This window comes from Castor canadensis, chromosome 5 (genome assembly GCF_047511655.1).
Source record: "Castor canadensis chromosome 5, mCasCan1.hap1v2, whole genome shotgun sequence".
Lineage (NCBI taxonomy): Eukaryota > Metazoa > Chordata > Mammalia > Rodentia > Castoridae > Castor > Castor canadensis.
In genome coordinates this window covers 168,677,847-168,741,589 of record NC_133390.1, presented here as the reverse complement: position 1 = coordinate 168,741,589, position 63,743 = coordinate 168,677,847, and the positions used below count along the sequence as shown (strand labels likewise).

Below are 63,743 nucleotides of genomic sequence, written 5' to 3'. Positions count from 1 at the left end.
TTGTGATGGTTTTTCTTAACAGAGGGTCTTGTGAACTATTTGCCTGTGCTGGCTTTGAACTGCTGGCTTTGAATCCTCCTGATCTCTGCCTCCAGAGTAACTGGGATTACAGGTGTGAGCCACGGATGCCTGGCCAGCAAGAAGTAATTTTATAGAGCACAATTGCTGGATTAGCAACAGCAAACAATTTTTCAGCACCTTCTATGTTTGGATAGAGAGCCAGGCTCCACAAAAGGCACCGCCATTCCTTTATGCAGCTTGGTGTGGTCCTGCCTTCCAGACCACACCTCCCCTAGTGCAGAAAAGCACTCACTCCTTCTTTGCTTCGTTGAGCTATCATTATGCAGAGCACAGAGCTACACCCATTCCTTTGACCCAGCTCCGGTTCCCCCGAATTCCCAGCGTCCTGCGCGAAAATAAGACGCTGCACCGACTGGAGAAACCAGTTCAGCCCGGCCCGGGAGAAAGCGAGGAGACCCCAGCTCTCGGCACTGAGAGCGTCCTTTGCAGCCCGGGGTTATTTCTCAACTCATCGCTGCCTTAAGGCGCAGCGCAGGCAGGGGCGCATGGAGAACCCCACCCGGACCCCTGAACGCGCGAACGCGTCTGACCTGGGCACCATGCCGCGGCCTCCGCTGACTGTGACGCTGACCCTGGTGCCCCTTGTGTGCGTCGTGAGCAACACCATGGTGGTCCTGGTGGTGGTCCGGAGCCGCCACGTGGTCACACCTACCAACTGTTATCTGGTGAGCCTGGCAGCTGCAGACCTACTCGTACTTCTGGCAGCCGCAGTGCCCACTGTGACTGAGGCGACGTCTGCCCGAGTTTGGATCTTCGGCCACGCAGGCTGCCTGGGCATCACCTACCTGCAGTACCTGGGCATCAACACCTCCACCGGCTCCATCACGCATTCACTGTGGAGCGCTACCTCGCCATCTGCCACCCTCTGTGCGCCCAGGCATTGTGCACCTTGGCGTGCGCCAAGCGCATCGCGGCAATGGTGTGGCTGGGCACTGGCGCCTATTGCAGGCTCTGGCTCTTCTTGGTGGACACGCGCGAGGCAATGTGCGACTACCGGTGTCACGATCTCTCTACCTGCCAGTGTACTTCCTGGACTTCGCGCTCTTCTACGCGCTGCCCCCCCGGGCTTGGCCACTGTGCTCTACGCACTCATTGCGCGTGTCCTCTTCCTCAGGCCGCTCCCTCCTAGTTGCTCCAGCTCTGTGAACCAGGGCGATCATGCCCGCCAAGCAAGCTTCTCCAAGAGCAGGAAGGGTACCCTCAGTTCCAGGAAGCAGGTAGGATCTCCATCCTCACCTGGATCCAGCTGAGTGGTGGGTGCATGCAGGGCTCTTCTGGAGTCAGATGTCTCAAAGTTCAAATTTCTGTTGTTCCGCTTAGTAAGCTTGTATGTTTGCAGGCATGGCCTCTACCTTCCTGCACCTCAGTTTCCACTGTTATGTTGTCAGAGCCTATGGCATTGGAGTGTCCAGAGAAATGAGCTAACACATCTGAAGTCTTAAGGATGTCACAAATAAACGCTCAATTAATGCTGGTTACTATTATTAAATTTCCATGCCTAGTGAACCTAGGCAGCTATTATTCTCTTTCTTCTACTAATAGGGGAACTGAAGCTCAAAGAGGTGAAGTGATTTTCCCAAGTACTTTACTCCATCTGGCACTAAAGCTCTCTCAGTGGACCTGGACAGGCTAACAGGGAGGGGTCTGAGTGAGGTGGGGAGAGAACCAGCATTTAGTGAGCACTTACTGTGTGTTAGATTCTGTGATTGTGCCCATTGTTATCCTTGAAGAAAGATTTAATATCTATTTGTATAGACAAGGAGATAGGCTCCTAGGGGATGAGGAGTGATGACCGTGACACAACAAGGTGACTGGGTAGGAAATTCACCACTGTCAGGACTGCTTAGGTGTTGTTCCCCGCCCCCCATTCCAGCAGTCTGGCTGCTCCAGGTTTTCAGCACTGTGGGTGGAAGGACAGTTCTCTGGGCTCAACTGGTCTTTATCCTCAAGCCTCCTGCCTCACTGCAGCTTCTGGGGAAGGGGCTGGACACCTTGCAGAGCTGGTGAGAAACCTCCATGCTGCCTCCCTGTCGGCCTACTATGGGGGCTCCTTCCAGCTGCTCCCAACAGCCCCTCCTGCTCATTCTGCTTTCAGGCACCTCTGCTCAGCCAGGTTTACCAGGATGGGGTGGGACGCAGGCTGACCAGATTTGAAATATTAATCTTAGGCTGTTGGTCCATTGCCACCATACACCCAGAACAAATGCCCCTTTCTCCCTCCCTCTCGCCTGTTGGCTACTCTGCTTACCTCAGCTCAGCCTGGCGGGGCCTGTGCTTTAGAGGAGAAACTACTGCTGGTAAAAAGAGGATTCCAGAGCTGGGTTCTAGGCCTAGCTTTGCTGTGTGACTTTAGGTAAGTCGCTTCATCAATCTGAGCTTTGTTTTCCTCCTCTGTAAAATGGATAATAGTGAAACTTATGACTGGTCCATAGTAAGTGCTCAATATATGGTACCTATTATTGTCTTTTTTAATAAGAGGGCTATGTGTGAATTGAGCCTTCTTTGATGCCTAAGAGAGCCCTCTAACATGCAGTGCACAGTTGCAACAGAGAAGAGGCATTAAATAAAACCAGAACATTAAAAAATTCAGAGTAGACAAGAAGAACAGCATTTTATATTTTCTGGGTATTTGCTAAGAGCCAGGCACTGGCCTAAGCGCTTAACTCAAGTTAGTATGTTGCATTTTTACATGACAATGTGTGCACTGTTATCATCCTGGTTTGACAGATGGGAAAGTGAGGTTACAGAGTTGGTAAGTGCCAGAGCCTAGATTTGAACCCTGGCAACCTGGTTCCAGAGCCCATACACTGCTCTTCAGTATTCACCAAACAAGACTTAAATGCAAGGAACTGAATCTGAATTTGGCAAAATGTGGAGTTATGACTAATAGGAAATTCCTGGGATTTCACGGTTTCTGGATGGTGTGTCAGTGCTGAAGTTCATTGACTTAGTTGGGGTTCCCTGATGCCCTCCCCAGTGTTAGAGATGTCTCCCAGATCCTCTTGACAGAGACCTGCTTTCTGGCACTTTCATTTTGAAATTTAGAAAACATGCTTTTGATGCGTGCCACCTCTGGGAGGGTTTATGTTGTCTGGGGCTGTATGGCTCTGATGGCTGAGATCTGCAGAGTCGGGAGGCAGGGCATACAGGAAGCCCAGGTGGAATTAGCAGAAGGCTTAGGAGAGAAGAGGCAGGATTAAGGAGAGTGCAGAAGTGAGCTTGTTGCTGGGAATGTTGGGGGAAAGGGACTGTTGGGTGGAGGGGTGGGGGCGTGCCAAGGACTGGCAGCTGGCTACTGCTAAAGCCCATGCAACTGTAGTAGAAGTAGCAGTAGAAGTGACAGTGGCAGCAGCTATCACCCCTGTGGTCCTTAGGACCTGCCTGCCTCTGTTCTGAGTGCTTTACCTGCACTGACTCTCCTAATCCTTACACCACCTGCACAGAAGGCAGTGCTATGTCTCCATCTAACAGGGGAAGAGTGTGTTAGTGAACTTGCTTCTAGGAAGTGAAAGGCCATCCAAGGCTTTGGGGGTGGATTGGAGCTGAGGAGGTTTCCCTGTGATAAATAACCTGAACAGGGCATGGAAGGATGCATAGGAGTTTTCTAGGTGGAGACAGAGTTGGAGGGAGGGTTTGCATGAGTCACAGCTTGACAAAGGTCAGATGCTCCATTGGCAAGCTCACAGAGAAGTCTGGAGCTCAGGGTTCTGCCCTGACACCCACGTATTCTTCTTTTCCCATCTTTCCTGGCAGGTCACCAAGATGCTGGCTGTGGTGGTGATCCTTTTTGCTCTGCTGTGGCTGCCCTACCTCACCCTGGTGGTGGTGAATTCCTTCCTGAGCCCACCCTACCTCAACCTCAGCTTCTTTCTCTTCTGCCACCTTTGCATCTACCTGAACAGTGCTGTCAACCCCATCGTCTACACCCTCATGTCTCAGTGCTTCCGCGAGGCTTTCCATGGGTTGTGTCAGTGCAGGCTGGCCAAGCCCAAGCTTCCACCCCAGGAGGACACCCTCGTTTACTGCAGTGTCCCCAGAGATTGTTCCCAGCATGGGCTGGGCTCCTAGAAGGAACCTGGGAGCATGCAGTCCAGTTGGAGAGGGGATCCTGGCACCCCAGGGGAAGGCCCACCACCATACCCCTCCTGAAACAAAAGGGTCTCTATGCTCTTGGGGAGAGCACAGCTGGAGGAGGGAGTGGTGTCTGCATCTGGTTGATAGAGGTGCAGATATGGTGCACTGCATAAGCCTAGGGGTCGCTATTCTTACATAAAGCCTAGATTGCATATTTAGCAAAGAGGTTTCCCAGCTCAATAAATATATAAATCCAAGAGAGTGACAACTTTTTATTATTTACACAAAAGCACTAGGTGGCTTAATAGAAGCCTGGGTGGGATTTGAGTAAGATCTTCAATTTGCAGAAATTGAGAAGGTAGGAGGACTTGTCAGAGATCTCTGGGAATCTATAGATCCTCTTCCTGGGAAACTCAGGAGCTTCTGTTTGCCAGGGTAAATACCAAGTGCTACCTCTCCCTGGATGGTGACAAGTGCTGCCTCTAACAGCTGGCTGGGGATCCGGTGCTGGCAATAGAAACTTCTCTAGCAGCCACTATGGAGGTGCAAATTGCAGTAGGACGCTGTGGGCCACTCTTCCTGCCCAGGGCATGGAGGGAAAAGCCAGAAACATGACTTGGTTGGAGAACACATCCTTCAAAAATGTCATCTTTAAAAACATTGAAAGCTACTATCCAGAGGTGACTTCTTAGACAATGGTGAAAAACCACATTATTAGTCAGGATAGGCCAGGTTTTGGTGCAATAACAAATGAGGCCCAAGCAGTAGCAAATCAGCACACAAAACTGTATCACTTGCTCCCACAACATCAATGGAAGAGAGAGTGTAGCTTCTTCCATTATGTGACCCCGCACAAGCCAGGGCACTTCAGTCTTATGGAACCAACTTCTCAATACTTGATTCCTTGGTCCCCAAAGTAAAGGAAGAGAGTCTGAACAGGTCTCAAACTGGTGGCTGAATGCTTCAGCCAGTAAGTGACACCTGTCACTTCAGCTAATTGTTGAGCAACAGGGCATCTTGGGAATCCCAAAAGATAGCAGGAACTGGATTTGGGTGGGATTTGAGTACTAGCATTGTCTTCCACTCAGTGTGCATGAAACCAGAGAACAAGTTACCTCTTCTGTCTGTTTGCCCCCAGTAGTAGGGCAGCAGACCCATGACTACTTGCCCAATGGTAGCATCTGGCTGGACTCCTAGGTGAACAACCCACAGTGGGAATCATCCCTTTCTTCAAGCTGCCAGACACTTCAGAAACCACCACATGTCAAAGGATGTGGAAAATCCCCAAGGTCATTTGAAGGTGTCCAGCTGAGCTGAGTGCTAAATCTCTGCCCAAGTGTGGGGTGGAGGGGGCTGAGTTTGAGATCATTTACTTTGAAGACTGTGTTATTTCCCACCCCACTTCATCCCTGTGGGTCCCCAGATGTGTCAGGAGCAGACTTGAGGCCTAAAGCCAATCAAGATGAAGGCAGACAGGAGCAGCCAGGGCCGTGTGAGGTCCAGGCTGGCCTAGGCAAAAAACTCGAGACTGCCTGAAAAATAACTATAGCAAAAAGGGATGAGGACATGGCTCATCCCTTATGAGATGGTAGAGTGCTTGCCTAATAAGCATGAGGTCCTGAGTTCAAACCCCAGAACTGCCAAAAAATAAAAATTAAAAACAAAAACAACAAAAAAGACAGCCAGGGCCCAAGGGTCCAGAATGGACCAGCAAGTGTGAATATGAAATATCTTTCACATCCTGTCAGTGTGAAAACAATTTTCAATCTGCCCTTCTCAAGAGATGCTTCTGGGCGCACACCTGTAATATCAAGAGTTTAAGGCCAGCCTGGGCTACACTGTTCTCTCTTTTGAGGAGCAACCCTAGAGGAAGAGTTTCACGTGCTCAGCTCCAGCAAGCCTGGGACCAGTGGGGAGAAGGGCTGAGCTCACTCTGGGAGCCTGCAGGAACCACCTGCTCTTCTGATTACTTCTGTCTTCCCCACTTCCACTTCGTGATGACCCCTCTCCTGAGCACAGAGCTCAGGTGCTCTGAGCATCTGCACCTGTCCTCCTCTTCCTCTGCTAGACTGGGAGCTCCTGAGAGCAGGGACCTTCATGGAGTCACCTTTTTAGTGCTTGCCATGGCCAGCAGGCTGCTCTGCATGTAGCACGTCCTCGGTAAAGTCATGAAGATGGCAGCCATCTGTCTGCTTACCACAGCAAAGAGGCAGTGCTGTGGAAATGTCCAAAACCAGTGGGAGTGCAGGCCAACCAGGAGCACTCAGCAAGACCCCCCGCCCCCAGTTTCCCAGGCCTTATTTCCCATCAAATAAAGTCTGAGGATGCATCTCAGTGGTAGAGTGCTTGCCTGGTGTATGTAAGGCCGTGGGGTTCAATCCACAGCACCACAAGTAACCAAAAAGGTGAATAAAGTCTAGGGAAGACTTCTGACTGCTGGGAAGACCTACCCAGGCAGTGGGGGAGGGGCAAGGTACCACTCGCTGTGGTGGGAGTGCAGACCCAGAATGGCCTGCTCCTTTCTTTTCTACAGAAGCCAGGAAATGGATTTTGTTGTACAATTTTTCTTTAAAATGTTGACTCTTAAAAACAAGAAAAAAATTCAAAGTAAATAAATAGTTTGCGTCTGCCGGTCTGTGATGTGTGAGGTCTGGCATTAAGATGCCCAAACCTGCAACTAGATGAGTGGGTCACACCTCCCCTTATGGCCTGGATAGGAGGGGCAAATGTTCATGGGCAGGGTGGGATTCTGAACAAGACTCTGAAAGGAAAACGTGGGTCGGGTTCACTCATCCAATCCACTCATTCAGCTCACATTCACTGAGCACCTACTATGTGCTGGGCGTGCTTCTGGATACAGGGAGCAACCACTCTCTTTTCCCCCTCTCTTTGTCTAGGGGATGGGGTGCAGCCATCAGCACAGGTTCACTGAGTCCAGCCAGCCCCACATTGCCTCGCCCTCCTCTCTTTAGATCTGTTTGTCTTAATGGCTTCAACCCTAGCAAATGTGCCCAGCTCTCAGAGGAGTGTCATAAGCAATTCACAAGGTCACATGGCCCTGGCTGCAGCTCCAGCCCAGATGAGTCAGATGGCATTAGGGCTTCTGTTCTCTTCCACCAGCCTCTCTCCCCTTACACAAAGGCATTTGCTTTCAGCCTGGTGCAGGTGGGACCTGGAGCCACCTGCCTGGTCTAGCTTGAAGCGAGTCCCCTGGCTCAACTTGGCAGTGTGGAGAAAGGAACTTGAGAAGCTCCCCACTTCCCATCATCTTCCCAGGCTCATTCTCCATAAGTGAATTCACAGTCGCACTAATTCATGACCTGTGCTTTTTCTGAAGCAGTGAGCATCGCCTTGTCCAGACAGACACTTTGCCAGTGGAGAAGCAAGTAACTAAGCTCTGATCTTCAGGGAGATGATGTTCTTCCCCTAAAAAGAGGGATTTGGGGACCAAAAGACCCAGCACAAGATGGAAGCATTGATAGGTGTGAAGATGGGGCAGAAAGGAAAACTAGGAAGGGGCAGGGAGGAGGTTGTCTTGGTGACCCTGATTGCTGTGTGACTTGGGCAAAGCACTGTGAGTCAAGGTGGGTCCCTTTGGGGTCTTCACTTACCATTCTTTAGAGCTCAGGAAAAATTCAGAGATTTCTCTCAGAATGGATTACGGTAAGAGGATGTATCATGAAAATAGCACACTTCAAATTGAGGGTCAGAAAGAGGAAAATGCATGGGTCCCTTTCCTACCAACTTCCCACAGAGAGGAGAGAGGGGCCTGGTGCCCCGCTGGCTCACAATGGAGGGCTGGGTCCCCATGGAGGGGCCCCATCTTCTTTGTTCTCCCTTCTTTTGGGGGTATACAACAGCAACTGCATTGGTGAAGGCACCAGGCTGAATGGATGGGGGATGTCCATGGTCACAGGAATTAGGAGCTCCCATCACAGCTGGGAATGCTGAGCCCATAGGGAGGCCCAGCCCCTCTGCTGGGGGAAGAGAACCCTGCTAAGGGGGATCACTTTCCCTGAGTGTCTTGGTCTGTCCCTGCTGCTGTAACAAAATAGACTAGGGCTTAAACAACTAAAATGTATGCCTTGTAGGTCTGGAGGGTGGGAGTCAGTGTGGTCAGGTCTGCTTGAGTACTGGTTTCAGGCTGACAACTTCTTGCTGCACTCTTACGTGATCAGGATGGTAGAAAGAGGGCAAGAGAGCTCCCAGGGCCCCTCTTACATGGACACTACCCCACTCATAAGACCCCATGAACTTCCAAAGGCCTCACCTCCTAATACTATTGGGAGTTAGGATTTCAGTATATGAATTTGGGGTGCACAAACCTTCAGTCTGTTGCTGGACTCCATGTCCAGGCAGCCCCAGGAGAACCAGCAGAAACACTAAATTGTTCTTTGTGCGCCATTTGTAAAATGTGACAGGTGCATTCAACAGCTGTATTCAAGAACTAGCCTTAGACATTTTATTTTCACCATTCATTCATTCACTCCTTCATTTTGGTTACTGACTCCTAAACATTCCTTTACATAGGCAAACCATCACTGTGTAAGTCTTGCTAGCAGGCAGGTGTCTTCTCACTAAGGAAACTTGAAGAGCCAGCTACTCCCTCTCTCTGCCCCTGGCACCTGAGCATGGACCATGTGACTGGACTCAGTCAGGTGCCTCTGCCCAGGACCTGACTCTTCAACAGCTGTTGCACACACAAGGAAAATTCTATTTATGCTGGTGACAGCAGCAGTGGTGCCTGTCACACAGTGACCATGGAGGCAGTGGCAGCTGCATGGCACCACTCTCCAGGGGCAGCAGTGGAGCTGGCATCCTCCTCAGATGGCCCCAGGGCTGAGTCCTGCCACCTAGCCTGTCTTGATTTCTACCTGCAATTTAACATGGTTCTGGGAACTTCCTAATTAGGTGCCTAGATTTCATAATACCCTTGTTCAAAAGTCCTCTTTTCTTCTTGTGTAAGCAGAGTTAGGGTCCATTGATTGCAACAACAATCCCTGGATGTGTCTGAGACAGTAACCCCCAACATGGTTCTGGGCTCTGACAAGTTAAGTCACAAGGATCCTCTAATGCTGAGACTCTTTTCCAACTGCCTACTAGTACTTCGACATGGGTGACCAATCTGAATTGCTCCTCTTCCCCAGAGACCTCTTCCACCCACCCCTACCCCTGGCTCTCAAACCATGGCAGCTTCCTGCCCCCTTTACCCTTCATAGTCTATCAGTTACTGGGGGCAGGGAACCATCTTTCCTTCTCCATTCCCTGGATCCTTGCCTCAGCCTCCCCTCTGACCTCCCTTCCTCCAGCATCTCCTGCTCTTCTCCATTTCTCCATAGACTGACCATATCATCTGAGGGCACTTGCCAGGTGTCCTTGTGACCATGAGATTAAAGGTGAAGCCAGATCCAAAGTCAAAACGCTCACACCATTCCCAAACTGTATGACTGTATTCCGGTATTTATTACTGTAGCAGGGAGGAGGATCAGAAGAAAACAGTCTAGGCCTGAGTCCTGAGAAGGTAGCAGGGAGGTAGGGATGGCATAGCAGAGAGATAGAACCTAAGAAATCTGAACATGAGGAAGGTCATGTAGCACCAGGGAGAGGAAAGCCACTTAGCATTAGGATAAAGTAGCCAATAAAATTAAATATAACCATACATGGATTAGACCTTGCTTTTTGCTTCTGTAACCTGCTTACAAGGGTATATGAGGTGAGACCCCTTTGTTCTCAGGGCTCAGCCTTTGGACATGAGTCCACTGAGTCTGTGCTGGCACAATAAAATGTTGCTTCCTGCTAATCTGCCTCAGAGTCACATATTTCAGCTAGCAAACTCCTGAAACATTTCTTGGGGGCTCATTATCCAGACTGCAGAGATGATGAGTTATCACCTCCCTTGTCACCAGGGTACACCTCCTCAGATCGCTAGGAGGAGATGACACCAGGTGCCAATGGACACCTTCATCCAGAGTGGGATTCATCCTTCTGGTGAGTTGGGGTGAAGGCCTCGGATGCACAACGGAACCCAGTGAGGTGCAGGAACCAGCAAGGGGAGGGGAGCACCGATAATCAGACTCATAAGAACCAGGGTTCATAGTCAGGCCTGCCCCAGGAGGCAGAAGGGGAGATTGATCACCTCCCAGTGAGACACCCTAGTAACCCCCTTTTTTAGGGTGAACCATGTCTCTCAGTTTTGGGGAGCAGTATGGAAGTACTGTGCTGTGTGAGAGTATATGAAAATGTGAGCTGAACGCAGCCCAGCTGCAAAGTGAGTGAGGAGTTCCCTCCCGCTCTGTCTCTGTCTGGCAATCTGGTAATGGGAGGAGATAGGTGGAAATCAGAGTAAAAACACTCCCTTGGAGTGTATGATTAATAACTTTAAAAAGAGATTTAATGGAGACTATGGAGTTAAATTAACTCCTAACAAGCTAAAGGTCCTTTGTGAAGTAGATTGGCCTGCTTTTGGTGTAGGATGGCTCCCAGAAGGGTCACTAGATTAATGGAGTTTACAGAGTAATTATGTTTTTAAAAAATACCCTAACACCCAGGAGAATGGAAAAAGCCAAGAGGCTAACACTGGTCTTAAAAAACCAGACTCTGTTGTTTATTTAAATGCAGGCAGCAATTCATTGGGCAGACTGAGGAGAAATCAGAGTCTTTCAGTCTTGATGGGTAGCTTTGGTGCCCCAGTTTGCACATCTTCACCCAAATGGGCACCCTGAAGGAGACTGAGGCACAGCACTAACTGAGCTCTTACAAAATTAGCACATGAAGGATGGAATTGCACTGATACATAAGATCTGGTCTGACTTGAAAGAAAAGGAATGTTGCAGAAGGGTTGTGAATGTAGAGAGAGGGAAGTGGAGGAATGGAAACAAAATTAGGATGAGGTCTTCATAAATGAAGTGAGGGGACAGAGAAAGAGAGAGGAGAAAGCAAGAAAGGGAAGAGAGAGAAAAAAAGTAAAATGTCATAAAATGTTTGGAGACAGAAAAGGACAAGAGGTTTAATACACTCCTTCAGTTGAGCTTTTTATGTTTTAAAAATAAAGAGTAAATAAAAAATAATTTAGGATTATTAAAATATGCCAGAAATACTGAACTTGCTGACACCTTTACTTCTAGGGAGCATAAACAGGGAGAACCTACCTAAAAGGGTGGGAAAAGGAGCAACTTTGGCTGTTGCTGGTAAAAAAAACCAACAACAACAACAAAAACTGTAAGCTTGGTGCAGTAAGCTTGGTCTGATATTGAGACAGTCATGAGATGCTTATGTTTCCCTTGCTAATGGCTGTCAGATTATGCATCTATCTAATGGTGTGCTCACAGTGTGTGTGTGTGTGTGTGTGTGTGTGTGTGTGTGTGTGTGTATGTGTAAGCATTTTCAAAATGGTTCTTAAACTGCTGCTATAAGGTTAATATAACACTCAAGGTAACAAAAAAACCCAAGATATTTGTTCCAAAGATCTCTGTTATAAACTGCTTAGGCTTCTTACCATAAATATGTAAACATCTTGAGAACAGTTCTTATTATAGAATCAATGTAAAAAATATTATTCTGTTCTGCTGCTACTTTTTTAAAAACACACATTATCAAACTCATTTCAATCAGGTCTCACTAAGATGCATGCATTCAGGGGTTAACACTCCAGCTCAGACCAGAGGAGAATAAAAAAAAGAAGAAGAAAAGCAGGGTTGGGGGGCACAGCCTGCAGCAGAAATCTTGGAATTTGGGTAGTTAAAGAAATGACTTTCACATGTTTCGTTCTGCCATAAATACAATCTGGAATTTAATTCTCTCTTATAATACATGGATCTATTAACAAATGGGCTTTTTATAAATTGCTTTTATACAAAAATAATTTCAAGGTTGCTTTCTTTCTTGTTTTTTCATGCAAATGTAAGTCTCAAAGTTAAAAGATTTTATGAGTAATTTTCAACAAGTAACAAAAATATATAAAAAAGTATTAAGGATATGGTTTTTAAAAAATAAAAGGTAAAAAAATACTTTTAGATAAAAAAGGATTATACAAAAAATAATAAAAAGGTTTGTCCTCAAAATTGTCAAAATAAAAAAAAAGAAAGGATAATGACAAGCAACCCCAGAGGGTACATATTAAGTTGTCATAAAGAGATAAATGCTTATGAAAGTGATTAAGTTGACCAAAATCTAAGAGTTACATTAAAGATTTTATAAGGTCAAAATTTAATGTATTAATGTTAAACTAAAAATCTAATTCTCTAAGCTCATAGCAACAAGGCTATCTTTAAAATATTGTATTGTTCTTAATAACATTTACAAAAAATTGTCTTAAAATGGTTTTTGTTTTGTCAAGATAACTGTCAGGAATTTTTGGTGCTATAGGTTAATCCACAAATTTGGCAAGACAACAAGAGTTTATTAAAACACAGGAAAACAAGAGCAGCTGAGCACGGGGAGAACTGCTGCACTGATGTGAGAGTTAAAACAGATTTACTTATGTAAAACAAAGCCAAAATGCACCCTCCAGATAGGATTAAAAAAATCAAAAAGGAGCACTACACTGGAAGTCAAGACCTCCAGTTTTTATTGGACTCAACAGAGTGGAGATGCTAGTCTTGCTCCTTCCACATGTTGGATGGAGGGAATTTTTGCCCTGGGATGGTCAGATTGGGCCTGTTATTTTAGGGGGGCTCCATTGATGACAGGTTGGTGGGATCCTGCTGTATGTCATGAGTTATATGTAAATGTCAACAATCTGGGATGTGATCCCTTATTAAATTTGAGCCATGATTCTTGGCCACTATGTTTCCTAACTCCACACTTAGTCCCCATAAATATTTACCTGTGTTCTCTGGTGATTTTTGTCAGGGTTTTAACTACTAAGTTAACTGAGTCATGTTTATTTAAGAGTTGGTTTATGTTGGGGTTAACAATGAAGACAGCCATGTTAGGACTAGACTCCCTTCCCCTTGCAGACAGTTTACCTTTATCTCCTTGGATAGATGCCAAGGACAGTTGGACAGACAGTGACCTAACTACAACTTATCTTTCTTGGTTGCCTGGCAACAATATCCCTTAGTGACCTTCCTGGTACTTTTCCACTAGCCCACTCTATCTAGCTCAAGCCTGTGTATGACAATGGGCTCTAGCTCTCTTGTTGGGGTCTCCCTCCACAGGGCTCCTGCCTAAACAGTAAACCCTGTTCTGGTGTTTGAACTGTCTGTCTGCCTCTTCTATACCTCTTATTTTCTAACAGTTTATATAAAACTTTCTAGATGACCTCATGGTTAAACAACTGTTGTCTTGGGTGATTCTATACAGTTGGTACCCTATATGTATCTGTGACTGGGCTATTTGGGTTTACTAAAACTGTTCTTTCCCCCTACAACTGATAAAAATCTAAGGTTTTACTTCAAGAACACTAAACTAATATGTATATATAACCTCTATAGAGCTGTGATGCTGCTGCTGGTTCCTGTATATTAAATATATTTATGTTTTTCAAGTATAACAAGCCTTCTAAAATACAAAATTTAGATAAACACAGTAACAAAAGGCTAATGGTACTGATATACTGTTCTGTTAGTTGCTAAATTGTCCATCAGAATTTTAACTATGACTCTTAAGTTTTTGTCATTACAGTTCTGATCCTTCTGGGGCATTTACAATCAAGTCCATAAAAAATGACTCTAATGAGTACTTATGGGTCAACCAGGTTAGTTTTTTAGATGTCTGTCTTTGTTAGATTTTATTTTGTATTGTCCTTGTTTAGAAGCCCACTACCTAAGAGCCACTCCTTCTAAGCCCCTTTGTTGCTTAAATTTGGCCAAAAGGGTCCATTTGGCATTGACTCCCACCTGATCTGTTTGTTATTGCCCCCCTAATATGGGACCCAAACCAACCAAATAAACAAAATCCAGGAAAGAATGACCAATCAAGAAAGATCTTCAGTCTACAGCCATACCACCCTGAATGTGCCCAATCTCATCTGATCTTGGAAGTTAAGCAGGGTTGGGCCTGGTTAGTACTTGGATGGAAGACAGATCTTCAAAAGAGACTGCTCAGAGAGAAGCAGTTTGGAGGCAAGTGGGGGAATGCCATCAAAGTTCAAATGGAGTCACTGGTGCCAGACCTCTCAAAAATAACCAATGCCAAGAGGATTAAAGAAATGGTTCTTATGCATGTGTGGCTATCTGGCATTAAAGCCCTTCCAGACACAAACTCATATTTTTTTAACAGGGTCTTCTACTTAAATAGAGACAAAATAACTATTTTTACTGACTCTAAACATGTCCTTTGATACTTAAAGATGGTGGTTTTAACTTTTTAAAAAAAAACATTTTCTTGGACATATATACTGATAATATATTGTTGCCATGGTAATTCTACTCAGTTAAAAATAAATAAGTAAATAACATATCCACCCATGAAAACCCCACTGGAGGGGCCCTTTTGTTGTTATCTTGTCTAGTACTCCCATTGCAGTTAAAGTAACAGTGATTGCTCCTTGGATCCACCACAGACGAGTCAAGGCAGCTTCTCTCGAGTGGGAGTGCATCCCTGATCCAGCTTCACCATGCTGGATCACCCTCCAGAACCTGAGCACCCTCCCTCAGCAGGACTCCGCTTCCCAGGAAACAACAGGGGACCAAGAACAGTGGGTCAACAGCCCTGCTCCAGTCACCCACTGGAAGCTGACTAGTCTACACATGGCAGAAGCTTGAGGAGTCAACTCTCCAACAGGACGAATGGGCTGTTTTTCACACCAGTTATATCACTGTAATGCATTGTCACCCCTTGCCTGTATCTGTTGCTGTAGTTCTCACCCTAGTCTTCGCCATAGGCTTGGCAGAAACCACCCCGCTGATTGATCTCACTGTGAAAGGTTTTTATTTGCTCTTTTCTATCCTTTTGAGCAGGATGCATATTTACTATTTATGGTTACTGATTTGGGTTAACAAAGGACAAAATACACAGCTCTCCTTCACAAGGGGAAAGCTGCCCCTAACTGCACCCGTGGCACCTGTAACCCTGTAAAGTTCACTGCACTTAAGCCATCTCATTAAACTCAGGAAAAAGTAATTAGTATAAAAATAGATTAAAAGGGTCTTAACCCTGAGAGTCTGATACACCTCAGATTAGTAACTGTTACCCATGAGAGTCCCCATATATTTATAAAGGATTAAGTAGACAAAAACGGGGTGCCTTACAAATTGGCAATTAAAAAGATGACAAATGGCCTCCTGAGTAAATCAGCCAGTACTATGGTCACCTGCGCAGAAGACGGGCCCTGGGGCTATCGCACCCCTCTATATATGCTCAACCACCTCATCAGGCTGCAGGCTGTTGTTGAAATTATAACTAATGAAAGCCAGAGCCCTCAAATTGCTGGCAAAACAAAGCACTAAGATGCGCAATGCCATCTATCAGAACCGCTTGGTTTTAGACTATTTGCTTGCTTCTGAGGAAAAAGTTTGTAAAAAATCAAACCTAAACAACTGCTACTTACAAATTAATGATAAAAACAAAAGGTTATAAAAGGGACTCATGACAAAATAAAAAAAAACTTGCCCATATCCCTGTCCAGACTTGGAGAGGATGGGATCCCAATGACCTGTTTAAAAGATGGCTTTCTGCCTTAGGTGGACTCAAAACCCTGATAAGGGCAATAGGCCTAATTCTAAAACCACGCTTAATATTGCCCTGCCTGGTTCCCCTGGTGCTGCAATCTATCAAAACTATTATAAAAGAAAAACGGCTACACATGTAACAATGCTATAAAAATACAAACCCCTAAATAAACATGATGCTCTTTGACCCTAAGTGGGTCTGAGCATCAGAGGGAGAAATAATGTAGCAGGGAGGAGGATCAGAAGAAAACAGTCTAGGCCTGAGTCCTGAGAAAGTAGCAGGGAGGTAGGGATGGCACAGCAGAGAGATAAAACCTGAGAAATCTGAACATGAGGAAGATCACATAGCAACAGGGAGGGGAAAGTCATAGCACTAGGGTAAAGTAGCCAATAAAATTAAATATAACCATAGATGGATTAGACCTTGCTTTTTGCTTCTGTAACCTGCTTGCAAGGGTACATAAGGTGAGACCCCTTTTGTTCTTGGGGCTCAACCTTTGGACACGAGTCCTCTGAGTCTGTGCTGGCACAATAAAATGTTGCTTCCTGCTAATCTGCCTCTGAGTCCCGTATCTCAGCTAGCAAACTCCCAAAGCATTACAGTGACCACTTCTCCCTGTGATCAGTGTCACCAAATTCAGGCCATCAAGTAGGTGCCAGAAGGTCTCACTGGAGAAAGAATTCAAGGACAGACACAAGGAGACTTAAGCAGAAGCAGGCTTATTAATGCAAAGCAAAGTGAAAATGTGAAAGGAAAGTAGGTGGACTCAAGAAGGAGCAGATGAGTGGAGGATCCCAAGACCTCAAGTTTTTATGTGGATCTGTGGGCAAGGCGGCAATCATTCCTGGAAAACTGGGTTATGTGGCATCAAGTCTTCAGACCGAGTTAAGTTTCATTAACTCCTCCCACACATTGGGCAGAGGAAGTTTTTCCCTTAGATGGTCAGACCCGACTGTCATTTTCTGAGGGCTGGGGTCAACAAGACCCTGCTGTATGTCACTATTCCGTTAATGTTAATGTCAGTGGGCCAGGATGTGATTTGTTTATCAACATCCAAGCCATCGATTTCAGCCACTGGGTTTCCTAATTCCCTGCCTGAACTACCCGCCATGTTACAGGACTGCACCAGTGTTGGCATCGGAAGTGAGCGTTTTCACACCTAGAAAAGAAGGCCTCTAGAAGTGCTTACCCCATGGAACCATCCTAAGGAGTAACATTAAAGCATGGAAAGTGCCTGCTCTAAATATCTTCCATGAGGCATCCGTGCTTTTCCTTCTCAGTGATGCTCACATCTGGAACACTTCTGTGAGTGTCCATGGATTGGGACCTTCCTCACCAGAGGTGACATAGGCAGTTCCCACATAGGCAGGGACCATATGTGGCTTCTTCAGACACACTCAGGGTCTAGAGGAGGGCTGGCACATAGTAGGTACTCAAGTATTTGTTGCATGAATAAGTGAACAGATGACAAAGACTGACCTTAGTCTAATACTCAAGACCTTCACAGAGCTCTGGCTCCCAGTTCGAGGAAGGTTTGAGGTATAGACTGTGACTCATTGGAGTTCTTCGCTTGCTAGCAACAGGAAGCATCTCTAAGTCAAAAGGAAGTTTCGGGAGTTGGAAACAACCAGAACCAGGTGACTCTGGAGATCTATGTAGCTAGAAGTAAAGCTTGCAGCATTCCGCATCGGAATGAATCAGCTTCACATTCTGCTTGGGGTTCAAATTCAAGTTCATGATACACTCAGTTTGTATCATGTGCCTGCACCTTGACTGGGAGTAAGATGGCCAACTTGTTGGATCCTCAATGCATGGCTGCCCTTGACAACTGTGTAGGTTGGGCACTGCTCCAGTGGGTCCTCTGAAGTTGTACATTGCACAGCCTATGCGAGTATGAGGCAGACCTGAGTTGGAATGGAATGGTTCTCTAAAGGAAGGTGTTCATTATCACAACAACAAAAAGGATGTGTGTCAAGAGGACCAAGAAAAAAAAAAACACATCCCCCACAAATGAATTGACCCAAGCTAACAACAGCAGGAGAACTGACATCATTTGATGTATCAGCAAGATCTAGGCCTTCAAGGCCTTTCTCAGTGCTTGCTGTCCGCCAGACTTCCCTTTTTGCAGCCTCAGACACAGCCTTCCCAGCGAGGTGTTCTGGGAACAACCACTTCATGCCGGGAGTCTAAGGGCAGCTGACCCGTGGTCCTGCTTCCATCTAGTGGCCACCACAGAAACTGCAGGTTCCAAAGTCTGCTCCCAGTCTGCCTTTTCTTTTCTTTCTCCTCCACAGCTCCACAGCTTGCGTTCCCTCCGATGCCCCTTTTCTCCTCCTCCCTCCTTTCCCCTGCCTCTTCTTTTGATCTCTTCCTTTTCCCTTCCCTCCCCTTCTCTATTTCTGTTTTTTCTCCTCCTCTAGGTCCTGGGCTCCTCGTTATTCCAGTCTGGTATCAAACTCCACCCACACCTCTCTCTGGCCTGGCATTTCCATCTTTGGTCATTATTTGGCCATTTGCAGGGTAATGAGCCACCCCCAAGCTTAGTGACATAAGCAGTATCATTTATTATGACACTCTCTCAGAGTTCAGAATGTTGGTTTATAGGCAAGTGGTCTACATTGGGGGTCTTCATGGAGGGTCAGGCAGATGGGGCTGGGGCTGGGCCCATCTTACTCCTGTCTGGTGATCCCTGTTGACTGTTAGCTAGAAGCTTAGCTGGGGCTTTAGCCACACCTACATGTGGCTTCCATGGAGCTTGTGTTTCCAGGTAACAGCTGGGGTCTCAGAGCGAGTGCCCCAGAACAGAAAGCTGGATGGATGGAGAGCTCCATCCAAGTTCAAGGGGGAGGGGACATGGAGTCTCCCTTTTGATGATGGAGTGACCTCTTTGGAAAATACAATTTGCTCTACTATCTCAAACCAGACACCATCTGGTGGCCATGTCCTTTGCAGGCCTGGCTATCTCAGCTCTGGCATGACAGATGTGCCATCCTCTGCCCCTGCACATGTCGCTCCTTCTGGCCAGAGAATCCTCCTCTCCTGCGCCACCAGGTGCTAACACCTGGGTCACTGAGATGCCTCTGCCCCTCCTGGAAGTGTTCTTGAACCAACCTACTGTCCAGGGTGGACAGCCTTCTCTGCACTCACGATGCCTATCATTTCCCATCCAGCCCTTGCTCTGCTTGTCCTATAGGGGCCACGACCCACTCTGACCCAGTCTATTCAGTGCCACTTCTATCCTGCATTAACTCTCAAAAGGTTTGGCTTCACGGTCCCCACCATTGCTCATCCTGGGAGCAGAAGGAGGCGGACCTTTGAGAATGTAGAGAATCCTGAAAGAATTCATTCCAGAATCCTGACTGGAACCTTCCTTTTCAGTGTTCAGCAGATAAACACAGCATCTATTTAGTGTCAGAATGTCAGGACTGAGACATTAACTCTGTAGTCTTCATCCAAAGAGAATGAACGCAGGTAACTTCAAGTCTGAAATCTTCAATTCAAATTTTCATTTGCTTCTTCTGGTTGAAAATGAAATGCTAGGATGAGAAGACAGGGCACAGTGTACAATATCATCCTATCATGTTAGGTAAAGATGCTACAGTTCCTGGGACAAAGAATTTGGAAGAAGATTCCAGAAAGCAGGAAGGAGGGACAAGAGAAAAGGAGAGAACAGAGCAGGGCCAGCATAAAAGTGTGTTGTGGAGGTCACTGTTGTAGACAACAGGTATTCTACTGTGTCAGGAACTCTGAGAAGCAGGAAGGATGCTCCTAGAATTGTCCCCTGCAGGCCTGGAGCTGGGACATTTATTTGTCATTGTGAGGCCACTGGAACTGGCCACTATTCCTTCCAGGACCAAAGAGTTTTATCCCATCATATTTAAAGTTGTGGGGAGGGAAAGCACAAATTATATAAGTGGGGGCAACAGTGAGAGAGGCCAGTCATACTGACATCCTTCACTGCCAGCCACTGGGAGGTGACATCAATGTCAGCCATGTAGTCAGTGCATATGCCACATTCTGTATATAGCACTCAAAGCCCTCTAGGTATCATTCCAAATTTCAGCCCCAGCTGAGTTCTTAATAAGCTATCTGTGGCCTATCAGGATGGTTGCTTCAGGCTGGTGCTTTTATGGCAGACTAGTGGGTCCCATGAAAGATCAAGACCAACATCTGTTAGGAAATATAACCTTTATGTACAGAGCAAAACCCATAGCAAAAAGATCTGTTACAGGAATGCAAAATTCATTGTCATGATAGTGAGTATTATAATGAGATATTTATGCTAGCTTCTCAACTTTTTAGTTGCTCAATATAGTAGAAAGCTTATGAAATGGCTCCCAGTGACCCTCATCTCCTGATATTCATGTCCTTGCACCATCCTGTCCTCTAAAGTGGGGGCTGGACCATAATAAAGTATGATAAAAGTGACAAAAGGCCATTTCTGAGACTGGGATTGAGTTTTATAAGACTGTGAGTTCATCTTCTCTCTCTCTCTCTCTCTCTCTCTCTCTCTCTCTCTCTCTCTCTCACACACACTCTAATGAGATAGCACAATATTGTGAGCTGCCTTATGACCAGGCTCAGGAGTCAAGGGACTGAATCCAGCCAAGAACCACTCCAGTAACACTAGAAGCTGACCTTTTTGTAACTGGCCCTGAAATGACTTCAGGCACAGCCAATACCTTGATTGCAAAGAGACAACCTGAAGAAGAGAAGCCACCTAAACCATGCCTAGATGGCTTACTGCCAGAAACTATTAGATAACAAATACCACCATTTTAAACCACTAAGTTTTGGGGTAATTTGTTACACAAGCATATATAATTAATACATCCAAGTAATACAGGAAATTTTTAAATAAATTGTAAACTACAGATCAAAATAAGAAAATGTATTATCTGTGTATACATTTCCAGAAATGATCATGCCTCAGGTTAGGTGATTCACAACCTCTTGCTGCTTTTACAATAGATTTTTTTAAAAGTGTATGTTTAGAACTCTTTAATAAACATGTAGCAAATTTTAGCAATTCTTTTATGTGAAAGTGAAAATGAGATAAAAGGAAAGTCTCAATTACAATAGCAGCAAACCATTTGAAAATATCTAAACTTGAATAAATAGAAATACATTCCATTTTCTTGGTTAATAGGAAATTTTGTTTTCTTTAATGAAATTCCAATAAAAGTCATGGCATATTTTGCTGCATGTTTTTCTTTCTTTTTGTTTTCCTTAACAGAATATTTAAGATATATCCACAAACTTCTAGAAAACTTTATTAAAATGTTTAATTAAAAGCTTTTTAATTTAAAAACTTATTTGTTTTTTAAGCCTATTTTTCCCAGAGTTTATTTTTCAGTTTTCTATAGCCAAATTTGTCAGTCATTTCCTCTTCAGTATCTGTTTGTGGAATCCTACCTTTTCTACATAAGCGATCAAAAATCACTCAGTCTGCTTTTTAAATAGCAAACTGTATATCTGTGTGAAACATTTATTGTCATGTGTGAGATGACAATAAATGTTTAATTTTTTGCTCCAGATGGTTAATGAGTTGCCTCACAACACATTTCAATAATTTAACAATAAACCTCATTGCTTTAGAATGGCATCTTCACATATGATAGTTCCAGAAATAATCTTTTGTTGGTGTTTTGTCTATTTGTTACTGCATAAAAAACTACCCACAAACTTAGTGGCTTAAAACAACACAATCTATTATTTCTTGTACTCTGTAGGCTTACTTGGATCAGCTAGGTGGTTCTGGTTCATATGATTTTGTCTGGACTGAAGTCATCCAGGGACTTGGCTGCCTGGAAAGTTCAAGATGGCACATTCATTCAAGATGTTGCCTTGACAAGATAAGGCACAGATTTGTTGCTAGGAAAGCTGGGCCTCTTTTTCTCCATGTGATCTCAGGTTCTCTCACTCTTCTCCTCTTGGTCTCTCTAATTGGTCTCCAATCAGGGTACCTGGATTTCTTAAGTAGTATCTAAGAGCCCTCCAAAAGGCAAAGCTGCAGCTTCAGTACTTCATAAGTCTTATTTTCAAGAACTGACAATGTCACTTTTGATGAATTCCTTTGGCTAAAGGGAGTCACAATGTCAGCCAAATTTAATGTGGAAGGGAAAAACACAAGCCTTTAATACTGGGGAATTTGGTTCATTGAGGGCCATCTTTGAAGACTGGCTACTGCAGGTGCTAAGTGTTCTTTTCTGGAGCTTGGTAATAACATATCATAATTTTGTCTAAAACTATCATGCCACCCAACAAGGAAAGCATTCTATAGCTTTTTATTCAATGTATATGCAATATATATACATATTTGTCTTTCTGGATAAAGAGCCATTTTCTCTATTATTCACATTACATATTAAATATTGGTATTGTTAAAATAAATTAACATATTAATAATAAATTATGACTTGCCTTACTGTAAAACTCTCAGATATGCACCATTAATATGCAACATTAATTCTCAGCTATCTGGGAATTGGTATTATATCTAATGAATTCTTTACTTTCTTTCTTTTCTTTTTTTGAGACAAGAGTCTATGTAACCCAAGGTGGCCTTGAACTCATGATCCTCCTGCCTCAGTCTCCCAAGTGCTGGGATTACAGGTATATGTCACCAAACCTAGCTAGCTACATTATTTTCTTTACAGATATTTAGAGATATTCTGATTTATCTTCAATTGTCATATATTTGTTGTTTAATTTTAGATGCCAGATTTTATTTTTTATCTATGTGGAAGAAATCTTACAGATCATTATTGTTTTTCTTTATACACTGCGGGGAATTCTTTCACAGTCTGTAATTTTCCCTTCTCATCCATAGTCGCAGTGCTATCGACATGAAACATTTCTGTCAGTGGTTTGTAGCAGTCAACCAAGCCCGGTAATTAAAGCAGAAAACCCTCAAAGGAACCCTCTACTCCGGATGAGGACGCGGTGCCTTCTGGGTAATGTGGTCCCGGAAACACGACCAGCGCCCTTTGGAGAACCCTGGGAAAGGGGGCCCGGAGGCCTCTGCTGCGCATGCGCCACTTCCGGACCGCTACCGGGATATTCTTCCGGTTCCCCAGGTTCTTCCGGGGGAGGATCCTACAGCTTCTGGATTCCCGCGTCACCTGGGCCCGGTGCGAGCTGGAGGCGAAGTGGGTGTACCCACGAGTCAGAGGCAGGGCTGGCGGCGAGCTCTGGGCCCTCGAGGGTCGGAGGGAAAGGTGGGCTGGGTGGAGCCGACCTCGGGCTCGTGGAGGGGGCCGCGGGTTCTCCCCGCTTTGGTCTCTCCCGGGAGGCCCTACTGCGGGATTCCCGGATGATGGGGGCGAGGCTGGAGGGCTTCTCTGGGCTCCAGACCTGCAGGCCTTGGGACGGCCCCCGGCGGCTGTCCTTGCCTGAAGACGGTGCTCTGTGAAGGAGAAGGGTTTGTGCATTTGAGGGCTAAGATCCTGTCCCGGAAATTCCGCAGGTGCCCTGGGACCTGCAGCCATTGATGACTGGAAGCAAAGCTTCAGTTCAACTTGACAGGATGTGAGCTGCAAATGAGGGAATGGGCAGGGTCTGGGTTTGGTAGGATGCCGCTTCATATTGGAGGATCTACCAGGGGTTCCTTGGAGGGACGGGGTATCGGCCATAGCTAAGGAAACGATTTTCTGGTCACATGCTAAATACATCTCATGTCATACAGTCTTCTTTCTTTGTTTATTCTGAGCTGTTCAAACCACGTGCCACGCTCCCTGGAATTTATTGAATTTCTCCCGTGTAGAATCACACAGTGTAGAGGAAAGTTTTTTTAATCATTTAGTTTTACTTTATTTGGGTGTTACTGTGGTTTGAACTCAGGACTTCACATTTGCGAGGCAGGCACTCTACCACTTGAGCCACGCCTCCAGCCTAAAACTTACTTTATTTTAAAATTAGGACTTAGAAGGCAACTATTTCATCTATTTAGGCAGTTTGCTAGTGACAGAGCCAAGAATTAAATTCTGGCCTCTTGATTCCCAGGTCAGGGCTCTGTCCACCACATTTAAGTTGAAAACAAAACCAGAAATGTTTCTTAGCAAAACGTCCTCTTGTGAAACTGCACTTACGGGAGACCAAACAGTCAAAAAAAGATAAACATCTTAAAGTACTTGCATTCCTTTTTTCTGAGTTCTCTGATATCATTGGCTAAACATATTAGCAAGAAAGTAGGTAAGTGACATAATATCAATATTTTTCTAAACCAATAAATATTTTAATCCTAGAATCAGTTTTAGTGCTGGAGTACTGTTCCAAACTTTGTGTATGCTAACTTTTTAACCCAATCTTCTAGTATTGAATTTATAGGTTATTTTACACTTTTCCAAAGGAAGCATGTATTGACGGTAATTCAGTAGAAAACTTTTGTTTACACTCAATAAGAAGAGCTCTATGTAATTATTTCAGAACTATAAGTGGACATTCCCTCAGTCTGTTGCTTCCTGTGCTATATTGGTCAAAGGGTCATTCTACATGGAGGGGTGTGTGTCTTGTGGGTAAAGGCTGCTATGGGTAAAAGACCTCTCATGACTCCAATTCCCCATTCTTCCTTACCCAGCTCTTCTTTCACTACTCTTGGCCTTTTCTCAAGAGCACCTGAATATGAACAAATCCCAGGTAAGTTGTTCAGGGATTTATTTCCCACATTTTACAATGGATTTTAAGAGGCTTATAGCTTATACACTCAGATAGGAGAAATATATAAAATTCAGCATCAGAGAAAATAAGAGTACTATATCAGTGCTGGAAAAGTTAATCTGAAAATACAGAAATCATACATTCCTACTGATGTAATCAAGTTTCTCCAGAAAGACCCAAACAATATGAAGTAGCCCTTACATTGGCTATTTAGTTTCTCTGTCATTTATGTATAGACATTTTCTTAGATAATCTTTGAATAAGTATTGCAAAGGCAGCTTTACCAAAACCAACTATGAAAGAAATGCAGTGGGTTTCCTGTGACTTTTGTGCCTGGGGAAAGTAAAGCAATTATAGGGGACTAACTTGTTTTATTCAAGTAGACAATATTTGATTGTTCTCCATGATCCAGTAGTAAATCCTTAAATAAGTGGATTGCATGTTCTCAAAAAACGCTCTTACTAACCCTTTCAGTTGTATTTTTAAAACAGCTTGTAACATGTATATAAATAAAAATATATAAAAATAAATAAATTTTTAAAAATAAAGTAGGTTGTATGGGGAACAATTCAGTGTTATATTCTGCAGATAAAACTTTACTTGTTTGTCTCATTTCAACTCTTTATGCAGTCATGTGTTTGTCTTCCCCTCATCTCATGGATCTGTTCCAATAAATGTTAGCAGTAACCTAAATAATTTAAAACTCAAATGGATATTTTCCAGCCCATGCTTTACCAAACTCTGTTGCATGCATTTGACAGTACAATTACCGCCTCCCTAAAGTGCACGTCTGATAATTTCTGTTATATTACTCACACATTCTCTTTTTAACTCTAATCATTTCCTCTCTTATACAGTCTTCTTCCCTTTTGTTCCATAACCATTGCTATTCTATGGTTAACCCATTACTCTGATTTTCTGATGCTGTCTGTAGTTTTAACTCTGTGCCCTGAAATCTTTTACTACCTCCAAGAACTTCAGGTTGAGATTATTGATGAATATCTCTGTAAGGATGTTCAAATTCCCTTGACTGTCCTCATGTCTAAAATAGAAACTGTTTACAATCTGTTCAATTTGCTTCTTCCTCTTTATTCTCTATCAGTGCCTCTACAATCTGAATAAAATGAGATACGTCTTAAATTTGCCTACTCCTTACCTCATAGTATGTCTAGTTATCAAGCCTTGCTAATTTCTTAAGAACATTTCCTTAATTTGATCCTTCCCTCTCTACCTTTCCTGCTTCAGTTTCTCTCTTCTGGATTATCATAGTAGATTTCTCAGTGATCTACATGCCTCCTTCTCCCACCTCAAGACTTGTTCATATTGGGCAGACCCTCTAGGCAGGCGCTCTACCACTTGAGCCACTCACCCAGCTGGGCAGACCCTCTAAAGTGCCAACCTGATCATGTCTCAATATGGAAACTACCTTTGTAGGTCCACGCTACATACAGGATGAAAGTTCAGCCTCTTTAGTATGGCATAAAGTTATTCACACCATGACCATTTCCTACTTCTTTCTTAATTCCTGTATCTCTAGGTGTAGCTTGAACAAAAGAGATACCATCTCTGTCCCCACAGAGGTCACAAACAAGTGAAGAAAAAAGACTAGACAAACAATATAAACCATGGTGAGCTGGTTCTCAACTTCATCAAACCCAACATCCATTTCATAGCATATTTTGTACAAACACAAAAACCTTCAATACCCCACCATCTCTTTTATCTTTTAGTCTGCCACCCACCCACACAAGACTGCCCCTCTTTTAGACTTGGTGGAACAGCACACCATGTGGTATGATTTCTGTCTTCTGAAGAGACCAAGGAAGCAAATGGTGCAACTGGAAGTATGGGCAAGTTGACTCACTTTGGGGTGAACCTTGAATAAAGGGGAATGAGAAGGTGGAGAAGTCCCATGTGCTGACAGCATGCTCCTGCTGAGGCACCTGCTGCCTCTTTGAGGCCTGTGGTAGAGTAGGCAGTGTGGTAACACCTCTCACATCTCATCGCTTATATCCTTTCTCTCCTCACTTCTCTTCTTCTTGCTGCCTGGCTCAGAGCATCCAAATGAAATGATACCACCTTAGTCTTTACCTTAATCAGGCTCTGTTTTTTAGTGATTCCAGCTAAAATCCAGCTTCCCTTTATCTTATTTTGAAAATTATAAGTAATCTGCCTATATACATTTTTTTAGTCAGTATAACTGTACAGGAGAAATAAAAGCAGATTATTTTAAAATTAAATTGTATGATGTTTTTTTTTCAGTGCTAGAGATTAAACTCAGGGCCTCACTAGGCAAGCGCTCTATCACACCTCTAGACCTTTTCTTTTTAAGTTTTTGTTTTTGTTGTTTAGATAGGGTCTTGCATAACTTTGCCTGGACTGGTCTTGGTCCACAATCCTCTTGTCTCTGTCCCCTGAGTAGCTGGGATTACAGGCATGAACCACCTAATATTATGACCCTAAAAGTATGTATTTTAATAGAGAATTGCTCAGACACAACTATACTAAAAGTCAGAGTAGCAATCTAGTATTTATACCTCAAGGTGGAATCACTATGAATGTGACCATTACAGATTCACACTGATACAGATGTGGTGTTTTGTAATCCAAATACTATGGGTAGGATTGCCATCAAAAGAGTGAAAATCTCTAAAGTTCCAACCTAAACCAAACACAGTGTTCCCTTTATGTACCCCGTATTGCATTCCAGGAAAGTCTGGTCTGTGTGTGTGTTTACACACACATTGTATGATCAAGTGTAAAAAAACAGATTAAGGTCCTAGGCCCAGATCATTATAAATGGATTCGTCATCCATATGAATGAATATTTAGGGAATTAGAAACTTATATAAATTTGGAGCATTTCTTTTCTGTATGAGACTGTCCTATGTGTTGTAGGTAACTACTGTCCCTTCTCCCTTCACCAGATACCAGCACCATACCAGCAACTTTGACAGCCCAAAATTCTTGCACAGATGTGCAAAATGTTCCAGGGGGCAGGTGTCACCCATGCTGAGCACCACTGTAAAGTGATGGTAATGGGCATTTTGTTTCCTAAACATGCCCCAAGTTTTATGCTCCTGCTTTTAACTGTGCCCCTACTGTTTCAGTTATTCCTCAACTCTCTACCTCTGTAATCTCACATTGTGACCATAGCTGGGAGCCATTTTTTCATTCTTGTCCCTTCTGTTCCCTGGCTGTGTTCACAGAGCAGGCAACCGTCTGCATTTCTGTGTCAGCATAGGGCCTGCACATTACCCTGCGTCTCCCCATGAGTAAGGCCCATGTTGCTCTCCTCTGTTGCCCTTGATAGCCCCATGCCTGCTCACAGTGGTGTTCCCTATTTCATGTTTGTGAGTTGTGTTGTGCTGTATGAACCTGTGAGCTCTGCCCTGAATGAATGACTAGTCCACTCAGAGTCACTTACAGCGTTGACCTGAGTCACTAGGAGAGTCTGGTTTCTTGTTCCTTTCTTATGAACTCCATTCAGTTTCTCACAGAGTGAATGCATTCACTGTGGATTTTATGCTGTTAAAGCAACTGGCTCCGTCTTTGTGAGCAAGTAACTCAGAAGTGAAATCTCCCCACTTCTCTGACTGTTGCTGGCTTTTGCTTCTGGTATTTTTCTAGTCACTAATTCTAGTTATCCAGACCTTATCTGTCCATGGTTGTGCTTATAGTTAATTGTAAGCACTGCTTTTGTCAGGAAGCTTCTAACTTGTATGTAGGGAATAATTCATAGAGAAAAGAAAGGATAATATGACTATTGCTAATTTATCTGTTGGAGACAGTTACATGATGAAGGCAGAAGGATGTGATTATCTTCTAAGCATACCAGCATGAGAATCTGTGGCAGGTCGAGGAAGAGAGGCTAAGGTGACCCAGGCTAGTCAGGTGGTGAGGTAAACGAGCAATGGACCTAGAGCACGGGGAGTGCATGGGCATCGGTAGAGCTAGAGAAGGTGCCCCATTTTTTACTCCTTAATTTTAGATAAATGTAGACTTACAAAAGAATTGGAAAATCATAGACAAAGTACTCACATACTCTTATCTAGTTTTATCCTGTGTGTATTTCTTAATGATCACATTGCAACAAAACACAGTATTTCAAGACAAAAGTTAACCCTTCAAAGAAGTCTGATAGCATAGAATGGGGCTAGCTTTCTCCTTTTGTGGTCACCCGTTATCTTGCAAGTATGATCACGATTGCTCTTTCTGGAAGGTACGTTTCTATTTATGTCACCCTGTCAGAGTGGACTTAGCTTGAGAGCAAGATCAGTATTTCATGTGACTCAATAATCCAGAAAATCCAAGAACTCCAGGACAATAGTGTAAGCTCAGTACATTTTGAGAATTCATTTAAAAATGAACACAGTGACAGAATGTTTCTATTTTTTTTTTTTTTTTACCCTCTCACAAAGTATACCTCTGTATAGCCTCCCATTAGCCAGGGCAGTGGTATCCCCATAGATTTGGTGTTGTTCAATTCTAATTACTGAAGATTAAACATATTCTTTCAGAAATCAGTTTCCTTCAAGGATCTGACTGTTGACTTCACCCATGAGGAGTGGCAACACTTGGGCCCTGCTCAGAGGCTCCTGTACAGGGATGTGATGCTGGAGAACTACAGCAACCTCATCTCAGTTGGTAAGTGCAGTATCCCTGTAGAGTTCCTGAGAGTGTGCTTTTCTTTTGTGTCACAAGAACATGGGGACTTTGTAGAATTTCATTATCTAGCCTCAAGTTTCAGGGGAAAAAGATGATTAAGAGGTAGGTGTAGGAGTGCATGAATGCACACACATGCTCCCTGCACTTCCCTCGCCCTTCACCAATATATCCTGGTTTGCTGCGCTGTTGCTGGGCATCTTCATTGTACAGCTTCTGAACCTGTACCTTCTTCATCCTTGAAGTCCAAAGAACTTGGTTCAAGTTCTGTGTCATTTCTCATTCACAGGGTTTCATGTTAGCAAACCAGATGTGATCTTCAAATTGGAGCAAGGAGAAGAACCATGGATAGTGGAAGGTCAGAGCTACACAGGTAAGGAAATGATAACTGAGCAGGTGGAAAGCAGAGAAAATGAGAGTTTCAGAATGGTTAGTAATCACATTCCTCTGGGAATGATTGAGGACAATTAGCTGCCATAGATACCTAAAACACTCTCCCCAAATAAATGTACACCTTTAATTGAAACTTATGTCTTTGCTACTATGTGCCCTATCCCCAGAATCCAAGCTCCTCCTTTACCACACCTTTCATTTTATTTCTATAGTATTCTGTTGCCTACCTCACCCCATCCACAATTATCATAGACATATTTTATATTCAAACATTCATATCTATCTTTAAAAAATAATTTTTTTAAAGAAATGTAGTTTTTATTCATTTATTTATTTATTTATTTTTGTGGCACTAGAGATTTAACATAGGGTCTCACACTTGCTAGGCAAGTATGCTACCATTTGGCCCATGCCTCCAGGCTTTTGTTTTTATTTTGTTTTTTGATACACAGTCTCACATTTTTGCCAAGGCTGGCTTTGAACTTGAAATCTTTCTGTCTCCACCTCTCAAGTAGCTGAGATTACAGGCATGTACCTGTCTCTAAAAAATAACTTACTTGATTTACATGATATTTCTACTTTCTTTTTTCTCTCTGTGGTTTAACTAAGAAATGACTCAGCTTCACTTTCTGTTCTCAGTCCCAGCTGGGTTGGGACTACGATGTAGCAGTCTCCTAGCACAAAGAATTTAAGGACACCCTTGCTGTTAGAGTTGTGCAAGTACCTAAGAGGTCTTGCTCACTGCTCTCCACTCCCTGCCCCACTCTGCCCCAGTCTCACCTTTTTATTGCAAATTCCAGAGTTCCCTTTTAGCAGAGTTGCGGCTAAAATTTTAAATTCACCCCTTCCTTATGGTTTTTTTGTTGTTGGTTTTTTTTTTGTTTGTTTGTTTATTTGTTTTTGTAACTTTCTGAGGTCTTTTTTGCCCGGTCTTACTATCTTTCTCTTAAGTTCTACTTGACTCTTGTCAAGTAGATATATGGCACTCAGTACATACTGAGTACTATTCCTTGTGACTGTTGTGTTTTTCCACCTATATTAGATTTGGAATATATTTGTCAAGTGTCAAAGGCTTTTATATTCTTTACTAGATTCCTCTTGCTTTGACCCTGTTAAATAGTCTGGTATGGGTGGAATTATTCCTCCCTCTCCCTCCCTCCCTTCCTTCCTTCCTAGTTGTTACTATTTTCCCCAAAGTAAGCCAGGTAGGAGATACTTACACTTGAAATTCTTCAATCCTGGGATGCTGAAGTCTAACCCTCATAGCAAGGCATTTATATGAATTCTCATTTTATAGTAAGTGTTTAAAGACTCACAGATTATTGTTCATTGTGCTCCTTTCTAGAAGATGATGATGCCTTAGAGAAAGACAAAGAAATCCAAGACGAACATTTGAAGCAAATTAAGTTCTGCAACAAGAAAACATTGATTACTGAAAGAGCTAGTGTATTTGGAAAAACATTTACTATGGACATGAATATTATTCCCTCAAGAAAAATACTTCATAAATGTGATCCAGGTGGAAACAGTTTGAAAACTAATTCAGAAATAATTGTTGTAAAGGAAAGAAAAGAAAATACAAAGGTTCCTGATGAACACATTGGATGTGGGAAGCCACTACTCCATACTAAGCACAAGAAAAGTCATTCTGGAATGGAAAAGCACAAATATAATCAAGTTAGGGAAGCCAAAGATCAAGGTGAAGATCTTATTCTGCACCAGGACACTCAGACTTCAAAACAGCCTTTCGACCAAAACAAGGGTGGAAAGCCCTTCCTCCAGAGACCAGTCCTCTCTGCACAGAAGAGGAGTCATGTTGAAAGGAAATCAAATGAATGTGAGGAGTGTAGGAGAACATTTTCTAAGAGATCCACCCTCATTGTACATCAGAGAATCCATACAGGGGAGAAACCCTATGTTTGTAATGATTGTAGAAAAACTTTCCGTGTGAAGACAAGCCTTACTCGACACCAAAGAATTCATACTGGTGAAAGGCCCTACAAATGCAGTGAATGTGGGAAAACCTTCATTGACAAATCTGCCCTGATTGTGCATCAGAAAATTCACGGAGGGGAGAAGTCCTATGAGTGTAATGAATGTGGAAAGACCTTCTTTCGGAAGTCAGCCCTTGCTGAACATTTCAGGTCACACACAGGGGAGAAACCTTACGAATGTAAGGAATGTGGGGATGCCTTTGGCAAGAAATCTTACCTCATTTTACATCAAAGAGCTCACAGGGGAGAGAAGCCAAATGAATGTAAGGAATGTGGGAAAACCTTCTTCTGTCAGTCTGCTCTGATTGCACATCAGAGAATTCACACAGGGGAAAAGCCCTATGAGTGCAGTGAATGTGAGAAAACTTTCTTTTGTCAGTCAGCCCTCAATGTGCATCGAAGAAGTCACACAGGAGAGAAACCCTATGAGTGCAGTCAGTGTGGAAAGTTTTTATGTACTAAGTCAGCCCTTATTGAGCATCAGATAATTCATAGAGGAAAGAAGTCTTATGAATGTAATGAATGTGGGAAGTTTTTCTATCATAAGTCAACACTCTCTGTACATCAGAGCACTCACATAGGAGAGAAGCTCGATGTGTTTAATGAATGTGGTAGAACATCCACTGTGACATCAAACTGCAGTGAACATAAGAGAATGAACGCAAAAGAGAATCTGTATGAATGTCGTGAACATGGGCACTCAGTCAACAAAAGCTCACACCTCTTTGTACATCAGAGGACTATATGGGAGAAACCTTACGAATGTAGTAAGTGTGGGAGGACCTACTGCAGGAAGTCGGCGCTCACATACCATCAGAGAACACACACAGGAGAGAGACCCTATGAGTGCACCCAGTGTGGGAAAACCTTCTGCCAGAAGTTCTCTTTTATGGAACATCAGCGAACTCACACTGGGGAAAAACCTTATGAATGTAACGAATGTGGGAAATCCTTCCGCCATAAGTCAGCCTTCAGAGTACATCGGAGGATTCACACAGGAGAAAAGCCCTATGAGTGTAATGAATGTGGGAAAACCTACCGCCGGCTGTGGACACTCACTGAACATCAAAAAATACACACAGGGGAGAAACCATATGAATGTATCACATGTGAGAAAACATTTCGCCACAAATCAAACTTCCTTTCACATCAGAAAACTCACAAGGAATAAGTTCCAACAGGCAACAATTCAAAAATAATTTACATAATGTTAAACTCTGACTATGTGTAGAGGATTGAAATCTTACTAGTATAAGGACATGGGATTTTTTTCCTGCCATAAATCAGCCTGCATTATAACATCAAAGAGCTTGATGAGGGATATGGCTAATTTACTAAATGTGGTAGAACATTTGATATGAACTATGAAAATTTTCAGCAACATTTCAAACCTTATACCAAGTGTGCCTCCCTTTAAAATAGTGAAACACATTTTTGGTTGTTAATTGATTGCTCTCCATAGTGTTGTTATTATGTTCCCAGATGTGGGGATCTAATCTGACTTCATTCCCATTCAATATCAATTATTCCTATGATAATTGAAGAATTTATAATTGGCAAGTTTATGGTTTATCAAAACCTCAGACAGCTTGGTTTTTGTCTTCTAACTCTGTCTCCATAAACATCTAGTAACATCTCAATCCTTTTAACTGCAAAGTTGACAATTAAGAGAACTAACCATGGTACCCCCTCCACCCATGGCAGTTGTACTACTCATGTATATTTGATAAAGCTGAGCCAATGAAAGCCCTTCCTAAGACTTTTCTAAAGAGAGATAGGCTCAGGGTAGTCAGTGTGTGATCCTGAAGCTTCCATCTAGCTCAAGAAAATAGCAATTACAATAGGAAAAAAATCAGTAAGCAGATTTGAACAGCAAAGAGAATTCAAATAGTCTTTGAATCCAAAAAGTGTTTACCCTTGTTCTTTCAGTGCTTTGGTTATGTCAATGTGTTTTCAAAATCTCTTGGATTTTCTAATAAACATGTTCGTAGAGGTGTTCTTTAGAATTCAGCTCCTGAGGAAAAAGGGCCTCTTCAATGCTGATTACAATTATGTTATGTGGATACATGCAGTTAGGCAGACTGCCATTTTTGTGGGGTTAATGGTAAGTTCTGATTCTATGAGTGGGATTTTTCCTAAACCCATTCCTGGCCTCTGCTGCGTTATTCATTCTGCACAGGGAAGGTGAAGTGAGTTTATCTCATTGATAAAACTAGGAAGAGAAGAACTGGTTTGCCCACCTCACATCCTCTTCATTGTGGACATATATCCTGCACGTATGATTTCTTGTCATGGGTATTGCCTGTGATTGAACTGGCAGGTTTGCTTAATTCTTTCACTCAGTTCATTGGCCTATTTGGTGGTCACACTAAGCCGCACCCTTAAATCCTGACACCTGCCTGTGGCTTCTGTGGTTTTTGGTTGTGCAGTTGGGGGGGAAGGTACACTTTACCTGGAGTCCAAGAGCCGAATGTAAACGCTTGCTCGGTTCTTGTTTATGTCCTTCAGAGGCTAGATATTCACATGTATGCACATGTGTGTTAAATACATATGAATGTTAGGCATGAATATGTAACGTGTTTATGTATGGACCAGTTCTGCTCTTTTCTGTGAAATTTATTCATAGTAACTTCAAAGATTTGGTTGCTATTGCAAATGGAATTTTACTATCTTTTACTCTAAAGTTATTTATTGATGGGAGTTTTTAAAAAGTTAAATTTTTTCATACCAAATTTATCCTTCAGATTTAATTTTTTTTGCTTGGTCTTATAGAACTCACTGCTTAAATGAAGCTGGAGAATTGCTTCATAGGGTTTAGATATTTTTGCTGAAGATCTGTAAACTTGCTGTCTAGTATTGCTCACTTGCTTTGTGTTATGTTGCAAACCACAAGTTTATGCATTGCTGTATTTTTATTGGTTTGATTTAGTATTATATAGATGAAAAGCTACATAAGAAAAATTTTTTTCAAAACCAATGAAAAATGTAAATACACAAGTCCAAGAAGTTCAGTGAACCCCCAAACAGGACACAAACAAAACTACAAAACAGCAAAATAAAACTTTTAAGGCATATAAAAATCAAAGCCAATTTAATAAAGAGAAAATCTTAAAAGAGCCAAAGGGAAAAGGACATGACACAAAGGAGTCATTAGTTTCCCAGGGCCTCCATAACAAGCAAACTCAACTGTGATCTAGAACAACAGAAATCTGCTTCACAGTTCGGGAAGTTAGAAGCCTGAGGTGTAGGCATTGGAAGGCCATGTTCTCTTCTGAAGGTTGAAAAGGTGGATCTGTCCCAGGTCTCCTCATTGCTGGTAGTTCCATGGCTTGTAGAAGCCTAACTCTAGTCGTGATTGATTGATTTTGGTGCGACTGGAGTTTGAAATCAGGGTCTGTCCCCACCCCTTTTTGCTTTTGTTTTGTGTTTAATTTTTAGTTTTGTTTTTTGCCCAGGCTAACCTTGTACCACAGTCCTACCTGCAATGCCTGAGCAGCTGAGATTACAGTCATGGACCACCACATCTCACTTGGTTGTTGACATGAGATCTCAATAACTTTTTGCCCCCAGGCTGGCCTCAAACCATTACCTTCCTGTCCCCACTTCCTGAGTGCCTGGGATTATGGGTGTGCACAATCACACCCAGCCCTCTAAGTCTAATGTATTCAAGTATGCCCCCATCTTAACTAATTACATCAGTAGCAACCTTATATCCAGATAAGATCACATTCTGAAGTACTGAATTGTCTTAAGACCTCAACATAAACTTTGGAGAGACACAATTCAACCCTTAACACAAGGTAACGCACTGCTTATCTATCGCTTTACACACATTATCCTCAGAGCTTAGCCACTTAAAACAATAAGCGTGCATTGTCTCACAGCGTCTCTCTGGTTTAGAACTTCGCTAGGGAGTTCATGAGGTTGCAGTCACTCAAAAACTTGACACTTCCACAATGGCATCCTCGCATGGCTATTGGCAGGAAGCTTCAGTCTCTCTATGTGGCCTCTCCATGTTTATTGGGGGCCCTCAAAGCATGGTAACTGGCATCTCCCAGATGAGTGACCCAGGCAAGAACAAGGCATAAGCAACAATCTCTCGTCACCTTGCTTTGGAGGTCAAAATGCCACTTTTATTATACTGACTTGGTCTCAGAGACCAACTTTGATGTGCTATAGAAGGAGAGCATTCAGGAATATGGGTGCCTGGAGGTGGGGACTGATGGGGTCATCTTGGAGGCTAGCTATCACTGGTGGCCTCAGTAACAACGGAGTGCTTTCAAGAAATATGGAAGGGAACACACTGGAATCAGGGATTTCAAACAACTCTCATAAAGTCCAGAAGGTAAGAGAAATGACAAGGTAGCTCAAGAGAGAAGTGAGTCAAAAGAGGTTGCTTTCTGGAGAAAGATAATTACACATTTATATGCATACAGAAAATTAAGCAGAGTGATGGGCAAGGTGGTGCACACCTGTAATCCCAGTACTCCACAGAGGCTGAGGAGGGAGGTTCACAAGTTTAAGCCATCTTGGGCTACATAATCAGACTATCTCAAAACATGAAGAAAAATTCAGTAAAGGGGATGAAATTACGGAGTAATGTTCTGAGTGGATGAGAAAGGTTGGAGTGCCAAGCACACAGGGAAAGGTAGACTTTTTAAGAAAATAAGACAACTGTTCCAGGCCAGTTCATCCACACTAAAAACCCCATGTGGCCCCAGATGAGAGTGGGTTGATAGAAGTGGAAGCTTGTGGATTTCTTTTTTAATTACTCCTGTTTTGCCAATGAAATAATTATATGTGAGAGAATGAGAGGAAGATTTTATAAGTTGACATTATTGATACAACTGATACATTTGGTTTTAGTTCCTCCATACTGCTTTATGTTACAGTTACAAATGCATCTTCTACTTGCCCCTGACTGCACAGCGTCGTGTGTGTGTGTAGGGGGGTGACTTTTGGTATTTAGGAGAGTTTGTATTTGCATTCTAAGTCACCACTCTACTCACGTTATGGTTTGCATATGAAGTGTGCCCCAAAGACTCCTGGGCTGAAGATTGGATTCCCAATGCAACATTCAGAGGTGGATTTGGGGGAGGTGACTGGATCATGAGGGCTGTGACCTAATCAGTAGATTTCCATGTGGAAATCTCTGTGGCCCATGCTCACTGAAAACATACAGGGAAAGGGAGCTGGGGAACATACATTCAACAAGGCTGAAGTGATACCTGGAAAAATCCACACTCAGGCTAAGGATGGTAGATCCCTTGTTTCCTACAACCCTGCCCACATTGCGGAAAGTCTCTTCTTTCAATTCTCTTTCAATCCTTTGAGGGTGCTATTTCTTTTTTTTTTTTTTTTTTTTTTTTTTTGTCTTTCCTCTTTTGGTGCTGGAATCAAATCCAGAGCCTCATGCATCTAGGCAAATGCTCTAGAACTGAACTGAACGTTCTGTTTCTTAAGAGATTGATTCTGTAATGGGCACTCTTCATGATCGAGTTACATCATCATTGCAGACAAACACATCTTTCCACAATGTCAGAATTTATTGAATAACAATAAATTCACAAGCTACATCAATTCTGTTGGCTTAATTTGCTTACTACTGAGTTTGCTTTATAGCCATGAGCTGTCGGCAACACAGGTTCTTTTATTCCAACCTTAAATTACTAACTCGGATTGCAGTGACACTTCCCACAATTACAGGATGGCTAAGAAAGGTTAAAGAGGCTGTGGCATTCGGAGGGCCTGTACTAAAGGCACAGGCAGAGAACTGATGCTGACACAAGGAAAAGTCTCTGTAGGAGGGGACCAGAAGTTTTATGAACTGCAGGTCCAGGCGGCAGGCTGTTTTGAGTTTGAGTTTCAAGTGGGCTGTGTATCATGATCAGGAGAAACTGTACTTGAACCGGAGCTGGGGGGACAGTGGTAGTGACCCTTTGATTTGGCAATTTTCCTAGGCAAGGCACATGAAGGGTGACAGGTCAGTGTGCCTGCCATTTCTCAGTCTTGGAGTGTTCCTCCTTTTATGTCTGGTGATTTTGGTATGATGTGAAATATTTACAGATGTAATCATTTGTTGGCACAAATACATTATCAGTTTGTATCTCACAGTGTGCTGGAAGATGGAAGTTGTTTACTTGTAGAAACAAGGCGTTGCGTCATTCTATTTTGGCACTTGTACTAAAAAATGCTCAGGTCAAAATTACTGCTTTATAAAATGCTGTAGTCAAGGTTAGGCACAGCTTTAATCTGGGCTTTTATAGGTCTGACCCAGAGCAGGCCAGCCTATTCTCCTCTGGTACCAGAAATGGTCTAGGAAACAAATCCTCAAACCTCAAACCTAGAAATAATAGGATCCTAGTCTGCAAAAAACTGAAACTAGATCCATGTATATCACCCTATACCAATATTAATTCAAAATGGATCAACGATCTTAATATCAGACCCCAAACTCTAAAGTTGGTACAGGAAAGAGTAGGAAATACTGTGGAATTAATAGGTATAGGTAAGAACTTTCTCAACGAAACCCCAGCAGCACAGCAACTAAGAGATAGTATAGATAAATGGGACTTCATAAAACTAAAAAGCTTCTACTCAACAAAAGAAATGGTCTCTGAACTGAAGAGAACACCCACAGAGTGGGAGAAAATATTTGCCAGCTACACATCAGACAAAGGACTGATAACCAGAATATATAGGGAACTTAAAAAACTAAATTCTCCCAAAATTAGTGAACCAATAAAGAAATGGGCAAGTGAACTAAACAGAACTTTCTCAAAAGAAGAAATTCAAATGGCCAAAAAACACATGAAAAAATGCTCACCATCTCTAGCAATAAAGGAAATGCAAATTCAAACCATGCTAAGATTCCACCTCACCCCTGTTAGAATAGCCATCATCAGCAACACCACCAACAACAGGTGTTGGCGAGCATGGGGGGTGGGGAAGGAACCCTCTTACACTGCTGGTGGGAATGTAAACTAGTACAACCACTCTGGAAAAAAATTTGGAGGCTACTTAAAAAGCTAGACATTGATCTACCATTTGATCCAGCAATACCACTCTTGGGGATATACCCAAAAGACTGTGACACAGGTTACTCCAGAGGCACCTGCACACCCATGTTTATTGTGGCACTATTCACAATAGCCAAGTTATGGAAACAGCCAAGATGCCCCACCACTGACGAATGGATTAAGAAAATGTGGTATCTATACAGAATGGAATTTTATGCAGCCATGAAGAAGAATGAAATGTTATCATTCACTGGTAAATGGATGGAATTGGAGAACATCATTCTGAGTGAGGTTAGCCTGGCCCAAAAGACTAAAAAACATATGTTCTCCCTCATATGTGGACATTAGATCAAGGGCAAACACAACAAGGGGATTGGACTTTGAGCACATGATGAAGCGAGTGTACACTAGAGAGGTATGAGGATAGGTAAGACACCTAAAAAACTAGATAGCATTTGTTGCCCTCAACACAGAGAAACTAAAGCAGATACTTTAAAGCAACTGAGGCCAATAGGAGAAGGGGACCAGGAACTAGAGAAAAGGTTAGATCAAGAAAAATTAACCTAGAAGGTAACACACATGCACAGGAAATTAATGAGTCAACTCCCTGTATAGCTATCCTTATCTCAACTAGCAAAAACACTTGGTCCTTCCTATTATTGCTTATACTCTCTTTACAACAAAATTAGAGATAAGGGCAGAATAGTTTCTGCCTGGTAGCAACGGGGGGCGGGGGGGGGGCAGGGAAGGAGCAGGAGTGGGGGGATTAGGGAGGGAGGGGTGGGGGAAGGGGCGAGAAATGACCCAAACATTGTATGCACATATTAATAAAAAAATAATAATAGGATCCTGAAATAAGTGGTAGAGTCCAGGTGCCAGCACCTAACCTTTGGAGACCAAGCAGACAGTTATGGCACCTGCCTTAGGACAGAGTGGCCATCAGGTTCGGTCTGCCAGAGATGGCTAGTCAGTCATGGAAACCCTAGAGTGAAATTAACGTGCAGTCCTCTGAGGCACATTTTGGCATGTACGTGAGACATTTCTAAGTCTCCCTGACAGAAACGTGGTTGGCAGACTGAAGCCAAGTCTTGGACCCAAAGTGACTTTGGGAAGGACCTTTGAAGAGGCCCCCTGCAGTGTCATCACAGGGGCTTAATGTGGCTTTCTCCAGCCTCTCCCAGTGATACCTGTGGCCATTTGCCAGTGTGCCTGCTTTGGAGGAAGGGACCCATGAATAATTCAGTACGGGCTCAGAGGAAACGTCCAGTCAACAGTTCTCAAATGCCACCATGGTCTATATCAGAGGGGAGATAAAATCAGGAATAGAGTTTAGCCTGAAGAGGGTTAGCTTCTGCCCCTGGGACCCCAGGCCCTTCCTCAGTGTCAAGGTGCATCACCAAGACAAATTCAGTAACTGGAAGGATATTAGTTCCCTGAGGAGTTTTGTCTTCATTAGGCTATGCGACACAGAGTACAAACCTGTACAGCACGTCCCTGTACTGAGTACTGTATGCAGTTGTAACCCAGTGCTATCTGTGCATCTAAACACAGAAGAGGTACGGTAGAAGTGTCAAGCAATAGAATTCTTCCACGCCATTATAATCTCATAGGACTACGTATATTTGTGGTCCTTTGTTGACAAAACATCATTCTGTAGCACATAGTTGTACTTATCAAATAAATGAACTCATTTTTGTTGGTAAAACAGTAAAATCTTGGTGATTAGTCCCCATGACCACTGCCAGTCACAGTCCTCTGTAGAGAAATACGTGTCATCATTGGAACACCTATTCACTTGACTTTATATCTACACATTTGAAATGGGGCTGTATATAGGAAATGTCTAGGGGAGTGCCACTTAGATTACAGGCATTTAATTATGCACATTTGAAATGATGCCCAAAATGATAATGTCTCATATTAGGCACAAATGTCAATATAGTACAAGCCCTGCGAACTTTCTGGAAATTGTAAAGAATCTCGTAACTTATATGCAGCAAAGAGTACCAGTTGTGAATATGGTGTTATGACATCGGCTGTGTCACTTTAGCATATAGTCCAAAATATACCCACTTGATAATCCAGTCTACGATATACATTGTTACTAATGTCTCAGAATATTTTGAATGATTTTGTAATTTGGACAGTCATTTTAACATTCACTTTTACTAAAATTCTAAGTCATTTAATTACTACACCAGTCTCATCCAAATAGTCATTAAATGATAGTATGTTTTAGAGGCCTAAAATCTCATGAAGACCAATTACTTCGAAGTGGAAATTAGATGAAATAATATATGGCAAAGATGCTTAAGCAAACACCGTAATGCGCTGTGCAATGATTTAGTAGAGAGCACTCAGAATAACACCAGAGTTGATGCTGGAGAAATTAATGTAGATGCCTCCATGATGAAAAGAAATTTATGCTTCCTGAGAACGAACCCTTCCTATTCTGTCTTGTTCTCCTAAGAGATTAGTATTGAATGATGCAGGTTTTAAATTTTCTCAAGACTTTAGGAATACAATTCTTGCATACATTGCTCTATTGTTTATGCATGAGAGTGAACTGAGTTTTAAATTTTTGGTTCGATTTTGTTCCTGCATGTGGTGTTTACATTTGCTTGGAAACCCTTAGGAGATCTGTTTGACTTTTACAAAATATAAGTCAATGCTTTATGTTCTTGTACAAAGTATATTTCATTGTAAAATACCTTGTAACCCCATCGTGTCAAGTTATTATAATTCTGTGCTTTATAATTTACATTATAATTTTAATGGTTACCTAATACCCCACTTAGTGGGTTTTTAAACATTTAGATTTTTTACAGTGTATTGCTATTAACCTAAACTGAGAAGTGTACCTATACACCTATCTTTGGACAATTATTTCCTTGGGTCATATTCCTAGAATAGAGTTCTACATTACATAAAGTGCATCTTCCAAGTTGTTTTATAAATTATATTCTAAAAAGAAATTTATGAGAATGCACATTTCTCCAAACTTATGCCCACACTGGATATCATCTTTCTTTATAATCTTTGCCTACAGTAAAGGCCAAAAATGTATTTAAGCACTTGCATTTTTATTTGTAATTTATGGACTGTTTCATGTATTTATTCCTCGTTTGCATTTTCCCTTTTATTACTTGTCCTTCATATCCATGGATCACTTTTATGGTAGTGTGATCTTCTTATAAATGTGTAGGAGATAATTAAATGAAGTCAATAAACCAGTTCTCTCACATACTTAGCAAATATATTTTCCAAGTGTGTTTACTTCTGAAAAACAAGGTTTTAAATTTTTCTAGAGTGCTAGTCACCTGTCATTTCTTTAGTGGTGGCTGCCTTTGATCTGTACCCATAGATCAAATGAGAAGATTGTTTTATATTTTCTCTAGGTACTTGGTGATTTATTAGTAAAATGTTAAACCAAGAATGCATATGAAATTTGTGTATAGCACGTATGCACTAGCAATGCAATCTTCCTCTCCCACGCCCACCACATCACAATATATTTTTTATGACTTTATTTTTCTCAGCCCCCCCAACACCACGTGCAGTTCCTTAATGGAAATTTCACTTTTTCCATACTCTACATTCTTAAGAATTCTTGGGTTTGTAACTTTACTGTGTAATAAGAAATATTCTAATTTTTCAGTTAAAAAGTCCTGGTTGCTATTTAGGGATTTTCTTCCAGATGAATTTTAGCTGTGTTCTGTTAAGTAAGACAAATAAAAAAAAAAAAGGAAAACCCCATCTCACTCAGCATGTTGAGATTTTGTTTGGGACTTTGTGAAAGGATCTGGACTCTTCCCAAGACAAGACAGCAGTTCCTGGCTCCACAGCTTTAACAGAACATGTGGAATGTGTGCCATTTCTTTTGTGAGTTGTGCTCAATTCTCGTTAACTCAGTCATCGGTACTTGATGCGACTATGAATGGAACTTACTATTAGTAAATTACTGTCTGATTACCATTGGCAGAAGAGAAGCAATTGAAACAAAAGCATATTGACCTGCACATCATCAAAGTTTATATTACCAAAGATGAGATACACTGACATCCTGAGGGTGAAACTGACTGGTGTGGTTTACTAGAAGAAAAAGTATTTCTTGTGTAGGGTTCCTGCCAAGAAATGTAAAACTTAAATTTAAGAATAAGAAAATCAGGCAGTCATCTTCAAAATCACCAATGTCATCAAATACAAAAAGCCTGAGGAATTATACTAAAGGAGTTTGAATGATAAGGCAACTGGATGTCACCAATGACCGTGAATTGGATCCTGGATCAGAACAAAATGTAACAAAGAGTATTATTGGACTTTGGGTGAAACTTGAATGTGGTCCTGATATTAAATAATACTCTATCAGTGTTCAATTTCTTGAATTTCATCGTTGTGTGGTTATATATCTTAGAATCTTTAGAATGCTGAAGCTCATACTACTCTTGAATGGTGAAGAGGATGAGGAATGAAGAGAGAGAGAGTGCAATGCAAATGCATGGGCAAAATATTCACAGTTGATGAATCTAAGTAAACAGTTTACAGATGTTTGGGTAGAATGAATCATTGCTCCAACTTTTCTGTAGGTTTGAAATTTGTCAAAATAAAAAGCTTTAAAGGGTAAGAAAATTATTAACATTTTTTAATGCAAAGAACAAAATAGCACATTGAGCTAGTAGGACCTATTTCAACAAAACTGTCACCTAACATTGACCATGGTCGTCTGTGGGAGGGGAGATTATGAGCACACTGCCTTCCACCAAACTTTCCTTTGATTTATGTATATTTGTCATTTTGTCAGTTGCACGTGGAGGTAGTATTTGCACTGGGGGAGAAAACTTGCTGGCCACGAGTATTGATCGTTTAAAATCATTTACTACATTGCCTACTTTATTTTCCATAATATTTTGCTGTATTGCTTGGCTTTAGTTCTATGAAACAAATCTCTGTTTTCATATATATGGTGGGCATATATCTTGCTTCTCAAGGTGGCTTTGCGTCTAAAGGGACACTGGTTGTAGGTGGCACCGAGTTCGAAAGCCTAACCCCGGGGAGGGGGTGGAACCAGGTCTCCATACACAAGTAGAGCTGGATCTGGAGCACAAATCACGCGACTCGCCCAGGAGACAGGAACTCTTCGGACCTTCCCTAAGGGAGGCGGGGACTTCCGCGGGACTTGCGGGAAGCGGGTGGAACGTTTGATGGAGGGGAAGGGGGCGCGCAGCTCTTTCTGCGCATGTGCAGTTCCTCCTCGTTGTTCCTCGCTGCTCTCGCCTCCAGCTGCGCGGGGCCCAAGGCGCTGAGGCTTGGGGTCTGCACCGGGCTCGGTGACCCGGCTCTGCGGGAAGGGGGCACGAAGGTCAGAACCCGGTTTGGAGAGTTGCTTTGCCAGGCTTGGGGTGGGTTTGTGTCTCCAGCTGTGGAGCAAAAACTTGGGCGAGTCGCACGGTGTGTGGGGGGGTGTGAGATCCTCTAACACTTGTTCTGGAGTCCACTCTGTGTTTGCCGGGCTGGTGAGCCGGGAGATTTGCTCCCGGCCTGCAGGTTTCTCCAAGAGGGTCGGGGTGAAGAGCGCTGGGAAAAGGCGTCAGGTGTGAATGTTGTTTGCAGGAGCTCCGCGGATTTGCACGTCCGCAGAATAAGAGATTTTTGTGTATGGATGGGCGAGTGGGGACTGGAGTTTAAGCTCAGGGCTTCGCGCTTGAGCCACACCTCCAATTCGAGGATGATTTCTGAAGACATGTATTACATGCCTGTAGGTGAAGGGGCAGTGTAGCATAGAAGGCTAGTTTCAGAGCTTGAGCTCAAATTCTAGCTGTGTCCACAGAGTCCGCATGGGCAAAATGGGAAACCTCTAAGACTCAGTTTCCCCATCTGGAAGGTCTTCCTCAAACCTGCTTCAGGATTGCTCTGAGCACTGCATGAGAGAGCACCTGCAAAGCCCCCTTTGGAGGGCTTGGCACTGACTCGGCATAGGAAAGGTAGCCTGCCTTCCTCACTGTATGTTCTTTGAGTTCTGTGAATCATTTAATTTTCAAAGACCCCTGAAAGTTGCTGTTACCAACCCATTTTAATAGAAAGAAAAACACTCTGGGCGTGGGGTGCACAGCTAGCAAGTGAAGGAGCTGGGATGCAAACCTCAAACCGGCTTATATCCAAACCTCACACTGGGTTTTATACAGCAGCTATGAGCACTTAGCTTAGGGCCACAGGAAGTGAGTACCTGGAGTGTGTGAGGACTGGTGATTTCTTCCCTGGGGTTACTACATAACTTAGGCCTCTGGGCCCATCTGTCTCAGGTCACCTGTGTCCTCAGCAGTTTACAAGCTCCCAAGCTAGAAGTCTGGAGGCTCTCAAACTAGCCCGAATCAGAATCAACTAGATGGCTTGTTCGACCCAACAGATGAGTTCCTGATTCAGGGAACTCGAAATCTGGAGAGAGACCCCAAATTTGCCTATCTGGTTTCCAGTGATGTGCTGATAACACTGGTATGGGGCCTGCCCACTGTGAGAACCACCATAGAGTATGGTGAATTCCAGGAGAGTGGGACCCAGCCAAAGATTCCAGATTTGAATTTGAATTTGAATTTAATCCCTTCAATCAGGTTCAAAGTTCCCTGGTACACACAGCTTTTGTGAGAGAGAAAGAAGAGGAAACCAGAAGCAGAAATCCCACCTGGGAGACTCACACCCCCTCCCAGGTACAGTGCATCACAGCTTCAGGACCCATACTGGGAAACAGGCAGAGTCTTGCTCTGAGGGACTTCCTGGTCTTCTGCCTTGGGTTACACCGACAGGGAACCAGAGGCAGCTAAGAACTGTCATCAGCAGCAAAGGTGTGAGCCACTTCCAAAGAAAAGAGGTATGCTGGGCTGAGGGTGGTGGACAAGAGACAGCTGCATGAGAAAAGGAAGTTCCATGGAGGATGGTGAGGACATGGTCAGGAGGAAGGTTGGGGAGACACTGCCTCCATTCCTCTCATACTCCTCTCATACCCTGAATTCTCCAGCTCTCAAACCACACCCATACCCACAGCAGGACTTAAGGACAAGCTACCCACCCCCATTCTCAGGGGTTATATAATTCTGCCTCATTTGAAAAGTGAAAAGTGTGCCTGAGAGGGTAATTAGCACCGTGATTAACTGCATGGTTTCTGAAGCCTGATGGCCTGGGTCCAAAACCGTTCTTCCCTGTCCATTGCGTCATCTGTGAAATGAGAATAACAATTGTGCTTGCATCTTGCTTGATTTTAAGGTCTAAGTGAGGAAATACATGTAAAGTGCCTAGACCAATGCCTGCCACACACCCAGTGCTGCATGAGTACTGTTGTTCTCTGATGCTATTCAAACTAGATGGTTATAGTCTGGGTTTCATCACTCATTAGTGACTAAGCCATAAGGAGCACGGGGGCCCCCTGACTCCAAGGCCATTGTCCACCTTGTCTCAGTTAAGTCTCTTAATAAAACATCCTTTGGAGACACTGAAGCCAAAGGAGGATAGGCTTTAAAAAAAAAACCTCCCTTAGAGCACACCTAGTTCCTGTAAATTCTTTACCCTCGGGAGTTAAAAATACCTGTAGAAAAGAAGAGGAACAGCTCTTTATAAGGTTTTTGTAGTTGTGTCATTTTTGCACCTTTTATTATGGGAAAAATCAAAGCATACAAAGGAAAGAAAACACTGCAGTAGCTCCAAGGTATATGACAGCTTCAGCACAGAGCCAATTTTACTTCATTCATAGCCCCCAGCTCTGTGTACACGTACATACATTTCCCCCTTCTTCCTTCCTGTGTATGTTTGTTAAAGTAAATCCCAGATGCTGAAGGCTCCAGGTGACATTGTCCCGCCACCTGCACCTGGCCATTTGTCAGCAGGTAAGTGTGGATCTCCAGCAGGCCCCGTGAGGACCTTGAAGGTAGACTGTTGCTCACAATTTCTGTCTTCCTTCCTCCTCCAGGTCCACCTTCACCGTTCTCTAAACTTTTCCAGGAGCAGAAGAAAATGAACGCGTCCCAGGTAAATTGTTCACTTACTCCATGTTTTCCGCAAAATGTAAGAGTTACTTTGAATTTTTGGTAACCACGCTTCCCTGTCAATTGTTTGTCTTCGTTTGTTGATTCTTTTTCACTACATTATTATTTTACTTTCTTTTTTCTTCTTCTAGTCATTTCAGAGGTCTACATTTTATTTTTATCCATGATTGATCACCCCAACACATTTTTCTTTCCACATCAGGAATTCTCCTTTAAATTCTCCTTTACCTACGATACCAGCTAAATACAGCCCTTCTGCAAGTCAGGTTTTATGGAAATTGTCTACATGCTACATTTTTTCTCTTTATCTAGGATGTAGTCATTATACAGGGGGACTCATAGTGACAATTCTGATTTGACTTATATTGTGCATTAGTTCCATTGCCCCATTAAAAAGAACAGTCTCTCTTTTTTTTTTTTTTTTTTGGCAGCACTGGGGTTTGAACTCAGGGCCTCATGTTTACTAGGCAGATGCTCTTACTACTTGAGTGTCTCCACCAGCTTTTTATTTAGAGTAATAAATGTTATTTTCTAATCCTTTGTTGGCAGTTGTGCCACTTGTCCTAGCTATTTGAACCATCATAATTTTCTGATTTTTTTGCCATTCCTAGTTTGGACATATGGGAGCAAAATGATAATAGTTTGTCACTCATCATATTACCTATAATTTAGAACTGCCCACCCTGTTCCAGCCTCTGTTAATCCCCGACCTGGATTAGCTCATATAATTCTGACAATGTTCTCAGGTAGGTATTTTTATTGCACCTTTTTTACTGAGGGCTACAAAGATTTAAGTAATTCTCAAACACTTGTGGCTGACATAGTTCAAAGGTACATCATTAGCTGTTTGGAGACCTCAGCAATCCAAGTGCACTGCAAGTTTTTCACTCATTTTTGAGAGTAAATTATCATCTTTTAATGTTTCAGTTTGCACGAGAACCTGGAATGGGAGGTCTCTTAGGAAAGGTACCCAGGGTATATAAAACACAAATATGAGGCATACTATACTCAAAACTGATTTGTTGTTGATCTGAAGTTCAGATGTAACTGGGTGCTCTGCAGTTTCCTTCCTGACTCTGGCAACCCTACTTAGGTAGATAGGGGTAGGGGGCGTGAGGTGCCCTCTGCTGACCATTAGGGCTGGCCGTCCCACCCATCCAGAGGAGCAGGCATTCTTTGTTCTCCAGGGCTGATTTTATGACCTCATTCCAGATGGCCACTGGCAAAGTGGTATGCCCCTTTTGCCATCTGTCCGGTATCAGATCTCTTTCCCACAACATGTGGCTTTGTGTGAAACTGTAAGCACTTGCTCACACCCCTTATAAATAACAGTTCTCGAGGACTTTGTCTGTCTGTCCACGACTGTACCTATAGTGTTTTCTTGCTCGACTTCTAAGTTTGGATAAAGGACTGTGGAGCACTGCACACAATGACTGGGTTTGGTTTGCCCTCTGGACCTGGATGTCAAAAGTATCCTGTTCTGCCCAGTTCCTCCACTGAGAGACTGATGAAAAAGTTCTAGCTTAAAGTCCTTTTGCCTCAAACTATTGTGAGAAGAGACCACCACCACCGTCTCCAGCATTCAGAGAGCCAGAAGTGCTGGGGCAATTTGGTTGTCATTCTTTTGTGGGGAACTTTCTCTTTCCCCTCTTCGTCCTTCTTCTCCATCATCCTTGGATTTGAGATAGTTCATCATGCAGCATCTGCTCATTGGTTCTTTTTTCACTCTGCCTGCTTGGTTATTGACTGCATCCTAGCAAGATGAGGTCGCACAGCTCACAGGTGTTTTCAGTTATTTCTGTGTGTGCTTCCTTCCGCTCTCCTCTTTGTCCTTGCTACCCTTGCTACACTGGAGCCTGTCCTCAGTCTGCTGTGCTCCTTCGCTTCACTTTACTCCTCATTTCCACTTTTCTGTGTCTTCAGTCTGTGCATTAGAAATTTACTCATTTTTTTAACCCATGGCATATTGTTCCCAAGCCTTCTCTGCAGGATTTTGGTTTTGGTTTTTTCCCAAGTCAGTAACAAAATATTTAATATCTTTTCTTATGGCAAATTTTTCTCATTTTATGGAAATAAGACACTTGAGAACACCGATTTGAACGTTTAAACATTGTTCTCGTCAATGGCTTAATTAAATTTGTTTTCAAGGTTAGTCCTCTATTCATCTCAGTACTTACCTTGTAGGCCTTCTTTTCCTCTACATTAAATTTGTTCAGCACCCTTCAAGTGTCTTTTGTTTTTTTGTACATTTAATGGGTTTCATTATGACATCTTCAAACATGCATATAATGTACTTTGATCATACTCACTCTCTATCACCTTTTCTTATCCCCACCCCACTCCACCTGGCTCCCGTCCTCCTCCCAAATAGTTCCTCTTCTCCTTTGTGACCTTTTAAAAACCATATTCTACATATGAGAGAGAACATATTTGTCTTTCTGCATCTGGCTTATTTCGCTTCACATGACGATCTCCAGTTCCATCCATTTCCTGCAGATGACATAATTTCATTCTTCTTTATGGCTGACTAATACTCCATTGTGTATACACACCACATTTTCTTTATCCATTCATCTGTAGAAGGGCACTGAGGCTGACTCCACAACTTGGCTGTTGTGACAGTGCTGCCGTAAACATGGGTGCGCAGGTGTCTCCTCTTGATGCTGCTTTTCCAGCTGTTGTTTTCCCTCATGTTTGGCCCTGGGTCCATGCAGGTGGCTGATGTGTGTTTATGCAGCAGCATGGAGCTGTCTGTGGCAAGCTTGCCCCTTGAACGAAGGGCTGACTTGGAGCATTTCATCAGAATTGTCAGGAAAGTCTGTGTATAGATTCCCTTTAGACTGTACAGATAGGGGCAGGGAGGCAAATAGAGCAGGACTTTCCCTGACCTAGGGCACTTTAATCTATACCCCGGAGCAAAGAAAAACTGCCTAATAGCAGGGCCTGTGCACAATACTCAGCTCCTCTCTTTGGTTGCAAGTTCTCACGGACTCCCAGGGCAGCCCCCTGCTCTTTACAGGGAACAGCTTCCTCTAGGGTAAGTGACCGTTAAGGATTCTAGCCACCTTCCTGCTTGCCATGCTCCTGTCCAACTCCAAGCCCCCACTGCGTCTGAGCAGGGAGGCCTTAAGAGAGACCCGAGGCTTCTGCACATTCTATGCTTGTGCTGGAGGTGAGCACAGAGCCTCCAGCGCCTGCTTTCTACCCTGTGCCTTCCAGAAACTAGTAGAAACCTTGCTCACTTTCTGACGGCCCCTCCTGTACTCCTCTGCGCTGATGAGCATAGTATTTCTATGTTTCTCTCTGCCGTTGTTTTGGAGGCAGAAGAGATAAATGTGTGTGAGATCAATCCAGGAGTGTCACTTACTCTTGAACTTGTCACTCATTCCTTAGCTGCTTATGGTGCACCACTGTGGGCCAGGACTGTGCTGGACAGAAGCTGTATGTGCATCTGCCCGCTCCTGGTCCTGGCTTCTTCCTGGGAGACAGGACCCACTCTTCCTCCTCTGCTGGCCTCAGGCTGTACCCTCGATATCCACGCTCCTTGTGAGCAAGTTCCCGTTTTAATGGTCTCAGCTACCACTGACTTGCATGTGATTCCAGTGTGTCTTTATCCTAGACCTCTCTCCTTATATCCACTGTTACCAGGGCATCTCCACCTGTATAATTCACATACGTGAAATATAACATGTCCACTGGCTGGCTTTTTCTCTCTCTTTCTGCCTGATGCATTCTGTTACCTTTTTTGTCCATTTGAGCACAGTGTGTGGCCCCAGCATCAAGCCCACTGCTCTTGTGGATAACCTGAAGTTGATGCTCCATGTTCCCTCACTGCGTCATCAATTGCTGCGTAAGTCCGGGTAGAATCGGCTCCACCTTCACTGTCACTGCTACTACATTTAGGGGGACAGTCATCTCTCACACCAGTTTGCTATCGTCCTCTCTAACTTCTCCTTATAAGTCTCCTAAGCTTGATCACTGACATTTTGGACTGGATAATTGTTTGCTGTGGGGATGACCTATGTGTTGTAAGATGTTTACATGCTTGACGCTAGAAGTAACCCTGCCTCTCCCTTAGTGTTGGCCACCCAAAATGCCCCCAGCCATTGCCACAAGCCCCCAGGGAGGCAAAGCCACCTCTGGGTGAGAACCACTGCTTTAAAACACTATCCAATCTGCTTCTGGAATGTCACTTTTAAAATATAAATCCGTTGTGTTGCTCATGTGTCCCCATTATAGACAGAAGTGACTCCCAACAAGGTTAGGAGTGTGCTTCCCGGAGGAGCGCGCAGGATGAGCAAGGCATGCATGGAAAGAAAGTCTTAGAGTATCTACTACATTTGTTTTTTATTACTTTTGGAGAACAGCTTGCTAGTTGTATGCATCTGTGATATATAAATACACTGAAGGATGCAAGAAAAATTTTCTCTGACCACTGAATAACTCTGCTGTTTTTGTTTTTTCTTTTCAGTAATGGGGTTTGAACTCAGAGTTTTACACTTGCTAAACAAGCTTCTGCCACTTGAGCCTCCAGCCCTTTGTGCCTCAGGTTTTTTGTTCATTTGGTTGCTTGGTTGGTTTTAAATAGAATCTTGACTTAACTGGGGACAGCCTGAGACCTTGATCTTCCTCCCATGCCTCTTGTGTAGCTGGGATTACAGATATGCAACAGCATAGTCAGCTGATTTTATTGAGATCGGGTCTTGCTAACATTTTTCCAGGGCTACCCTCAACTGCAGTTTTCCCCATCTCTGTCTCCTTAGTAGCTGGGATTACAGGCATGCACCATCACACCTGACCTACCTCCACTGTTCTTTATCTCACCCAACCCCACAACCCTCTTCTTCTCCCATATCATATGATTTGCAATTCCTTTAATTTAAGGTATGGTTTTAATGTTGTCTATGCCTTCGCTTATGCTATTGCCCCATGAGCACACACAATTCACTTTTTACATGCAATCAGGTCTTGTTGATTATGAACTGAAGAAAGGCAAATTCACTTTTCTCCCACTTTGTAGCCTCTGGCTTGACCACACATTTTTTGTGTCTCCCACAATTCATTGTTACATGTATATGTATTTAAAGAAAGTCTTCTCATCGGTCCATAAGATCCTTAAAACCAGGTCCTATGTTTTATTTCCCTTAGTGTTCTCCAAAGCCAGAACAGATCCAGGCGTGCAGAGGAAACTATTTTATGGGTTGATTAGTGAATTTATAGGTATAGAGGCCTAGCTATGATGATTTCTGTTTCTTCCCCAAAGTGTAACATAAAGGAATGCAGAATTAGACACCCCTTGTACCATTTTCTGGGGAACTCTCGGCACAGTAGGAGTCTGTGCTGTAGGTATTTCATGGCACTGGTTGAGAAGAACTGGACTATTACAGGGACCAGTGTTGTTCGAAGATGTGTGTGTTGACTTCACACAGAAGGAGTGGCAGCTGCTGTCCCCTGCCCAGAGGCACCTGTAGAGGGATGTGAGGCTGGAGACCTATGGGCACCTGGAAGCACTGGATAAGCCCAGCCCCCATGCAGCTCCCAGCAGCATCCATTTCCTGTCTCAGGAGCCAAGTCCTTGCAGGGAGTAATAGGAATTCCTTGTCCTAAGACTCTTTTAGGGCACTTGAAAGAATATTATATTCTCACTTCCCTGATGAAAGGGTCTTTCACCAGATGTCCTCCACCCCAGGCAGGGAACTTAGTCAGTGGCCCAAGCAGTGACAGGGTAACCAGATGTCCTCCTCCTCACCTCAGGTTGGGGACTTAGCCACTGGCTTTGATGAACACAGTTAGACACCATCATTTGGGACTTCTCCCTTTTGTCCTTCAAAGGCCTTAGCCCTAAACAACTTTGCCAGCTCACCTGTCATTTCCATCACAGGGCACTGTGCTACCAAACCAGAGCTGATAAGCAAATTGGAACAAGGAGGAAAACCTTGGGTAACACAGAGGGAGCTGCCGAGTCACAGCCACTCAGGTGACTGAAGATCAGATAGAAAGAAGCAGGAAGAGATCAGGTCCCTGGTGGTCACTTCAGGGCCCGGTTTCTTTGAAATGTGTTTTAGAAATCTCTTTCAAAGGCTCAACTTTGGAAGTGATCCCATGCCTCAGATATCAAACTGCCAAGTGTTGCTCTCACATATGAGCGTTCTTTGTTTCTGTTTGACTTTGTCGGAAAGAGTTGCTTGGTTTTCAGAGAATCCGGTTGCTGCCCTCCTCATCCTAGATGTTTTTTCTGTTTTCTCTCTGTTCAGCAGTGCCAATTGTTCATCTTTCCTCCAGTATCAAACTCCCATTTGTTTATTCATGCATTCCTCTACTCTATAAATATTAAGTACTTACTGTGTACCAGTCCTACCTTTTCTAAGGTGGGAGATGCAGAAGCAAGATCTCTGCTGCTATCAAAAAGTGCAATTGGCAAATAATCCATGACAGAGCAGGTAGACATCAGCACTGTGAAGAGTTAAAGTCAGATGGCCGTGATAATAGTAATAATAAAAATAATAAATTTTACTACAATAGATTGTAAAGTGATAAAGATGTGTATTTTAAACAATGGAATAGTCACATTGTCCCAACAGATATGCATGTTCTGAGTAGAGCTAGGGATTAAATAAGTGAAAACCATGAAGGGTAGGGTTGTGGTTGGAAATAAACAATTTATGAAATTAAATAGACTCATCTTACAGGAACTTAAAATATTGTAGACTTGTGAGGTGATCTCTTGAAAATGTATGGTGAATTTAGATTAAGAATCTAGTATAAAACCTAGACACAAAAATCTAATGTCACATTTTCTATGTTAGCTATTGAGTTCTGTTGGTTTTATCTACTACAGAAAAGTTGTAAGTGTTTACGCATGCAGTTGATGTTATTGAATAAAATGAGGGTAAAAAGGATAACAATAATCACCCATAGCCAAAATTGTTTACAGCATAGACAAAAGTTAGTAAAGGTCCTTGGACCACATCAAGTAGCCAGATGTTTGAGTTTTCACAGGGAAGAGAAGTGAGAGAGAGAAAGAAAACATGGTAGAAAATTAGCATTAAAAATGAAGAGTTACAAAGTTGTATTTATATAAAAACTTACACATGATGTATGTAGCTGCTAGGTTCAAAATTGCCAAAATTGAAAAGCAAACAAGATGCGAGTGGATAAATAAACATGGTGCATCCAGACAATGCAAATATTCTGCAGTAAAAAGAAGCAAGTTATGGAACCATAAAAGACAAGCAAGAACCTCAAAAACTATATTCCTAAGTGAAAGTAGCAGGTCTAAAATGCTACACACTACATAGTTCCAACTCTATGACATTCTGGAAAAGGAAAAGCTATTGAGTCAGTGAGAAGATCAGCAGTTACCAGGCATTGGTGGTCCAGGGGCAGAGTAAATGAACAGACAGAGCACACAGTGGACAGTGAAGCCATTCAATGTGTCACTATAATGGTGGATATTTGTCACTACATATTTGTCTAAACCATAGAGTGTTCAACACTTGGCACAAACTCTAAGGTAAACTATAGACTTGGGTGATAATGATGTACAAATATAAATTTAATTATCAAAATATATGTCACTCTTCTGAAAAATATTGGTAGGGGGGAGGTTGTCTATAAGTGGGGCAGAGGAGATAAGAATTCTCCACACCTTCCATTCCATTTTACCATGAACCTAAAACTCAGAAAAATAAAGCCTAGTTTTTAAAAATTCAATATTGTGACAGGGCACAAACAGTTGGTAATGTAAACCAGCAGATCAAAAGAGGGAAAAGTAAGATTGTCATCAATACAGATTGCTATTGATTAGCTCTACGAGAATCAAATGATAGCAACAATAGTCAGAATATGGAGGTGAATTGGATCCTGTTACAAGTGTGACTTGTCCTCTCAGATATTTTAATATTCTCATTAGACATGGTTTTCCCGTATTAAAGCTATATGGAGAGATGGGTCCTAAACTATGGGACTGACCTTTAGACTTGAGGAAATGGGTGATTTCATAACTTTAATTTGGGGGCAGGGTACGAAATGGTAACAAAAAGAGAAAGATCAGAAATATGTAGAGTGGAGTAAGGATCCCACTGTGGTGATTAAGGACTGAGGGAGAGACTAAGGGTCTAGTGTCTAGCCCAATCCATGCTCAAATATTTGCATTGGAAACTCTTTGGTCCTCTTTGTCTTGCTGCTCAGTGTGCTCTATCTTTGCCTCATTTTTAATGTCCTCCATCCTTGGATCATTCATTTTCCTGACATTCTTTGTTCCCAGTTCACCATTCTTTGTGTTTTATTTCAAGTTCTGTACCAAAGCTACTAATATTTATTTTCATCTTTCTCTTCCTTTTTCTACTACAGTATGTGTCTTTGTCTTTGTTTTCATATTACCCAACCAACTGACTAAAGAAATGTCTGATTTAGACTGCTATCTTCCCAGGAGAATGTTCCTGAAACCTCAGAATCAATTCAGCTTAGAGCACTTGTGTACAACCCCTGTCCTAAGAACTATGTTAAGATTTATAACATATGGTTAACTTTTAATATTTCTAGAAATCCAAGAAAATGAAGAGAAATATTTGAGACAAGCTTTATTCATCAGCAATAAAATATTGATGAGGAAAAGAAATAAGACCACAAGAGAAATAGTTAATATGGCCACAAATCCAGTACCCTCAAGAAAAATAACCCATAAATGTGACTCATTTGGAACAAGCTTGGAAAGCATTTCATAATTAGTTATTAGCAATAGGAACCATATAAAAAATGTCTAATGATTTCAATGGATGTGGGTCCCTTGATACTAAGCATGAGAAAACTTGTACAGAAAGCAAACCCTGTGAAAAGGATCAAAAGAAGAAATCCCACAGTCCTAAGAAACACCTTACTCAACATCAGAAGAATTCATCTTTGGAATACCTGCTTGAATATGATAATTTCAGGACAGCTCTGCACAAAAAAGATAGCCTTTGTTATATGTGAGAGAGTTCCCACAGTAGAGAAATTGTCAGAACATAACAAATATAGACAAACCTTCATCCAAAAGTTAAACCTCAGTTCTTGTCCAAGAACCCTTAGGGAAAGAAAGCCACACAAGTCCAGTAAAAGTGTGAAATCCCCATGCATAAAGTCAAAATGTGCACACCAAAGAACTCACATGGGGGAGAGACATAATGAATGTACTAAATTTGGGAAATCCTTTAATAAAAGTCAAACCTTATACAACATCAGAGAACGTACCCAGGAGAAAAACCTGATGCGTTTAATGAAAGTGAGAAAGCCTTAAGGAGGCCACGCCATACTCAGAAGGAGAGAACTCATGCAGGAGAGAAGTCTGACCATAGAAAACACAGGGAGAAATCCAACCTCACTGAACATCAGAGAACTCACACTGGAGAGAAGCCAAAAATGCAATGCATGTGGGGAAACCTGCGTGAAATCAAATCTTACTCAACATCAAAGGACCCACACAGGACAGAAACCTTATAAATGTAATGAAAGGTGGAGATCTTTCTGTGTGAAATCCAACCTTGTTGTGCATCAGAGAACTCACACAGGAGAAAAACCTTACAAATGTCCTGAGTGTGAGAAAACCTTCTACGAAAAGTCAGCCCTCACAAAACGTCAGCGAATTCACACAGGTGAAAAACCCAATAATGTAATGGATGCAGAAAAACCTTCAGCCAGAGGTCAGCCCTCACCAAACATCAAAGAAAAACACACAAGAATAAATCTTCTGCCAACACCTGCCACATGTAGAAACCGCATCAACAAGACAAACTCATGGAACATCAGCAAAATCGGAGGGCAGAAATCCTAACGTGTAAGGAAGTCTTAATCAATAGGTTAAAACTAATAGGAACTGGAGAATTAATGTAGAAGTGAAACCATACGAGTATTTTGAACATGGAATGCATTCACCAAGAATTCAAAGTTGCTGAGGGAAAATATGTAATTTTCAGGAATATGGGTAAAAAGTGACTATAGAAATGTTTGGTAAGTTATAGTTCAGATGTGATACTAAAATTATTAGAGAAAAGATAACAGAAAATATTCTGTTCTTAGTAGAAAAATGAAATGTGAGACTTTTCTAAAAGGGTGAATAATTTAAATCATTGATAGAGCAGCAGTAAACAGAGTCATTTTGACCTAGCTTTCTTCATATTTTTTGTGGCACTGGGATTTGAACTCAGGGCCTCATGCTTGCTAAGCAGGTGCTCTACCACTTGAGTCACTCCACCAACCCTTTTTTTGGTTGGATATTTTTGAGATAGGGTTTTGCAAACTATTTGCCTGGTCTGGCTTTGAACTGTGATCCTCCTGATCTCTGCCTCCTGAGTAGCTGGGATTACAGGCGTGAACTACCAGCACACAGCCTTCATTTTCTTGATTGTATTTTTCCCCTTTGATTCCTAGCAAAATTTCTCTTAAGTTTTTTTAAGTAATAAACACTTACCAAGATAGAAAAAGTAAAGCATGTGGAAAAGAAACAAGACAATATACAGTAATCTAAAGTAAAAATGAAAAGAATAATAAGTAATAAAATTATCATAAATAATACTAGCAAGTTGAATTCCCACATCAGAGGCAGAGGTAGTTTGTAAAATGTATCTAAACCCAGTTGTCAAGGGGAGTCTGAAAGTTAAAAGATGACAAAAATGCACCTTTAAAAAAATCTATCCACTAAATTGTGACTACATAAGGGTGAGTAGTCCTGTGATTCCATTATTCAACCCCACTCCCAAGAAATTGTAGTCTGCGGTGAAAATGGATATTAAAAGTCCTATGTGTGCCTGTGTGTAGTGGCACATGACTAAATCCCAGAACTCAGGAGGTGGAGACTGGAGGATGGCAGGTTTGAGGCCAGCCTGGGCTACATAGTGAGTTCCTGTCTCAAAACAACAAATAAACAAAATTGTCTGTGCACTTGGCACATAGTAACTGTGTACTGATTGTCCTCTTCTTTCTCTACTAGTAGAACTCCCTGCTGAATGTTAGCATGGAGTATGACCATCCAACTAGAATCTACATTTCCTACCCTACTTTGCCACCAGAGGAGTAAAGAAGGGAATGGCACCTACCTGTCCATTACAACTCGTATAGATTATTAGCAGAATTTAGCAGGCATTTATTTCCAATGGATTTATTGAGACATTATCCACATTTGGATAGCAACAACAAAAAAAAAAGCCCTGAAGGCCACCACAAATATACAATAATATGAGATTGACGAAATGAGTTAATGGCACATCCAAATGACAGAATGTCTATGGAGATTACCATGTGCCAGGCACTGTCCTAAGTAATGTGCAAGTTTAAATGACATGAGTAAATTGGCATTTAATCCTCATAACAACCTGGGATGTAGGTACTGTGATCCCCATTTTGCAGATAGAGAAAACAAAATGTGGAGGTCAGTTGTTCAATGTCATACAAAAGGGAGACGTGGAGCCAGGATTTGGGTCTTGGAAGTCTGGTTCCAAATGCTGTGTTCCTAACCACTAGCTTCTTCATCTTCTCAACTAAAATGACCTTTCAGGGAAGTACCACTGATGGGAAAATATGTTCATGTTTTGCTGATTTTCTGTCTTCAACTGACATCTTTAACCCTTCACAACCAAAGGATCCACAGAAAACCCTGGAAAGTGCACAGCCAGGCAGGGGCCCCCAGGGATGTCTGTCTGTTTTAGTGATGTTCCCTTGGTTGTCATTTTTAGTAAGAAACCCTGTAAGACACCTTGTCTTGGTATTTTTCTTGGAATGATGATGAGGGCACTGAGAGTGGAGCAACTTGGTATTCCATCTTGATGTGGCTTCTAACCAACTATGTGACCTAGTCCAGCACAATCTGTTAATCTTTAAAGTAAGGAGGCAGAATTAGAAATACTGGGATGTTTTCTCCTCATTGTGAACTTTGTGTGTTGCCTCTGCAGAGGCCAAAGATGATGACTGTGGAGTGGAGTGGGTGTGGGACCAGCTCAGATGGTGGAGAGTGAGTAAGAACAAAGAATGCATGGGTCTGGAGAAGATTGGGCCTGAGTTTCCTCCACATCAGGAAGGCCTGATGATGCCTCCCTGTCTGCTCTTAGCAGCTCACGTCTCTGAATGTTGCCCTAAACCTCCCATTGTCATGCAGTTCTGATAATCTGCATAAGGGCACCATGACATTTTCCACACTAAACAGGAAGATAAAGAATTGCTTCTGAGCCAGGCACCGGTAGCTTATGCCTATAATCGTAGCCACTCAGAAAGCAGAGATCAGGAGGATCACAGTTCAAAAACGGCTCAGACAAATAGTTCATAAGAACCTATCTCAAAAATACCCAGCACATCGAAGGGCTAGCAGAGTGGATCAGGTGTTAAAGTACCTGCTATCAACTGAGTTCAACCCCCAGTACCACAAAAAGAAAATTGCTTCTGGCCCTCCTCCCTGACTAGGACTTTCACCTCTGCCTTTAGCTCCATGAGAGGTCTCATCTCCACAAGTGTCCCCTGGTGGGTATCTATTCCTGGAGTCCTCTATTCCTAACACCCAAGAGTCACTGCATTCATGAGAAGTCAGCACCTGGGCCTCAAGCACAATTTCACATTAGATGGGTTGTCCCTGCCATGCCTGTATCTTTGTCAATATCCTGATTGGGATTTGTGTGTATTTGCAAAATGCTACCATTGGCGGATATAGGATAAAGGCAGCACAGGACATCTCTGTATCATTTCTCACAGATGCCAAACACATATAAATCTATTATCTCAATTCAGTTTTTTAAAGGAGGTACAGAAACAACACATTACCTGGGGTAGCAGTTCCTCCCCGGGAGGGGAGTGAAGAGGAGAGGGAAGAACTGACACTGCCTACAGCATGGTACTGGCCTTAGATCTATAGTGAGGACAGGGCTTAAAAACCACATGTGCAACCCCCATGATTCTCTTTTCCAGAGCAACTTAATTTCTGACTCTAAGCCCCCATTCTGCGTGATACTAGCACATTTGGATAAGCAAAGGCGAATTCTCTGACGCATTCAGTTCTCAGGCTGAGAACACAGTCACATTCAGGATGACTGTCTCCTGGTCCACCTTCTCCTTCACATTAAAGCTAATCTGGAGTGGGTGGCAGAGATGCACTACAGAGGCTGTGGTGGGAGAGGCTATTGCTTCTCCATCTGACTTTGGTCCTTCTCTGTCTGGCTTCTGCTCCTAAGGCTGCAGGTGCAGTGGTCACTCTCCTAAGCACAGATGTTATGTGGGGGTCCCTATGAATGCTGCCTGGGTAGGCTGGGCACTTACTCAGTGCGTATTAGCCCTTGTCTTAGTCCATTTTGTGCTGTTAAACCTGAGACTGAATGTACTGATGGACAGAAATTTATCTCATTTTTGTGAAGGCTAAAAAGTCCAAGATAAAGGGGCTAGTATCTGGTGAGGGCCTTCTGAGAGAGAGAGACAGAGAGAGAGACAGAGAAAGGGAGACTAGAAGTCAGAAGAGAAAGAGAAGTGAGAAAGAATGGCCACACTAGCAGACTTGAGCCCATTCGTGAGGGTGGAGCCTTACGACCTATACACCTCTCGTGGGGCTCCACCCCCCCAACACTGGTGCACTGAGGACTGAATTTCCAACTCATGCCTTTTGAGGTGCTCATTCAAACCATAGCAGACCTCTAGACTGATGATCCATGACACAGAGTCACCTCATCAATTACTTACCAACAAGACTGTCCTTGCCGTATCCTGACCAAATATGAGTCACAGAATGAAGTCATAAATCAGCTTTATTTTTATTTTTTACTGTCCCTTTAAATCTGAACCGCCCCTGGATGAAACCATAAGGTAATAAATAACCAGCAGCCCTGCCTGCAGCTGTGTAGGCAGGGAGACCTCACTGGGACTGCAGGGGAGAGAGGCATGACTGCTTGCTGGGGGAGGGGAGCTGGCTTGTTTGCTACTTGTCATAATGTTTGCTGCCTGCTCAATATATGCTGAGCCCTTGGCTTTGAGTTCGTTAGCAGCCCAGGGTATGGGAACATCTAACTGCACCCATGGCACTGTCTGGTGGGACCTAAGGGCAGGGGAGCCTGAAAGAACAATGCTGCAGCACTTCCTGTCTGCTGTGGCTGGGAGTGACACACGGTGTCCATCTCAGACATTGTCTGCTTTGGACACCTATAGAGGCACTGAGGGTGATCTTCTGAGGGTGGGGTTCTTTCCCAACTCCCTCTTGACACTGCACCAAGAAGAAGGAGCTGCTCCTTGCATATTCTACTCTCCTGAGCTCTGCCTACCAGGCTTTCTGGGTCAACTAACCTCCCCTGTCTGGCTTAACCTTACCTGGGCATCTCACCTGTGATTCTCTGCTGCTGCCCCTGCCTGGGCTTCCTCCATCTCTGTAAACAATCCCCTGCAGAAAGCCAGCACAGACAGCAGTTGACCCTAATCATCCTCACTTCCCCATCTTCTAGGAGGAAGAGCTTCTGTCTCAGAGCTCTCTCTGAATCTGCTAAGAATGTGACTAAGAACTGATTCTGAACACCAGGTTCACCTCTGACTGGGTTCTGACTGGGTTCTGAAGCCTTGTTGGGCCTCAGACCCAAACCTGGCTGTCGGCACCTCACTCTATATGCCATTAAATTTAGTTTCCTAGAGGAAGTTCCTCTAATGAACAGCAGAGGGCTCTGGTCACATACAAAAGACCTGCAGCTTCCCTGCCTACCACACCCCCTTCTCATTGTGGCCTCCCTTTTTCATTAGCCTACAATGATTCACAGTCCTGGGGAAACATTTTTCACAGACATATGTGTGTCTCTACACTTCTGTGAAAGAATCAAATCCCATAAGTTTACATTTTAATTACACACTGCTCCATCCCTACCTCCTTTTTCTCTGAGGGGAAGAGGACGTGCATTCTCAACAGAGTCAATGTTACCCCAAGGGGCAAAACTTGGTTCTTCCATCACCTAAATCATAGCTCTTATATCAGTTTGTGGTTCTCCAGAGGACCACAATATATAAACAAATATACAGTATATTTGTGGTATTAAAATTTTTACAGAAAGGAGACAAGAGAAAAAAATTATCTTAAAAATCTCCAAGCAGGGAGCTATAACTTTAAAAGTTGAGAAACACTGAGTGAAAGGAGGAGGCTGGGTGCAGTGATGCAAGTTTATAATCCTAGCTACTTGAGAGGTGGTGATCAGGTGGGTCTAGGTTCAAGGCCAGTCCTGGGGGAAAAGTTCATGAGACCCCATCTCAACCAATGGCTAAGTGTGGTGGCTCATGCCTGTCATCTGAGCTATTCAGGGAAGCACAAATAGGAAGATCTCAGTCCAGGCCAGCCCAGGCCAAAAATAGACCCTATCTCAAAAATAACCAACATAAAAAAGACTGGCAGAATGGCTAAGTGGTAGAGCACTTGCGTAGCAAGCGAGACCTTGAGTTCAGCCCCCAGTACCAACAAAAGAAAGAAGACAAAGAAAGAAGAAGGAGGAGGAGGAAGAAGAGGAGGAAGAGGAGAAAAGAATGGTGATGGATCAAGAGAAGATGCTGCCAAAGTAGGGGTACATAAGACAACTCATCTAGAACTTGAGATGCACCATGGGGCTGCCCAGCCGCAACAGTTCCTAACTGGAGATCCCATCTTGCGCAGTATGGGCCCAGCTGGAAACCCTGAATCTCTGTGTTCCACTCTGATCACCTGCAAGTTTCCTCTAGCCCCTTCACAATCCCATCTACCCCTAAACACCCAGTGACCTGCTTTGGGTCACTCTAGATTGGTTTGTACTTTCTTGAAAGTATTCTGAAATAGAATCCATCTATGAGAATCAACTAGAGTCAGGTCATCTCTGTCCAAGGAGTCAACGTCTAACTATCACTGTATCTGCCAGCTAACATCCCGAAATTGCTGCCTACATGCTTGGTGAAATGCTGCTTGACCTTGCAAGGTTCTTGCGGTCAAAGAGCTGTTTATCGCCAGATGCCCTAATCTCAAACTGCTTGACCTGTCTTTTCTGTACCTTCTTTTTTTTTTTTTTTTAGCTTCATATTCTTGAAATCATAAGTAAAAATGCCATCCCCTGTCCCCTGTCTGCAGGGGACCTTGAGAAATCACTCTCTCACTGGGCTGTAAACCATGAGTAATCACACTCTCGTTAAATTGTAAAATGTCACTGCATTGGAAAAACCTTGCCCTTACCCCAAACAATAGCTAGCCAATTGGGAAGATTGTGAACCCAAACCTGTCCATCAGGGTAAGAGGCAAAGAGATAAAAACTGAGCTGACTCCCAGCTCAGTGTGTTCTGCCTAACAGACTATGGTCTGTGACTGCACCCTTCTGCAGAAGTAAAACTTTTCTTTTTGCCTTGTTGAGCGACTCCTGTGTTTCTCTGATCACCATTTGGGAACAGTACTTCTAACATCACTATGTACTTTCTTTTCTGGCCTCTTTCGCTGTGTAATTATTTTGAGATTCGTCCATTTTGTTGGGTGTATTAACAGTTCATTTCTCTTTGCTGCTGAGTAGTACTCCATTGTAAGGGTATACCACGATGTGCTCATCCATTCACTTGTTAATGGATATTTGGGCTGCACCCAAGTTGAAGCTATCATGAAAAAGCTACTAAGATTATTCATGTCTTGGTATGGCCATGTATTTTCATTTCTCTTGAGTGAACACCCAGGAGTGAACTACAGGGTTATATAGCAAGAGGACGTTTAATTTCATAAGGAAGAGACTGATTAAAGTCCCTGCCTCCAACCAGTGGGGCCCTTTTCCCACTCCTCCAAGTGGGAGAGCCACAGTCAGTGACTCAAAAGGATTCTTTCCTAAGAAGATTTCCTTTTTTGTCTTTCAGTACTGAAGCTTGACCTCATGGCCTCAAACTTGTTAAGCCATGAGTGTTCTACCACTTGAGCCATGCCTCCAGCCCTTTCCTAGGAAGTCCTTTAAGTGATGCCTAGTGGCCACATCCACCCTTTGGAGAACAGGGTTGAACATCACCTCAAGTAACGCCAAGGTGACTTTCTGAAACCTCTCTTCAGAGGGAGGAAGGGACATATATGCACATGAAATCTCTGGCATGCCATAATACATCTGATGTTCCACAAAAATGTGGAAAATGCAGAGGAATTCAAAGAAGATAAAATGGCTGGTAACACCATCTTTGAGAGGTACATGTGGCAAACCAACATACACAGTTGTCACAATTTCACTTTCCTGATCAGGTAGATCAGCATGTGC

At 42.9% G+C, this 63,743-nt stretch overlaps 1 protein-coding gene, 1 long non-coding RNA gene and 1 pseudogene across 17 annotated transcripts; all 3 read left to right on the top strand.

Moving 5' to 3' along the window:
• Positions 1 to 481: 481 nt before the first annotated feature.
• On the top strand, positions 482 to 4,353 carry LOC109689259 (thyrotropin-releasing hormone receptor-like; annotated as a pseudogene).
• An 18,475-nt stretch (positions 4,354 to 22,828) lies between these two features.
• On the top strand, positions 22,829 to 33,488 carry Znf334 (zinc finger protein 334). 16 transcript variants are annotated; one of them, XM_074074898.1, is made up of 9 exons: positions 22,829 to 22,988; positions 23,237 to 23,298; positions 24,347 to 24,405; positions 25,964 to 26,054; positions 26,157 to 26,270; positions 27,354 to 27,461; positions 28,947 to 29,073; positions 29,381 to 29,464; positions 30,830 to 33,488. In XM_074074898.1, the coding sequence occupies exons 6-9, from the start codon at positions 27,402 to 27,404 to the stop codon at positions 32,647 to 32,649; spliced, it is 2,091 nt and encodes a 696-aa protein (XP_073930999.1). In that variant the 5' UTR covers positions 22,829 to 22,988; positions 23,237 to 23,298; positions 24,347 to 24,405; positions 25,964 to 26,054; positions 26,157 to 26,270; positions 27,354 to 27,401; the 3' UTR covers positions 32,650 to 33,488. The 16 variants fall into 16 exon arrangements, with proteins under 16 accessions (XP_073930999.1, XP_073930997.1, XP_073930998.1 ...); XM_074074896.1 differs by having other exon boundaries at positions 26,157 to 26,276; XM_074074900.1 differs by having other exon boundaries at positions 22,890 to 22,919; positions 26,157 to 26,276.
• A 10,231-nt stretch (positions 33,489 to 43,719) lies between these two features.
• LOC141423417 (uncharacterized) lies at positions 43,720 to 62,720 on the top strand. The gene is made up of 4 exons (XR_012448284.1): positions 43,720 to 43,856; positions 45,103 to 45,198; positions 46,452 to 46,510; positions 55,072 to 62,720. It is a non-coding gene; the product is annotated as an uncharacterized lncRNA (long non-coding RNA).
• The last annotated feature ends 1,023 nt before the right edge of the window (positions 62,721 to 63,743 follow it).

Coding starts and splice junctions, on each gene's coding strand:
- Znf334 (XM_074074902.1), top strand. CDS start 27,402: ATGTGCAAAATGTTCCAGGGGGCAGGTGTCACCCATGCTGAGCACCAC. Junction 29,074..29,380: donor CAGCAACCTCATCTCAGTTG/GTAAGTGCAGTA, acceptor TCTCATTCACAG/GGTTTCATGTTAGCAAACCA. Junction 29,465..30,829: donor GGAAGGTCAGAGCTACACAG/GTAAGGAAATGA, acceptor GCTCCTTTCTAG/AAGATGATGATGCCTTAGAG.